This window comes from Leptinotarsa decemlineata, unplaced genomic scaffold (genome assembly GCF_025532065.1).
Source record: "Leptinotarsa decemlineata unplaced genomic scaffold, Ldec_3_MD MMD2_tig00026307_RagTag_RagTag, whole genome shotgun sequence".
Classification (NCBI taxonomy): domain Eukaryota; kingdom Metazoa; phylum Arthropoda; class Insecta; order Coleoptera; family Chrysomelidae; genus Leptinotarsa; species Leptinotarsa decemlineata.
The window spans coordinates 5,316,220-5,388,308 of record NW_027412681.1 but is presented as its reverse complement, the minus strand read 5'-3'; the positions used below and the strand labels follow the sequence as shown (position 1 = coordinate 5,388,308).

The 72,089-nt window shown below is 36.1% G+C and overlaps 2 protein-coding genes across 2 annotated transcripts; one reads left to right on the top strand and one right to left on the bottom strand.

Annotated features, from left to right (window-relative positions):
- The first annotated feature begins 28,550 nt into the window (after nt 1–28,550).
- Nucleotides 28,551–46,050, top strand: LOC111512581 (uncharacterized). The gene is made up of 3 exons (XM_074181279.1): nt 28,551–28,731; nt 30,912–31,733; nt 45,318–46,050. Exons 1-3 carry the CDS (start codon nt 28,720–28,722, stop codon nt 45,963–45,965), a joined length of 1,482 nt encoding a protein of 493 aa, XP_074037380.1. The 5' UTR covers nt 28,551–28,719; the 3' UTR covers nt 45,966–46,050.
- Nucleotides 46,051–48,074: 2,024 nt separating this feature from the next.
- LOC111512582 (uncharacterized) lies at nt 48,075–67,019 on the bottom strand. The gene is made up of 5 exons (XM_074181100.1): nt 66,881–67,019; nt 65,999–66,718; nt 58,965–59,615; nt 52,710–53,378; nt 48,075–48,776 (listed from the first exon to the last, which is right to left on the bottom strand). Exons 1-5 carry the CDS (start codon nt 66,890–66,892, stop codon nt 48,147–48,149), a joined length of 2,682 nt encoding a protein of 893 aa, XP_074037201.1. The 5' UTR covers nt 66,893–67,019; the 3' UTR covers nt 48,075–48,146.
- Between the last annotated feature and the right edge of the window lie 5,070 nt (nt 67,020–72,089).

The window sequence follows — 72,089 nt, the reverse complement described above, 5'->3', positions numbered from 1 at the left end:
AGATTTGCAGATATGTGTTTGAAAGTAAAATTATCAAAGACAAAATGTTTCAGTGGATAAACAGAGTACTCGAATGAATGAACTTGACATGACATGAGACCGCAGAGCCAGCACCCGAGTCATTCGACTTACATGACAAGGCCAGATCTACGTCGCGTATTCTTTTCGATTTCAATGAAATTACTACTACTGTACGTTGTTCTAAAGCAGATCAACCCGCAGCTACAAGGAAATGCAGTACACCCTGGTTGTTGCTAAAGGTTCTCAAGGTCCTAAACCAACCTTAGACTTTGTTTACTTGGATAGTTTTCGATGACCCGAATATTCGTTCCACGTCGTGAGTAGGAGAATCTCCTACTGTCGTGTTTTAAGATTATCCCATTTCGGTTTGTAACATTTTTAACCTAAGTAATGAAAGCTTTTTCCTTGACCAGCCTAACTGGGGTTACTCCTTGGTCATATTGCCCGCTCGGATTCTCATTCGCTGTAACCATTTCCTTTGAAAGCATTTTTCAGGTAATTGAGTTCTTAAGGAAGACTCTCAGGTTCACAAATACGCCGTGCTCTCTCAACCAACGATTTGATTACCCCTCTCTTTTGTTGTGGCTGAACTTTTGTTATTGATGAAAATTCAGTTTGTGACACTTACAATGAGAGAGAAAAATGAGTATAAAATTATGAATAATTATGTATACAGTGAATGATTTAACTTTTCCGAATATTACTTTCTCACGAATTGTAACAAGAGACAAGATAATGAAAATACAGTGTGGGAAGCTATCCGTGCTGTAAGGAATCATGCAAAATAAATATTTTGAAATGTGTGACCACTTTTAAACTTTCAGTGTCAACTTTACGATACTAACTACAAATCATGAAGAATTGATGACTTGTCAGTCCAAAAACATGGTTGGCAGAAAAACTTTTGGGAAAAAATAAATGGGTCGAATTATACTGGTAATGTAAAAATATATGTTACATATGCAATTTGCAATGTGCAAAAAATATCGATTTGAGGTCTCAATGAAATGAGCAGATCACGATTCTCACAGATATGCAGAGGCATTGATGAAATCAAGAACATCGAGACAGGCCTGGAAATTCCGTGAAGGATTTAACTAACTCGCTTACAGGAGGAGACTGACTCTATACTGAGTGTCAAGAAATTCAGGAATCATCAACTGGACCAAAACTATGGGACCATGAAAATCTTCGCTTTGAAGCCAGATCAGAAAATGGATCGATGAAAAACATAAATAAACTGAGAAAATGTTTCTCAGGTCACACACGGAAATATATTTATAAAAAATGACAGAAAAAAAAACTGAAAAACTGTTCTGAATGAACTTCATGAAGCCTAAAATATACACTGATTTTGATCTTCGTACGAAGTTAAGTTCACTTAGGGCCACCCTTTTTTTTAAATCGGACCTGTATTATCTTCAACAAATTATAATACCTCTCGCAATCCTGCATTTACCTGAAATTCCAATTGGGTACCTAATTGGTTATTAAGGAGTGAAAATCCGAATTTAAAGCCTGTAATAAGAATTCAAAAATCAAAAATTTCGAAATTACACTCTGAAATTTCGAAAAATTCGTAACTCATGCGATTCAAGTTACCCGTTCCTTCAACTTTGATCCAGTCCATTTAATCCGGTCAATCTAGACGTTGAAAGGTACATAAATTTACAACAAGCTGCAAACGCGTGAAATTGTTCAAAACATAGTTTAAAATAATATTTTGTAATTCCGAATGATTGCGATGTCTGTAAAAAAAATTATTCGTGGTCAAAGGTCAAAAATCTCGAAAAAAATTGGTTTTTCGCGATTTTCAGAAAAACGGTAAGTTTTATCATAAGATAAGTTCAGATGAAAATTGTAGATCAGTAAAATCAATACTTTTTTTTCTTGGAGCCACCGTTTCTGAGATACGACGAGTCAAAAAGTTGTAAAAGTTGTAATCGTCATTATATGCATACGTTTTCACGCCACCTATGAGGTAGTGTACTTAGCGCGTTTTTTTTAACGTGGTTTCCCCAGTAGGCCTATTTCACATGTCTGTTGTGATTCTGTCAAATTGAAAACTTGCATAATAAAATATATTAGGAAGGGTTGGCTATCATAAAAGCAATTGTCATAACCTTCAAATACTTCTTCTTGTCGTTCTTCTTCTTGGTCTTCTTCTTCTTGATCTTCTTCTTCTTCTTGATGTTCAACTTGGGTGTAAGTGAACTGCGTCAAGAGTGATGTATCGCATGTTTCCTCGTTGGTATCAAATGGTATCATTATTGGTGATCCAGCATTAGAACATGACTGACCTTGACAATGTGTAGATGCCAGAGAACACAACAGTCCAACTTTTTACAACCACATTTGTGCTGCATCCCTTTTTACAGTTGCAAAAAATTGTGTTCAGCAGTTTTTCCGGCGCAGGTGGTAGTAAAGTCTGAATAGGTTCTAATGCATTGTCGACCAACTTCCAACCCCAGTCTTTCGGGTCCAGCTGATAACCAAGCCACACTTGAACTTGGTAATATACCCGGAATAGATGTTGATGAGCAGCAACTGAGGTTGGAGGTTGGTATCGATACTTATCCAAGCAGGTGGTTTTTTTTTGGAGCTTTGTACATAGAAAGAAGAAACTGAATCCCGTTGGTGATAATTTCTTGTTGAGTCGAATTACTTTTTTTGAAAACTTCAGCACATTGAATTTCATCTTGTTTTTCAAACATTTTAAAGACTGTTGCTTTACCCCTCCTGTAAAATGCAGACGTCTTATCACAGCCAGTTATTGCGTGTAAAAATAGTATATGATTTTGACTCTTTGCAAAAGTAGATACACTTTCTGACGAATACATTTCGGTTTCACTTTGAGCTTTTCCTGACTTTAGAAAGAAAATAGTTTTTTCAGGTGGAGTTCGAGCACACAATTGAACAGGGAGACAGATGTTGGCTCAAGGTCACACTTGAGTACAAATTAAGGGACTGGATTTCATTCTACCTGATATTCTTATATTTATACTTATATATACCAATAGAAAAATATTTTTACTCAATTTACAACTTCAGAGATGTATATACGTGTCTCATGCATATAATGACGATTACAACTTTTACAACTATTTGACTCGTCGTATCTCAGAAACGGCGGCTCTAAGAAAAAAGAGTATCGATACATTTTTTGAATAAAATTTTATGATCTACAATTTTTATCGACAGTTATTTTATGGTAAAACTCACCGTTTTCCTGAAAATCGGAAAAAAACAATTTTTTTCGAGATTTTTGACCTTTGACCTCGAATAAATTTTATTCCAGACATCGCAATCATTCGGAATTTTAAAATCTTATTTTCAACTATGTTTTGAACAATTACACGCATTTGCAGCTTGTTGTAAATGTATGTACCTTCACTCTTATTTTTTAGTCTAATTTGACCGGACTAATTGTAACGTGATTTTATACGAAACATTGAAAATTATTACTGAAGTTATAATATCGTGATCTGTGATATATTTCTGAATGAAGAAACGCAACATGAAAAAAAAATCATTATTTGTATACAATGAATGCAAAATTGAAAACGGCGTCAGAAATTGCTATGAAAAAACCTTCCGTATTTAAAAAATTAATATTACTGAAGTTTTATCCCAACACCGAACCGTTATTTTCAACACCTCGACACGTGTTTCAATCACCAAGTGATCTTCTTCAAGAGGAAGTTTAATCTACTTTCATTTTTAAAACCTCACTTGGTGATTGAAACACGTGTCGAAGAATTAAAAATAACTGTTTAGTGTTGAGATAAAACTCCAGTAATATTCATTGCTACACCAAAGGTTCAAAACAATGCATCACAGGTCCGTATTAAAAAAAACTGATGAGGATGGCCTTGAGTGAACGAAACGCCGTGTGAAAAATTAAATGAGTGCATATCGCAGCCTTCATATGTATAATAAAGATACCAGGAAAGAAAATCAACGATTTCATTTTTTTTTTCGATTATTTCAAGAACGGCTCACGATGGTCTGGATTTCTCAACACCCGGTATACTATGTATGTAGTAAATATTCACATTTTTCACATGATTTGAAACACGCTTCGTAGATGAAGGGGTGTGGTTATTTCGATGTTTGGCTGTCGCCGCTCACTATATCCTAAAAAGGATAATGATGTTATAAGTATGCAACAGAATAAGCCAACCAAATCATTAACATTTTCCGTACTTTTCAGGTTAATATTGTTACTCCTAGTTGTTGTTGTTACTTTATGCTGATCGACAGAAAAAGAACCCACTAGAAAAACTGAATCTTACGAAATTCTAGTAACTAAATAACATCATTTACGATATCTGATAATAAATTGTAACGATGTTGATGAGGGTTGCATCTAAAATAATAGAGACGGGTATGCTTTACTCAGTAGAACAATAATAAAAAGTGGGTCATCAGAGATAGAACCGCCAGGGTGAAAACTTTCCGCAAAAATGCAAAAAACCGTCAAATTTGTTGGTGAGGGAAAAAGTTTCAACCCTGAAGTCATTGCAAAACTATTAACCCTTCGACCCGAGATAAGTATCCTTCCCCACGTTTTTTCAGTCGTATTTTATAGAATCCTTTCAAATCCTATATACACTCCTCAAAACAATTAAAGGACCACTTCTTTATGAGCTTATAATTTGTTCAACAGTAAAAAAATATATGTGTTATATTATTCTGAAAAGCAATGCAAATGCCTAACAAATCCATACTGAATTATTCAAAAATGTATTGTTGTGTATTGGGAATACCTAAGAAAACTAATGAACTACCAAAATTAAAATGGAAACCCTTTAATTATTGAAAATCAAAAGTAAACAAAGAATTTTTTTTGTATTACAATCGATGGCTCAGTATCTTGTGTTTCCTCCTCGGGCAGAAATCACAGTTCGTATTTGCTGGGGCATAGTTCTTATGAGCCTCTCGAGGTTTTCTTGAGGCAAAGGCCCCCACTCGAATAGCGATTTTCAGCCCATCCAAAGTGGTGTTTGTTTTTGACGAATTCGGATGCTGTTTCTCAGTTCATCCCAGACATATTCGATGGGATTCAGATGCGGGTTGCAAGCTGGCGATATTGTGGGCTTGTAGGCTTTACCGCACGATCCCTACAGCGTGTGGACGGACCCCATCGTGCATAAAAATGAAATTGTGCCCTCCTGCTTCTGCTTTGTAACTGTGTGACGTATCTGTACATTCCCCCACACCATTATCAATCCACGTACCTCCAAATGGGACTTTTGAAGATAAGCAGCAGAAAATAAAACGTTCATTACTTCTTCTGTATATTCTGTTCCAATCATCATTGCCAAAAGGGTAATTTCCGCCAATGACTTCGTCCAAGCGAACTGCACTTTTTCTCTTTTGTGACATTTTGCAAGTCGAGCTATCTGGACTGATAGCTCCCGTTATCTCCGTGACTGTTGAAAATCTGCGTCTAAGGTCTCAGGTGGAACTTCGCCGCCCTTGACCTGGCCTCCTATGGACAGTCTCTAGTTGTAAGTAGCGATTCCAAAGTCTTGAAACCAATGATGGACTTACACCCAACCTTTGACCTACCTGCCACCACCTTCGATCCATCTGATAGTCCTAGTGACATCATTATCAGAAAGAAATCTACTAACACCTGCCATGGTACGTAAACAGGGGGCACCAACCAGAAAATGAGTAAACTGCACCTTGTGAGTTCGATTCACTAGTAGTCACTTGAAACCATGCTCTTTTCCATTCCTGTCAATATGTTTACAAAAATATTATCTATACTAATCCAGAGCCAAGAGACGAAAACATCCTCTGTTGTCCAATACCAAAGGTCGCATTATTATATTTATAATGAAACTTGTACACGATCATTACAAAGAAGTGGTCCTTTAATTTTTTTGAGGAGTGTATTTCGATATTTGAAAAAGAATGTGAGGAAATATTGTATTTGAAGAATATTTCAAATGCCAACAGTGTGAAAGACTAAAGAGACCTTCTCTGTCATTCGTCTTATTGAAAAAAAATATTTTAAAATATGTTTTTTCCGTGAACCAGCTATCGCACCCCTACAAACGACAACCCTCAGAAGTCGAAACTTGTGCGAGTTTAGAACTAACGAGGTCTTACTTTTTAACGTGTAATTCTTACATACAAAACGTCACCTCAGTTGTGATCGAACTTATTCGTGTATTTTGATCAATTACAGTAGTAACCATTATTTCTCTAATCTTCTCACAGAAAAATCCAAATAGGGAGCTACCATTTCGATAGCTAATGACCTGAAATTCAAACGGCATGCCAGAATTCCAAATTGAATACAGTGTGGCCATCCACATACTCGTAAATTCACATCACGTTGCCACTTGATGCTTTTTCAGGTTTGAACGTATTCCATACTTGACGAAACACCGGCGTATATATTCTATCTGACGTCTCAAAATTTTATTGTCGCGTTTTTTGTCCATTTGAATTTCCATCGTCTATTACACTTTCCAAAATTTTCGTGGTCTGGATCAGGAGAGTCCACTACACATTCCTTTTGCTAACCCTCTTTGGATAACTGAATAGGTTCCAAAAACTGATCATTGCTGAAATAAAATGTTTCGGTAACAGCCGAGCAAAATTACTGAATAAGTTTCTAACAAATTATAAAGCAAAATAATAAAATAGGTTCCGATCAAGTTTTTAAATTTTCAGAACTCATCAACTGACTTTTACCAATGAAAAATATTATGTCTGCCAAAATTTAGGCTGAAAACTTTTGAGTAGCAAAGAAGGTTTCTCATATATACAATAAATATATAAGGTATATCTTGAATGATGTCACTAATTTCAGGTGATGATTACTTGTCATATTTCATGAAAAAAAGTTTGAACAACCATTAGGAAATAACGTGTTTGGAGACGAAATTTTGGCACCTACGGCTTGATGACTTCGACAATTGCGGAACTAGCCAAACGTCACACCCATGTTCAATTCCTAAAGAGATGGGATGAAATCAAAGGATGCAATTTTGCCAGGATCACCCTGGGCGACCCTGGGAAGCTGGCACAGGAGAAATGTCTGGCAATGACCAGGTAAAACCAACGCCTAACAGTAGGATTTCTGACTGGCCACTGTCAACTGAGGAAACACCTCCATAATATGGGGCTAGTGGGTACACTTCTATGCAGGACGTGTGAACAGGAAGATGAAACTTTCAGGTATGTCCTATGCGGAGTTATCCTCAATAAGAGAGTGTGTGTTCGGCGAGTCTTGACCTACATCTGTCGACATGAAGGAGATATCACCCAGTGACCTGTCCACCTTCCTGGAAAGGACAGGATGGACGATGACCTAGGAGGACAACTCCTCAGGAGGATGTACCATGGGTCACATGTGGCCTAAGTGCTGTAAGCCTACACTCACCCTCCCTACTCTACAAATACAGAAGGGATACAAATAATTTACTTTTGATTTAATTACCTCTTAAACCTAGCAGGTTGAATGACATTTTTACCGAAATGCCATTAATTCGTAAAGTGGAAAATGATTCAACCAAAACACTGCTTGTACAACATTCTTTAATTTTCAAACGATTTGACCTATTTGTTTGGATCAGTAATTGAAGTTTGACTCCCTTCCTGTCCACAGATTGATCTGATATTTGCTACAGACATACAGTTCTGATGACAATACAATATAATAAATTCGGTATATCTGTGAATCCATATTTTTTCACAACTACATGAATATGGGTATCAAATGGCAGGACTTGACTAGCACTATAGTAGTACACTAAGTAGTAGTAGTACAACATAATATATACAAAGAACCTTGTCAACTAAGATACGAGCATGGATCTCTCACCCAATTCAACATTTTATATCGTGTCGAGAACTGTGTGGCGTTAGAGTGGCTTTAAATGGTATGTCGTTAGCGATACACCACCCAAGTTGGAGTAGAAGCTTAAAATGTGCCGGAAACTGTGTGGCATTAGAGTGAAACTGTAATGCCACATGATAATGTGGCATTAGATAATGTACTAAAAGCTAAAAAATAATTCTCAAGGTCCTAGGTAGCAGACATCACACCACTCTCCTCAGCAATCTACGGTATCAATCAGATGGAAAAATAGAAAAATTGTTGGGTTCAGCGTGACTTCAGTAAATATGTAAATACTCATATACACCCTGTATATTCAAGTCAAATTTCACCATCCTTCAATAATCTTAGGCACGCCGCTGACTTGTACCAAAACTAATCGTTTCAGGTCCTCCACAATACGCATTTTAATTAGCATATTATTGAATGACATTTTCCTATAAAGCCTAGCTATTATAATATTATTATGACATAATATTGCGAACGTTATATTACGGTATGTGTTGTAGTCTGACCTACCACACCTCTAGAAATACAACTTAAGTAATTTCTCTCTCACGTTGTTAAACCTCCTGAGATTTTATCTGGTGATATTTCTATTTCTTACTTTACAGATCATAAAACTGCTACATGACAAGTGACATCGAAATGTTTGTTAAATCTTGGAAAAATTATTTGTTTCGATACCTGAGCAGCAAAATATTGTACACTGTAATGCGTCATGAGATTTTAAGTCTCACAGTACAGCGGCATCTAACGATATTTTCCAAGGAACTGAAGCCTCCTGCAGAACAGAGTTTGGCAGTTTCAGAGCAGTTGTTCTACAGATTCGTCTGTGAACATATCAACTGGTTTAGCACCACACAACCTTAGAGAGGAAATTAATCGATCAATTAACAATAAGCAGATGATCGTGGCCATATTTCATGATATAGAAGAAGGTTGGCTATCTCGCTACCAGAATGAATTTGATCAGCTTTGCAACAGAGCTTCTGCCACCGTTTTAGCCTCTTGATTGGATGAGGCTACTACTTCAGGCCATCTAGAGAAATAATCCATCACAACCATAAGGTACTTGTTACCGGATGTGTTCATGGGAAGTGTTCCCAGAATATAAACTGCGATTCTCTCTAAAGGGTAACCACTGAGGTACAGCTTTAACCTTCCTCTTTGCCTTGTCTTCGGACCCTTTCTCGAAAAGCACAGGTCACAATCCTCACACCACTGTACGAACCACGTCTCAGCAGCAGTTAACTCGATACTACCTCTGACGCACTCTCGCTGGAGTTCTATTTACTCCAAAATGCTCTCCAGTGCAATCATCGTGGAGCTGTTTGAGTTTATTCCAGATATCGTCTTTGGAAGGATTATCAAGAATCCATCCCCCATTTCCGAGAGTGTAGTTCATCTCGAATGCACATGGAGTCCCATTGGAGTCAGTTACCATTTTCCTGGTGGCCGTGCTTGGAAATCTCACTCCTTTGTCATTCCATTTCCGTAGTCTTCAAAACAGGATCTTCCTTTTGCACTAAAATGATATCTTGCCTTGTCATGAAGGTAGTGCCACCCTTGGAAGCTGTTAACGACCGTACCACACTATGGTCAGGTGATTACCCACATCTTCTGCCAATATCCCAGGACAAGGGTTTCTACCCTCCTGGACAGATAGAACCATAATCAGCAGGAGATAGGGGAGCTTATCTTCCCAACAGAGCTGTCCATGAAGAAGTCTCTGCCCGCTACCTTGTCGAATCTAGTGGAAAGTTTTTCTTCTGTTAACTGGGTATCCTTATCCTCCTGGCGGTAACGAAATTTTCATCCAGATATCAGGCATGGTCTACTTTAGAGGCTATCTGTGTTTCCGTGTTTGTTTCTATCCAATGTCGAATTTCAAAATCGTTAGTTTGTAACTTTTCGAGCCACCTGGCTGTTTGTCCTTCTGGGGTTTCGAAGTTGAACACCCATCGAAGTGCTGAGTGGTCTAACTTGATCAAGAATTTACGGCCATATAAAAAGGAGTGATAGTGATACACCGCTGAATTTGTTGGAGGCAATGAAATAAATTAATTGTAGAAAAACCCCAATTTCGAAACCTTGAATAACCATCTAGAACTATGCAGCTCTCCCCTTTTGAATTTGTGAATTTTGACAATTAGTCAAGGATCCATAGGTATTAGGAGAAATTCAGGAGTAATGGTTTTGGAAAAATATTCAGTAATTTTGATATATCCTGTTGAATATTTATTGTTTTGGTATTTCAGAAGATGTTCTGGAAGTGAATCTTTAGAGAGAGGAGCACCCAGAAGACTCCATTTAGACTTTTCCAAAATTCTTATGCCAGGAGTCAATTTAAAAATGGATTCGGAAATATTATTTGGAGTTGAGAGAATAATCAACTCGCATTTTCCGAAATTTAGTTCAATACGAGAGGAAATAACAATTTTACAATATTTAAACTCATACTAAATTTGAAATGAATAGTATATTTCATAAAGGCTTAAACGAATTTAATAAAATAACACAATTCGTTAAAGAATCCAATTCAATGAACAAATTCAAGTCATCATTGAAGAAGCATAATAGTGACAGCTGATTATGAGGTAGTTTTTTTTTGTTGGTGTTTCTTCAATGTGATCTAACCCAAAAATCTATAGATATGTATGTATATTTTGTTTTTCTTCAAATGTGCTTTCAAATGTTCATTATATTTAAATAGTTTACTAATGTTGTCAGTTACCTACCGCAGGTATCTGAAGGACATCAAGTGTATCATTGTATATTTGAAGATTATTTGTCAAAATGTGTAAGTTTACTTGATAATGGTTTAATAAACCGAAATCGGTTGTAATAAATGAAAATCTCAGTAGAAATTTGACAGAATTTATTTTCTTCATCCTATATTCAATATGATTTTCCACAAAATTGATAAATATGTCATCAATAGAGCAAGGTTTGCAATTAAACTGAAAAATGTCAATGAAGTAGTATCAATGATAAAATCTGTTCTGAAAGAGATCCGATCATAGATTCAAAGATGAATGCAATGACAAACAAATACTAGTCAATTGAAAACTAATTGACCCTATAAATAGCATCACAAATTCAATAACTGCCGACACTTTTCACAACTAACATCTTATATTCCAGAACTATCTGAGAATATAAGACGAATTGAAAACAGTTATCAAAGTTATATTGGTGAAACTTCGCGACTATTGAAAATGCGTAAAAATGAAAGTCTGGATTACGCCATAAATAAAAGTTCGATAAAAAAAAGAAGGCCGATAAAAATCTTAACGTTTTTTTTTATATTCTCAATAACACGTCTTTTTCTCATTTACAGGGATAGTCAAGTTTCCGTTAAAACCTACCTATGTTAGTTATCGACAATTATTAAACATATACGACAGAATATTCACAATTCCAATCGTGAAACAAAACCGAACAAATACCAATCAGGTCACAATTTACTTCTCCGATAAGAACTCCTTCATATACAAACATTGCAAAACGCATTACATATTGTTGTACCATTTTTACGAATTCAGACCATTCAACTGTTTCACAATGGAATCAATGTCGATTAAAAACGCCGCCATTCTCCGAACATTCTTGCAAAAAATCCATCGAGACTCATTAAAAAACATAATTCGCATTAAATTTACATTAAATGTATAATTCGCAGATCGGAGATAAGAAGCCACGTTTCTTCGACCTTCGAGTGTTCGGCAGCTCGATTTGCGGTTTCAATCTACGAAGTAATGATTATAATTTCAAAACGTGAAGCCGTCATTCGCTACGGAATGGTTTATTTTTATTTCAACTTATCCAGAGTGTATCTGGCAAAAACATATTGGGTTGTTCAAAAGTTTTGTCCGTTTCAATATCATATGTTTTCGTAGCTCCATATCTCAATAAATATTTATACCTACTGATATATTGAAGAAGAAAGTGATACAAATCATGAAATTATGAAACAACAAAAATAAATTGGCGCTCCGGGACGACTTTATTGATTCCAGTGGCGCATTCGCTTTCTCAGCTGCAGGAAAACCCGGAAAAACCTGCAGCACCACATCCTCTGAACATCTTGATCTGCCAATGCCCCTCTATCATGAAACAGAATGTAGAGTGTCTCCAGAGGCTCCAATCCTACTGATCAAAGAGAAGTTTATACTCTATACATTGATGCTGTTCATTTTTTCCACCTCCATATTTCTCACCTCTTCAGCTTATTTCTATATGATGTAGTTGAGCCATTTTCGGACAATTTCTCTCTGCGAATTAAAATTGAAGCAAAGCGCTGCCGAAACAAACCAACAAGTTAACCAGGCATTTGGCAATTATAGTGTTAATGAACGCACTGTCCGACGTTGGTTTGCAAAATTCTGTTCCAGAGATAATAGGCTCGCAGAGAATCCCCGATGTGATTGACCTACAGCAATCCAGGACGAAGATTTAAGGATCCTGGTAGAGACTGACCCATCACAAACGGTGCGTGGGATGGCAGAAGAACTCTGCGGTTTTTGATGGTTTGAAATGTATTGGAAAGGTCAAAAAGCTCGACAAGTGGGTTTCACACGATTTGAACAATCGACAGAAATTGTTACGTTTCGAAGTATGTTCTTCTTTGTTTTAGTACGAGTAAAACGATCCTTTTTTGGATTGGATCGTGTGATGAAGGAAGTGCATCATCTACGACAATAGGAGACGTTTAGGACAGTGGTTGGAATTCGATTAGCTACCCAGGTACTTTCCAAAGGCGAAAATCCACGAAAAAAAGGCCATGATTAAAATGATTACTGTATGGTGGTCAGCGGCTGGTGTCATACTCTATAACTTTCTGCAACAGGGCCAAACCATCATAGCAGGATCCTATTATGACAGAATTGATGGAATTTACCGAAAGTTTTGTCAGTAGCAGCCGCAACTGGTCAACACTGCTTTCATATAACAGGTAATTATAGGTAATAACCTACCTGGGTAGGTTTTTTTTCGGCGAGTGGAAAAATCTTTTTCACAGGTCGCCCTGTGACTAGATAGTGTCGAATTTCTACCGAATAAAGAACCTTTCATGAATCAAGCAGACTACTGTGGAACCACCCTCGTGCATTACTTCGGAATAGCAGGGTTCTTCCTTTTTCTTGAGTACTTCATCGTTATTCATTTTTTTCTTTTCTTTCATTCGTCAGGATGGTCTTGGAGAGTTTATTATCAGCTTCCCAGTTTTCTACATTTTTGGGCATCTTCCCTATCATGTTTTCCGGTGATAATTCTCCTGTCGTAATTTCTGCGTTACTTCTCTGTTCTTCCCAATATATGCATTCAAAGATTGTGTATTCTACCATGTTTATTATTCCGCAATACTTGCACTCTTCTGTGTCACTCACTTTTAACCTAAACAGATACGCCTGAAACACCCATGCCCCGTTAGGACTTGTGTGAGAAAATGATTCACCTCTCCTCATTTTCTGTTCATCCATGATTCTGTCTCTTATTAGTCTTCTTGCTCAGTTGGCCTTTCAATCGGCTGTCTCCCAAGATTGTTGCCATTTTTCGATAATTTGTGACCTTGCTTACCCTTATGGTACTTTGTTTTGTACCATTGCTCCCTCGTCCACCAGTAGATCTATTGGGGGAGTTCTTGCAATCATCAACAGAGCTCTGGTTGATGTTGTTTTATATGGCTGCTTTTTTTGGACATTTGGTAATATATTTCTATATATATTTTTTCCCATGGCTCTTTTCCAGATTGGTGTACCATAGATCATGATCGACTTGAGACTGAGCAGAGAATCCTTCTAGTTTCTAGAGGGCCCCCAACGTTGGGCTTCATCCTGCTTATGTTGCTTATGTCTTACCCCGTCTTTTCTAACATGAGCTATCATTTCCATCTCCATGTGGACACCCACAGGATTCTTGGCTGCAGATGTTTGTTTCTTTTGATTCAATTGTGATACTTTTCAGTTTCCTACCTGCTGCCAGCAGTACTCCCTCTGATTTCTGAGGGGCAGGCTTGAGTTGCTTCTCTGTCATTCATTCGGCTATCTCCTTCACAGTTCTATTGGAAATTCTTACCAGACTTTCTTATTTTTTTTTCCACCACCACTTTGGCTAGGTCATCTTAGAAGCCTATCAGGTTAATTAACGGTAGGTAGGTAGGCGGTTTATTGACCTGATAGGATAGTTTTCTGGTTCGGAACAGTGTTCCAAGCTTTTGAGAAGCAGCCTTTGCATTTCCAGCGCCATGATTGTGCCAAGACCTATTGGTATTCATTTTAGCCCCTAACAAACTTATCGAATCGAAAACCGGAATTGTCTGTCCTGTCATTATTATATCCAGTTCGGAGACATTTTTCTTTTAGGGGAAAACCGATGCCTGGGTTTCTGTGGTATTGAATTGAACCTGATTACTCTCTTGCTGCCGGTGAAGATGTGCCTCCGTAGCCAATGTCCTGGAATCCAAATGGAGTGACGAGACAAGTTTGTTGTCGTCAGCAAAGCAATATATTTGATTCTTGGTTTTTTCCAATGAGTCGTTGATATACAATAAAAAGAGAAATGGAGACAATATGGATCCCTGGGTAACACCAGCGTTAATAGTGACGGTATTCGCGAGATATCCATTGACAGCCACATGCAGGGAACGTTTTTCCAGGAAGCTGGGGACGAGTACATATAAGCATGCTTTCAAGCTTCAGGAAAGTGGTGGGAACATGAGTGGTGGGTATGCTTATATATGGACAACAGAGCAGAATCACATTAATATTTATATTGTCAGTCAGGAAACATGATCCTCAATTGTTTGAGAAAAATGCAAAAAGCTGCTAATGTTGTCTTCAATAGGATTTGAATAGTAATTACCTACTGTATCAGTTCGAGATTAAAGGTCATTGCTCAGTGCATTAACCAAATAATAATTCAGAATATTGGCATTTTCAAGATTATCAGGTGATTCAATATGTTTACTTTCCATAACACCCAACTATCTGAATATCTGCCATTGTTGTTTGTTATAACAATTCTGAAGTGCATCTAATAGACATTCCAACGTTGTTTAAATAAATTCAAAGTATGCAGCTTGCTTTAGGATCTGTGAGGAAAATAGAAACTATTTCAAACTGTCAATTAATGAGGGGCACATTTTATTACTATCGAAATTTTTTATTCCTTAACAAATTTCGTAATTGTATCAAAAAAGCAATTTCCTTCAACAGTTCAAAGAATAACTTTCAAAATACAGTGTTCAACTTAACAGAGCCGTTTTTGAATATAAAAAGTAATATTTTTAAAAAAAGCTCGGACACGCCGATTTCTAATTAAAGGGGGACACCTTTCAGACTAATTAGATTTTTTGTAGTACGCACCCCCTCGAAGGAGTGCCGAGATGTAAAGGTATTCGAAAGATTTTTAAAACAAGGTGCCACTCGACCTACTTTCCCTATCTAAATAAGGGTCGTCGGACGCACCCCTCCGAGGGGGTGCGTACTACAAAAAATCTGGACGTGTTCAAGCATATATATATATATATATATATATATATATATATATATATATATATATATATATATATATATATATATATATATATATATATATATATATATATAGACATACATATCAGAAGCAACAAAATTTGTAAATAATAGCCCCATGAGTTACCCTGGCTGATTGACGGAAAAAACAGTTTTTAACTAGAACAGATGTTCTGCAATATGTAGGCTCATTTCAACAATTACACCCGAACTGTAAGTACCTATATGATTGGTCATGCTTACACAATTTTTTTAACTCGTTACACCTATTTGGCTCAGAAGAAATCTCGAAGGCCGTCCAGCATCCGGTCGGTTACTCACCGCATCCGCCAAAGATTGAAATGCCCACGTTAATTCTCTTAACCAATACATTAATAGCTCAGTCCTATTACGTCTGCAAATAGGAATTGCGAACTATCCAAAGCCACGATTAACTAGATCAATGTCCTGCTCGGTAAAATTGCCATGAAATTAGTTCGGAGAATCTTACCATATCTAGCCGATATTTTTATCACTGACGGAATTCTTATGCTCATTGGTAATGATTGATCCTTTGAAATATTAGTTTGTTGATGAGTCGATTATTGCATGATATAACTCCTCATAAGCTCGATCAAATAATACAATTTTCCAAATGAAAATTCTGCTTCGTTATTGAAAAAGTGTTGAGAAATGAATACTACCATTGGTAGACAGATGAAATTTATTAATTTCTACGTCACGACACAGATCCAGTGCAGTAAATGCACATTAAAAATAAAAACTTATGAGATATCCACGAGATTTATAAAATATTAAGAAAAAAGTCTATATGAACTTGTGTCCAAAAATGCTTCGTTTCGAAGATACGGGGTGTTGAAATTGAATTTTTTGTTCGCTTTTTGAAAATAAATCTTGCAAAAAATAGGTTATTTGCACGAAATTCGGAACCCGGGGTTTTCTTGACGTGGGAAATCATAATTTCGTATTAATTTTCATGTAACATCTAGAGGGCGCTCCGTACGCTGTCATTATTCATTTCAAATTGCCCTAACTTTTTTGACAGTAACCTTTTGGTACTTTTCATGAAAAAACCTAATTACCACACCTTTTCCAAGTAAAAAAGATACACTTCCTCAACAATGCTGGAGGTGATTGTTTTCGAGATATTTACAATTTTCTATATCGATGCATATTACTTTATAGCAAATTAAGTTAATTAAATCGAGTATGATATGAAAGTTTGTTCATAAAAATAGAAGTTCGGTGTCACATGTTTAACTAATAATTTACCAATTCTGCAGTAGGACGGCCACGGGCAACAAGAACTGTAGAATTGGAGGAGGCGGTTCTCGAAGAAATGAGTGAACATCCAGAGACAAGTACAAGAAAAATTAGTCAAACTTTAAATTTGAATCACATGATAGTTTACAGAATTTTAAAGGAACAGCAATTATATCCTTATCATATTCAGCGTGTCCAGGCACTCACGCTACGTGATTTCCAACCACGTATCGAATTTGCTCAATAACTTCAAAGAAAAGTCGAACAACATCCGCAAATTTTATCGAAAATCCCCTTCACAGATGAGGCTAATTTTTCAAGAAATGCTATCATGAACTTCCATAGCAACCACCTTTGGGCGGAAGATAACTCACATGTATGGGTAGGCATAATTGAGGCTTATTTAATTGGGCCCTATTTTCTTCCCTTACGTTTGAATGGAGATGCTTCCCTACATTTTTCAGAATACGAGCTTCCCCAACATATGGAAGATGTTTCCATTGGTCTCCTAAATCACTCTTGGTTTATGCATGATGGAGCGCCTGCTCATTTCAGTGTGATAGCAAGACATTTTTTAGACGTAGCATATCCCCAACGATGGATAGAAAGAAGAGGCACTGAGCATTGGCCCCCGAGGTTACCGGATCTCAATTCCGTCGATTTTTTCTTTTGAGGACACCTAAAATCACTAGTTCATGCTAGCTCCGTTGAAAACGAGGAATCACATCATAGCTTGCTGCGAAACGATAAGAAACACTCCGGGCATTTTTCAACGGGTGCGGAATCCTTTGATAAGGAGAGCAGAAGCTTGAATTACTGTTGGGGGTCGTCACTTTGAACAGTTGTTGTAATAGATGTTTCGTTCAATTTTTATTTGTTTATTTTCCTAATAAGAGGCATAGTACTTCTCCGAATGGTTTTTTACAAACTCCGAAATGTAGAAGTTTCTAATTGAATAATTAAACCTGACATTTTTTTTTAATTTGGATTGAATATGCAATTCGATAATGCTCAGTTTAGAAGAAGTCTGTAAGGGTATACTGCGTATAAAGTTTGATGAAAATAACTGAAATTGCAAAAAACTTATGACAAAAACCTACCACGTTTTGAAAAATTTCAACAATGTGTATTTCGAAAACGAATCATTCTTCGTTAAACATTTTATTGGAAGAAGTTGTTTATTTTGACGAGATCCACCACATACTTAGTTTTAGTAATGTTCTCAGCAACTTCACTTAGCACTCTAGGAGCTAAGTAATATGCATCGATATAGAAAATTGTAAATATCTCGAAAACGATCACCTTTAGCGTTGTTGAGTAGGTGTACCTTTTTTAGTTGGAAAAGGTGTGGAAATTAGGTTTTTTCATGAAAAGTACCATAAGTTTACTTTCAAAAATAAATAATGACAGCGTACACAGCGCCCTCTAGATGTTACATAAAAATTTATACGAAATTATGATTTCCCACGTCAAAAAAAACCCGGGTACCGAATTTCGTGCAAATAACTTATTTTTTGCAAGAGTTATTTTCAAAAAGCGAACAAAAAAATTCAATTTCAACACCCCGTATCTTCGAAACGAAGCGTTTTCGGACACAAGTTCTCATATACTTTTTTCCTAAAATTGTCTCAGGAATACGTCACTTCGATTTTTTAACGTACCAATGTTACACCCTGTATATGTAAGCTATCTCTGAGACAAAATGAGTTTCTATTACGATGGAAGCGTGCTATCGTAATTCCCATACATAAATCTGATAAAATAACACTTATAGTAAATTACAGGTCAATTGCTGTGATACCTGCTTCTGGTAAATTGTTCGAACAGATAATATATGCAAAAGTTTTTTATTAACCCAAAATTTCAGGTTTCTAACTTCAAAAGTGACGAGATTCAATTTAGGTTTTGATCCCTTATTTTTCCCCCTGGGGGGATGCTTATTTACGCTATACGAAGAACCTACCTTCATATTTCGAGATTCTAGATTCAGTAGCTTTGGCTGTACGTTAATATAAGGTTGTCAGTAAATCAATAGGTATTACCCACTTAAACAATTCCAGTTGTTCCCCGCTGTTACCTGCGTTACCGTGGGTAACTATTTGTAAAATGCTCTGTAACGAAACTTAATGTGACAAATCAAATTCTACGCGTGCGAAGCCTCGGGCATCAAATAGTATTCAATAAATCTTCAAGTTCGAACAATCAGTTATTTCAAGCGAGTACGTTTTCAAGACATTTTTTTGTTATAATATATGCATCATATCAAATCAAATCATATCAAAATTGGACCGGCATAAAATAATCCAAATCTTCAAAATGGAGAAATGAGAACGAGTGTATATTTCATTATCCGTATGGAAAAGTAGTTATTTCAGTGAGATAATTTCTTGTAGTTTGCTACTGAAATGAACATCCGTTAATTTTTTCATTACATGTTCTCGAAATTGAATTCGGTTCTATAAGGTGCTGATTCCACATTCAGCCGTCAATGTATATTGAAATCTCAACGTAACCTACTAAAATCGAATATATTCGACATGAACGCATACTTGCGATATTGGAGCTTGAGATACAATTCGATTTTTGTTGTTTCTAGACACATGAGTAATGCCTTGCACAGCGATTATAAATAACACGGTTTTGAGTCATTTGATACAGCAATTATGGTGACTGTCTACATATATCAAGATAAATGAAAGATAAGGGCATAAGTTATTTAGGTTGAAGCTTACGTGAGTTTTTACTATTTCTCAGACGTGAGGTTCGTACTCAACTCATTAGATCTTCAAGAAAAAGTTGCGTTCTCCTTTTCACAATATTCACCTTCCAATATTCGGTCTACTAAATGGCACATATTGCTTTCAGTATTCGTTTTTCTCAAAAAAGTATTTTCAGAAAATAGAGAATTTTGTGGGTACGTACAACAATAATGTTTTTTCACAATCCAATAATAATTTGACCCAACTTCTGTTCTAAATTTCAAATGGAATACTCGATACTTCTAATTTTGTTCGTCATTTTCAGATATTGTTGGCTGTCGTGTGTTGTGAATGATTTTTTTTAACGCTTTGATAATACTAATTCTTGGCATCTTCAGCAGTATGAAGCGTCTTTTTACTCACTAGAAGTACTGAAGGTTGATTCATGATTTAATAATTACAAAATCGAAGAAGGGGTATTTTTCGAGAGAGATTAGAAGAAAATTTTATGGCTCTCTACTTTTCCATCTTTATACAAAAATATTTGCGCAATTTTTCGGCATCTTCAGAAGTATGAAACGTCTTTTTACTCCCTAGAAGTGCTAAGAGGAGGAGGTATTTTTCGGGAGAGGTTAGAAAAAAAGGTGTTTGACTCTCTACTTTTCCATCTTTATACAAAAATATTTGCGCAATTTTTCGGCATCTTCAGAAGTATGAAACGTCTTTTTACTCCCTAGAAGTGCTAAGAGGAGGAGGTATTTTTCGGGAGAGGTTAGAAAAAAAGGTGTTTGACTCTCTACTTTTCCATCTTTATACAAAAAAAGTGGGCAACTTCTCGGCATCTTCAGAAGTATAAAGCGTCTTTTTACTCCTTAGAAGTGCTAAGAGTTGATTCATGATTTAATAATCAATTAATCGAAGAGGAGTGTTTTTCGGGAGAGGTTAGAAAAAAAGGTTCATGGCTCTCTACTTTTCCATCTTTATACAATAAAATGTGGGCAACTTCTCGGCATCTTCAGAAGTATAAAGCGTCTTTTTACTCCTTAGAAGTGCTAAGAGTTGATTCATGATTTAATAATCAATTAATCGAAGAGGGGTGTTTTTCGGGAGAGGTTAGAAAAAAAGGTTCATGGCTCTCTACTTTTCCATCTTTATAAAATAAAATGTGGGCAACTTTTCGGCATCTTCAGAAGTATAAAGCGTCTTTTTACTCCCTAGAAGTGCTAAGAGTTGATTCATGATTTAATAATCAATTAATCGAAGAGGGGGTATTTTTCGGGAGAGGTTAGAAAAAAAGGTTTATGACTCTACACTTTTCCATCTTCATACAATAAAATGTGGGCAACTTCTCCGCATCTTCAGAAGTATAAAGCGTCTTTTTACTCCCTAGAAGTGCTAAGAGTTGATTCATGATTTAATAATCAATTAATCGAAGAGGGGGTGTTTTTCGGGAGAGGTTAGAAAAAAAGGTTCATGGCTCTCTACTTTTCCATCTTTATACAAAAAAATGTGGGCAACTTCTCGGCATCTTCAGAAGTATAAAGCGTCTTTTTACTCCCTAGAAGTGCTAAGCGTTGATTCATGATTTAATAATCAATTAATCGAAGAGGGGGTATTTTTCGAGAGAGATTAGAAGAAAATTTTATGGCTCTCTACTTTTCCATCTTTATACAAAAATATTTGCGCAATTTTTCGGCATCTTCAGAAGTATGAAACGTCTTTTTACTCCCTAGAAGTGCTAAGAAGAGGAGGTATTTTTCGGGAGAGGTTAGGAAAAAAGGTGTTTGACTCTCTACTTTTCCATCTTTATACAAAAAAAAGTGGGCAACTTCTCGGCATCTTCAGAAGTATAAAGCGTCTTTTTACTCCTTAGAAGTGCTAAGAGTTGATTCATGATTTAATAATCAATTAATCGAAGAGGAGTGTTTTTCGGGAGAGGTTAGAAAAAAAGGTTCATGGCTCTCTACTTTTCCATCTTTATACAATAAAATGTGGGCAACTTCTCGGCATCTTCAGAAGTATAAAGCGTCTTTTTACTCCTTAGAAGTGCTAAGAGTTGATTCATGATTTAATAATCAATTAATCGAAGAGGGGTGTTTTTCGGGAGAGGTTAGAAAAAAAGGTTCATGGCTCTCTACTTTTCCATCTTTATAAAATAAAATGTGGGCAACTTTTCGGCATCTTCAGAAGTATAAAGCGTCTTTTTACTCCCTAGAAGTGCTAAGAGTTGATTCATGATTTAATAATCAATTAATCGAAGAGGGGGTATTTTTCGGGAGAGGTTAGAAAAAAAGGTTTATGACTCTACACTTTTCCATCTTTATACAATAAAATGTGGGCAACTTCTCCGCATCTTCAGAAGTATAAAGCGTCTTTTTACTCCCTAGAAGTGCTAAGAGTTGATTCATGATTTAATAATCAAATGATCGAAGAGGGGGTGTTTTTCGGGAGAGGTTAGAAAAAAAGGTTCATGGCTCTCTACTTTTCCATCTTTATACAAAAAAATGTGGGCAACTTCTCGGCATCTTCAGAAGTATAAAGCGTCTTTTTACTCCCTAGAAGTGCTAAGAGTTGATTCATGATTTAATAATCAATTAATCGAAGAGGGGGTATTTTTCGGGAGAGGTTAAAAAAAAAGGTTTATTGACTGTCTACTTTTCCATCTTTATACAAAAAAATGTGGGCAACTTCTCGGCATCTTCAGAAGTATAAAGCGTATTTTTACTCCCTAGAAGTGGTAAGAGTTGATTCATGATTTAATAATCAATTAATCGAAGAGGGGGTGTTTTTCGGGAGAGGTTAGAAAAAAAGGTTCATGGCTCTCTACTTTTCCATCTTTATACAAAAAAATGTGGGCAACTTCTCGGCATCTTCAGAAGTATAAAGCGTCTTTTTACTCCCTAGAAGTGCTAAGAGTTGATTCATGATTTAATAATCAATTAATCGAAGAGGGGGTATTTTTCGGGAGAGGTTAGAAAAAAAGGTTTATGACTCTACACTTTTCCATCTTTATACAATAAAATGTGGGCAACTTCTCCGCATCTTCAGAAGTATAAAGCGTCTTTTTACTCCTTAGAAGTGCTAAGAGTTGATTCATGATTTAATAATCAATTAATCGAAGAGGGGGTGTTTTTCGGGAGAGGTTAGAAAAAAAGGTTCATGGCTCTCTACTTTTCCATCTTTATACAAAAAAATGTGGGCAACTTCTCGGCATCTTCAGAAGTATAAAGCGTCTTTTTACTCCCTAGAAGTGCTAAGAGTTGATTCATGATTTAATAATTAATGAATCGACGAGGGGGTATTTTCCGGGAGAAGTTAGAAAAAAGGTTTATGTCTCTCAACTTTTCCATCTTTTTACAAAAAAAATGAGGGCAACTTCCGGAAGATTAAGAATGTGATTGAGTTCAAAATAAACCATTTTCAATATGCACAGAAGTTTTTCCAGATATAAAATGAAAGAAAAACACTTCGGTGTTACATAATAGTAGGGGTGTTGTCTGATACTGCCATTTTGTCATAGAAAACGCATTCGAAACAACTACTTTCAAACATATAGACATTAAATTATACGAAAATTACATTTTTCTATTCAGTTTGTACCAAACGCAAGAAAGATATTAGAAATTAAACCTCACTTGAAGTAACAGGTCGAAAATACTTATGCTCATCATCAACACTTTTTTAAACTTTGACAGATAAAGAGTCACGCATTTCTCGCACAAAATTGTTTCTGAATTAAACATTTCTCGGCAGACTTATCTAGGCCAAACGACAACAATTCACCAAATGAAAAAAGTATAGTTGAATAAGATTTGAAAATGTTTATGATTATCCAAGAACTTACAACCATCAGTTCACTCAGAATTGAGTTCTATATTGAGTTTTATATAGGTAGATCGCAAAATTCATAAAAGTTCAATAGCGAAATCAATTTTGGAATTAGTCCCGAAGTTACCCGCAATAAGCAATAGGAATGTGTAGATCAACTTCATCAAGATTCTAATAGTTGTCGCAGTTGGTTCAGCTCTGAAGAATTTCATTTATATAACGTAACTATTGCTTTGCATTCGTTATGAAGGTGATCTTTGATTGAAGTGGAATATTTCATACTTCACTTCTACTCAAACGGTTATGCAATGATGAGGAAATAAGTATTAACAATTATTTCGGTGAACAGACCTTTTGCAAAGAATCTTCCTTTCGATACAATTGTTTATAGAGGCGGTCCAACAAGAGAAACTACTTGAAAAATGTCAGAGAGCCTGGTATTTACTATGGACAATCTTGACTTTTGACTCACGAGAGCGGTCGGATAAGTACTTAGCCTACAATGAAAAACGAAAATTTTGGAGAAGTGGCGATTTATTTCTCAATATATTCTCCTTTTAGCTCAATAAACTTAAAACAGCGATGCTCCAACTCCTGAAAAAACGTTTTCTGGAGGTCTGTACGAAGGCGTTAACAACCTTCTCATTCGTTGAATTTCACCAGCTCGGACTTCCATTGTCCATTGAAATCCCTGAAACAACTCCTTTTATAGTTGTTTCAGGAATTTCAAATCTCTGTTTAAAAAAAAATCTGTATATCCGTTAATCAGCTGTCGCCTCCATACGAACGACAACTCTCAGAAGTTGAGAAACTTGTGCGAGCTAAAGACTAACGAGGTCTTACCTTTTAACGTGTGATTCCTAACATAGTTGCAGAATCATCCCCGCTTCAACCAGATAAATTCTCTCGAGAAAAATATCTGGTCGAGGCGGGAATCGAACGAAATCATTTTATATATTAAACAATGCAAGTCTGAACTAGTGAAATTCATCATGAAACATTATCAATCAACTTCAAACAAACGTCTCATTCGACTCAAATTTCTGCCCGACGAATGACTTTTTCAAGTTTGGAAACAAAAAAAATTTGTACGGGGCAAATCTGGAGAATACGGTGGATTGGACAGCAATTCGTAGTCTAATGCCCACCTATCTTTCACAGTTCATATCATTGAATTCATTCCTGTTTTGATGCTATTATTGGTTCTTATACTTTTATTGTTTTTTATGTTTTACATGATTTCGCAATTCTACGATTCTTTATGATCCTATGATCTTGCCTGCCAGAACTATAATATAATAAACACTGTTGTAGAAAAATCCTGATGACTCTACGATTTGTTAAAATTATCACTTTGAAAATATGATTTTATATAATCCACTTTTGAATTAATTATATTTATGAGAATTGCATTTTTCCATATCTGTAGTATCTACGGCTTCGACAAATGTGGAAATACTGATAATAATAAACCTTCATTCGAATATACATTAATCTATAAATATCTCAAATACTCAAATTCATTCTTAAAGATGATTCCCAAAAATTTTATTCAAATCATCATTACGTGTCCTTTATATGAAGCCATCAACCCGCAACGGTTTATTGTGGCTCACACCTATTCACACTCGGCCAAATGAACCCAGCTTCTCAACGAATTCGATTAGTTTGTATGGTGAGTGGTCTTTCAGGTCAGATGGTTAGAGTACAACTCTGACGAACTCTAAAAACCTGATTCGGTCCCCAGCGGAGCAGGCACAAAGCATATGCTCCGTTAATGAGGTAGCCGGATAGTCAAGTTGCAAGATTCCCACCTTGATACCCACGACAACCTTTCCATATGAGGGTTTTTGCACGTCAGCTACACCTGACGATGCCTCAGAATCAGCCGAGCAGGGCTTTTTCGTCTCTGGTTTTGGTGAATTATCACTTGAGCGCAAATGTTTGCTAACCTGCTCATGTGGTTTTTGTTTTCCCAGCTGAGACAGATTCTGTGTACGCCGCTCAATAATTTGGTGCGAAGCGGTTATATAAGATACCCCGCTCTTGAGGAGGTGACTTAGCCGTTTCCTGGCTGCACCACTGAACATTTTTTTAAGGTTCAGTTGTTAGATTAGGAGTTGGGGAGTTGAGAAGCTCTCGCTCCTGAACTAAATTTACAGAAAGGTCAGTTGGAGTCATAAACTGGACATCCATCTCCTCTGTAGACTCGCTCCTGAACTAAATTTATAGGAAGGTCAGTTGGAGTCGTAAGCTGGACATCCATCTTCTCTGTAGACTCGCTCCTCAACTAAGTTTACATGAGTTTTGATATCACTGATAGTAAACCGACTGGTCTATAGTTATTTGGAAGATGTTTCTTGCCCTTTTTGAGAATAGGATAAACGCGAGCAATCTTCCAACATGAAAGAAGAACTCCTTTCTTATAAGGTCTGCAAAATACTGCTGTGAGTTCATTTGCGCATTTTTTAAGTACGATGGAGGACCAGGACGACCAGACGCCTCGTTGATATTTAGCTGTTTCAAAAAGTCGAAAAGTAATTTATGGCATTATGGATTCTAGGGTGGGAATAGTGGATGGTGCCTTTCCCAGAAAATCGACTGTGTAGTGGGACACTGAATGTTCAGCTAGTAGATTTGCTTTATCTATGACTGTTGTTGCAATTGAACCATCCGCTTGTGTTAGTGGTGGAATTGTGGATTTTGTAAAGTACTGATTAACCGGTTTATCTACCGGACAGAAGGATATATATATCCGTTGGGATCGACAAGCAGTTTATCTCTGATTCTCTGATTGTGAAGTTCTTTGCTTTCATTTATTCTAATAATAGAGGAGCCCAAGCGGGGATTTCCGGATTCACTAAAGCGCGGCAGGATAAAGGATCGGATTATTGAAAAAAAAAATGATCATCAGAAATTCTCGAGCGCGTCAGATTAAGATAGGGTGAGTTAATTACATGCTAAAAAGTGTATATTACAGTAATCTTACAGTTTGAGAGTGACGTTAAGAAAGAGGAGGGCACCAAAGTTGTAAAAAAATAACGTCATTTCGACATTCTCGAGCGTAGCTAATTTTTTTTCATTTTGAAGGAAATAAATATTACTGGAGTTTTTTCCCAATACCAAATCGTTATTTTTGACACCTCGACACGTGTTTCGATCACCAAGTGATCATCTTCAAAGAGGAAGATTAAAACTATTGAAGGAAATAATTTAAGGATAAAGAGAAATATATAATCTGACGATTTCCGCAAAAATTCGTCTATAAAATTTAATTCGTGCAGCTGTGTGATACCTATATTTCCCTCTCCGAGTTTCTATTCCTCTTTCACTTGTTCTCTATCTATTGCTCTCACACTCCGTCCGCACTCTAAATTCTGTTGCCATATGACGCCATCACAGCTGATCACAGAGATTCATTCGTGATGAAGATGATGATTAATTAATCAATTGATTATAAATTATAAAAAATTAAATTATTTTGAGCATTATTTTTAAATTATTTTCTTATGAATACTTGTATTCTACTTGAAAAACATACAATTATTTATTTGCATGCTATTTTCTGAGCTTTTCAATCAATTAAGTTCAATGATTTAGAAAGAATAAAAAAAAAATTGTCAAATTAGGCGAATCCCTCTAGATAATCGTCAGATTATAAGACAGCATGTCTAAGATATAAAGATGAAAGATATATAGCTTAATCTGACGCGCTTGAGTATTTCGAAATGGCGAATTTTTTTTGCACTTTATAATAATAGCCGCGACTTTGCGTCAGATCGAAATCGTCAGATTATTGAATGAGAAAATCTGACTTGCCCGATTTTTTTTTTCTTTTCACTTTTAACCCTTACGTACAACCACCCGCATCATGCAAACGATCAGCTTAACATACGAACATTATTAAAAATACGTAGGACATTGATGCTATCAATATCTGACGCGCTCGAGTATGTCCTAGCAACAGTATTTTTTTACATATTTAAAAATCTATAGCCGCTTCCCCCACCGATGAAAAGGTATATATTAAATAACATTTTTTTTCTTCTTATCATCTAAGCTTTGCAACCCAATATATCTCTATGACGCTCGATTAAATCCCCATTTTGCATCGTAGGCTCCCCTACTATAAGTTTGCATCTGTTGCGAACATTAACAAACCCACTTCGATTTTCGGCACTGGGATTTTTGCGCTACTGCTGGTAGGCGAGATTTCTGGAAGCGACAGCTCGCTCGCAATTTTTTGAACCAATGAAAAGTGGAAAAGTTGAATATTACAAGTTGTAGCTAGACTGGAATTAACCTATTCACAAAATTTAAGCAAAATTGCATTCAAAAAGTACAAAATGCCTCCAATAAGGTCGCTGAATTGAATTGGTTGACAATGTCTAACCGCAGATAGTGAAAATTTTGTTTATTACTGTATAAAATTATGAAATGCAAAATTCCTCTGACTCCATACAGAAAACTAATATCTAAGTCGATTCTTCATTCATTAGATGTAAGAAATAAATATAAATTGAATGGATCACATCATTCTTCAGCCCTGTTTCAGAAATCTTTCACCTATTCATTTATCGGAATATCAGTTTAAGTGCCATTTGAAATTCAATTTTGTTCAACAGCCAAGATAAATTATAGAATAAACCCGTTTACTATTTTATAGGTTTATATAATTGCTGTATTATATAGGGCGCTTATTTTAATTTAAGGGACTATTTATTGGACCCTTAGAGTAGTCCCCTACTTTTTTGCCGCATTTTTAATAAACACCCTGTAGATCACTACATTATGGACATATTTTGTATTTTGATAGGAATGCTTTTGTAATACATTACTATTCAATTGTACAACGTAGGTTGAGTGTATGAATAGCCTTAGGCTAAACTTTGCCTATTTTATGTACAGGAAGGGAATAAAGACGTTTCATTATTATTATTATTACTATAAATATCTCGTCGAACTGTACTTCAGAATATGGAAAGTATTTTATCAAATCTTGCTTGTTTAGCAAAACCTCGTGTCGCGGTTTTGTACACCATTTATAATGAAAATAAAACCAATTTTTCATCTATATTCATTAATTTTTCACTTTGTGGAAGGTTAAACATCCAGAAAACCTCAAAGAACATAAAACAAATGTCTATCAAGTCTATTATTATCATTTTATATAATTTAAGGCATTCTTAAAGAACAGTAAAATATATTTCGAAACACCATTTTCGTTTCGAGAATAACCAAACAGAAAATTCATTCGACTCAACGTCATAAACCTTCAGAAATCACTGCCAACCAAATCCGCTACACGTGAAACAAGGCCTACAAACAACTTGTCGATCTCGAGACTGCAAAAATGCAATTCTATCGAAGCCCTGACTGATCGGGGGGCGCGGTGAAAGGTCCAGAGACTCAATCGCGGACCGGGCTCCACGACCACACCTCAACACCACCTTTTCTTGTATAAAAGCACGCACCACCCTGATATTGGCAGAGTCGATCACAGCACGCAATCATGGCATTCAAAGTGAGTACCCAGTTCAGAGTGGTTTTTAGTGATAAGTTCGGAAAATTGGGAATTTTTGGTGTTGAGAGTATATTGGTCTGATGAGGGTTTGCTACATTGACGAAACGTAGAACTAGAACTCATATTGAGTGAGGCTTGGTTCAACAACATTTTCAGTGGATCAAAATTGGTATTTTTTGATTTTCCGTTATTCATTATCAAAATTCAATTTCAAAATAAATATGTATCATTTGAAGTTTGATTTCAGAGTTATCAAAATAAAATGTGCATTTTCTTCAATTTTCTTGATACAATCTGGAAATATTATTTTTGTTCGAATTTTTTTTTGAAAATGTTTCAACTACAGTAACAATAGGAATGGAAAAGGAAAAACGCGTGAAAATACTGAATTATGTGAAGAAAATAATAACTAGCATAACACTACATCTAAAACTTCAAGTCAAACTTATATTCATTTTCAAATTCATTCGAATAATAATTTTTTATCGTGGCAGAAATTCCTAATTTTCCCTTTTCAATTGAAATCTATTTGTCTTGATTATTCATTCATATATCTTTTTCACATCTATGATTGGGAGTATAATTCAAATATTTCAAGATATTGTTATTTATTGAACCATAATTCAGTTTTTGAAATATGGGAGTAATATAGTTCAAATTTGAAAAGTTATGTTTTTAAGAGACATTAGCTTTTGGAAGTGTAAGGCTCTTTTGGCCTTCCACCTCTACAGAAAAAATATGGGAATCTTCCAAAGAACGAAAGAAAGCAATCAATTCCAAAAATCAACTTCATACAAAGATCATGCAAAGAAGTAACTTTCATAAACATCGAATTATACAAAAAACACTTCCTTCTATTCAGTTTGCTTTCCAAATATTTGTTATAGAATTGAATCAGATATCATTCACAGGATTACTACACAATATAATCAATGATAGAAGTAAAATTTCACTTACATGGAACACTGTCATCCTCAGTGGCAAACATCCGATCGCGATGTTTGGGAATGCGACACTTGCTTCATTACCTCTTCAGCATCCATCTAGGTAACATTATGTCAAGAATGAGTTAAATTGCATTCATTCTTTCTTTTTGTATGAAGATGGAGAAGTGAGAATTCGAATCCTCTCTTCTCTAGGAGAAATACGATTCCAAATAAACCTATTCACATTTCATCTCATATGAAATTATTACGGTGTTTCCTTGAATCCTTCAATTGAACCAAATAATTTATGGTGAAGGAAAATGTACTCAACAGCAATTATTCCATTATTTTTTTTATATTTCTTATATACGTGTATCGATATTGGTTCTGAACGTTACAGATATCACGAAAGGATTGTTACTTAATTCAAGAAATATTTTGCATCAATATATCGAAATAAATGTATAGTGGTACTATTCAAGACTATCTTCCATTCAATTTTCAATCAAAGTTACAAATATAATTCAAAATATCAAGTGAATAGTAATTTCAGCACTATAATATTTTGCTGGGGGAAAACTTTTGAACATGTATTAAGATTTCACTCCTACAAAGTATATTCACGTTTTTCCTTCAATTCAAAAGTTGTGATTTTGAAAATTGAAAATATTCATTTAGATTTCGTTAAATTTTCGATAATTTTCACAAAATCTGAATTATATATTGTTGAAATTTATTGAAATTTCCTTCAACATTTTTAATTTGTTTTTTATAAGAAATTCCTTTGTTTCCATACCAGAAAATGATTTAAAATCGACGAAATCATGTCTCATTCCTTCCTTCAATTGAAGTCAGTGAAAAAGTTTGATTTGATGCTTATTTGGGAATCATATGTTAAAATGTAAGACCTCGTTAGTCCTTAACTCTCACAAGACAGCTGGTTAACGGAAAAAACAGATTTCAACAGATTTGCTCAAGTTTAAATCAAATCTGTTACGTTTGATAGAGACAATTTAAAACTGATTATGACTGATTACGGAGGCAAACGAACTCTAATGAAAAACGTTTGCCACTCCAGAAGAAAAACCAAACGCGTCTCGAAAGACAGTACTTTTGTTATGATGTGGTAATAGTATTTTCACATTAGAGTTGTTTCACGCCTGAGGGTCCAATTCTACCAATCAAGCAAAATTTCTATTGATTCGTAAGGCGAATTATGAACGTATCTTACTTTAATATCTTTCTCAATTTCAGTTCATCGTATTCGCTGCCTTCGTAGCAGTCGCCCGTGCAGGAATCCTTCCGGCAATTTCCGCCCCCTTGTCTTATGCCGCCCCCGCATACTCTGCAGCTCCCGCTGTATCTTACTCCAGCATCTCAGCTCCCGTGGCCACCTATGCTGCTGCTGCACCTGCATACGCTAAACTAGCTGCCCCGGCCTTCGCATACTCTGCTCCTTTGAGCTATGCTGCCCCAGCCGTGGCTAAAGTAGCATACTCTGCCGCACCAGCTGTGTCATACTCCAGCGTGTCCACTCCCATCAGATATGCCGCCCCAGCAATCGCTAAAATAGCAGCTCCAGTTTCCTACGCCGCCCCAGCCCTTTCTTACGCTGCCCCAGCATACAAAGTGGCTGCCCCAGTATCCTACGCAGCTCCAGCTCTCTCCTACGCCGCTCCAGCTCTTAGAGTAGCTGCCCCAGTATCCTACGCCGCACCAACTCTCTCCTACGCCGCTCCAGCTCTCAAAGTAGCTGCTCCAGTTGCTTATGCTGCTCCAGTTGCCAAGGCAGTCATTGCTGAACCATCTGCTCCAGCAAACTACGACTTTGGATATGGAGTAAACGACCCCCACACCGGAGACAGCAAAAGCCAACAGGAATCCCGTCGTGGTGATGTTGTCCAAGGAAGCTACTCCCTCATCGAATCAGACGGCACCAAACGTACCGTTGAATACACTGCTGACCCACACAACGGCTTCAACGCTGTTGTACACAAGGAACCAGCTGCAGTTGCTGTCAAAACCGTAGCTCCAGTTGTTGCCAAAGTAGCTGCTCCTCTTTCCTATGCCGCTCCAGCCTACGCTGCCTCAGCTCCAGCTTACTACCACTAGAATATCGATTCTTACGACTGAGTAGATGTTTTTGTATGTCTGTTGCCTGTGAATATGTACTATTTATTTATTAGGCGAATATTTTGCCAAAATATATTATTGAAAGTACACGAATCTCTCTCAATGTTTGTTGAGTATACTTTTCTGAACTACCTTCGTTTAAAATAGAGCAATAAGCAAAAATGCTATGAATTTCATCAGTTCGGACTTTCATTGTCTAATGTGAAGGAATCAATGAAATCATGAAGAATAGCTGAGAATAACAATTATATTGAGCAAAAAGAAAACCCTGAACTAAAATCACAATAGAATAAAATATATGCAACAATTGAAAATTTTGCGATTGGGAAGAAATGGAAATTGAAAGATTTACATCCAAGTTACTTCACGACGTTCCGATTGTTAGTATCCACAATGGTCTTCCCAGTCATCACCCGAAACGTCGTGAAGTAAATTGGCTGGAAATCTTTCAATTTCCATTTATTCTCATTTGCAATATTTTCAATTGTTGTTTTATTCTGTTGTAATTTCAGCTTTTTTGAATTTTGTTGATTCTTTTAGGGATTTCAAATCATTTTATATCATATCAGACAATGGAAGTCCGAACTAATGAAAGTCACCATGAAATATTGTCAACCACCTTCAAATGAACGAAAATGCTATGACTTGCATTTTTGTGTTTTAATGTTATAGATACATCCAGCCAACTAGTATAATAATATGTTATTTATTTAAGATCCAAATACAAATACAAATGAGAAGTACAAATTGAAAGTTCAAATAAATAACGAGATGCTCGGTATACGTTTCGAGATACAAATTTTCTGTGAATGGGCATATACATACATTGAAATAGTTAAACAAAATCATAGAATGAATAACATATAAAGGTTTTCGACTACGAACATATTCAATCGTAAATGTAATCAAACATGTACAGCTATTATAATTTGTTATTATACTTAAAATAAAATAAAATGAAAAAACAAACACTATAATACAATACAAAGACACAGTTCAAGATTATTTAGCTTTCAACCAGTTCTTTTTAATATAATATATCAATCGTTTGTATTCCTGCTTGATAAGAGTGAGACATAGGTATTTAAAATGGTGTTCAATTTTCATTTTCCTTGAAATAAAAATATGAAAACAAATAGTATAATACAGTAACACAATTTTCAACTCAGCGAATATCAAACTTTCAAACAGTTCAGTTCCATACAATATATCAATAATCTATATACCTGTTTGCTAACAGTGATACATCGATATTCAAAAGGTTTTCAATTTTCATTTTCATTTGCAGTCCGTGCAAAGCTTATTGTTAAATCCTCTGAAAATGGAATTTTTAACAGGTGATGATTGATTGTATTGCCAAACATGCGCCAAACTAACTGACTGTTATAAGGAAACAAGTATATATGAGGCACCAGTCAATATAATAATAACATTGATGATATTCTACATTTTGTTTTACAAGAGAGAGGACATTGGTAAATCAAGATCTTCAGATGATGTGTTGCTGCAGGTTTTTCCGGGTTTTCCTGCAGCTGAAAAAGCGAATGCATCACTGGAATCAATGAGGTCGCCCCGGAGCGCTAATTAATTTTTATTGTTGTTTTTATTTTTAACGTTGTTTCAATGAAATCTCTGCTAGTATCCATTATTTTGAAATAGTTTCAAATTAAACAGAATCACAACTGAAACGTGGAATAGGCTTACTGGGGAAACCACGTTTAAAAAAATGCGCTAAGTACACTACCTCATATCAGGCATTTTATGACGATCACCACTTTTACAACTTTTTTAATCGTTATATCTCAAAAACAGTGGCTCGTAGAAAAAAAAATATTGGGACAGTTTTTTTAGATGGTTTTATGATCTATAATTTTTATTAAAAGTATTTTTATGATGAAACTCACCGTTTTGCTGAAAATCGCGAAAAACTCTTTTTTTTTACTTTTGACCTTGAATAAAATTTTTCCATACAGGAAAAAGATGGGGAACTTCCAAAATTTATTTTTGATCATATTTTAAACAATCTTACTGATTTTCAGCTTGGTGGGAATCTAGGTAGCTTCGAATGTCTAAATTGACCGGACTATTGAAACTTCAAAGCTTTCGATGTGTACCTCAATCAGATCTACCTACAATGGGATCACCCCTTAGTCCACTTTTAGCAGACATATTTATGAACAACTTGGAGATCACTATAGTAAATTCCGACCTGGATAAAAAAGATATTAATTTTTGGTACAGATATATAGACGATATTTTTGCCTGTTTCAGAGGTACTACACGACAGCTGAACCAATTTATGACATTCATAAATAATCTCAATAGCAACATTCAGTTTACACTCGAAACAGAGATAGTGAAACACATGCATTTCTTAGACCTGACCATTACACACAATCAGAATGAATTTGAGTTCAATGTTTTCAAAAAACCTAGCTATACAGACATTACCATCCCAAGCGATTCTTTCCATCCAGACTGTCATAAATTAGCAGCCTACAATTCAATGTTGCACAGAGCATTCTCACTGCCTTTGTCTACTAACAATCTAGCTAGGAAAATTGATATAATTACACAGATAGGTCATAATATTGGTTTCAACGCAGATACTATCCAGAAGTTAGTCAGGAAACTAAGCCGGAAATTTACTTGCAGATTAATATATCCTCAGGTCAAACAACCAGAAATCAAGAAATGGGTGACGCTAACATATTTTGGAAAAAGAACAGAAAGGATCGCAGGTTTCTTCAGAAAAAACAATGTGAAAGTGGGATTCAGACCACATGCCAGGTTATCTAGTTCTCTTTTCAATGCCAAAGATAAGGTTGACAAGTTGGAGAAATCTGGAGTTTATAAGCTTAAGTGTCCGGAGTTGAATAGTGTTTATGTGGGACAATGTGGCCAAAATTTCCAAAAACGGTATTCTGAACATGAAAGGCATTCAACCAGAAGTGCCCAAATCTAAACGATACGGAAATTCTGCACCATGCAAGGAAGGGTTACGAACTCAATTATTTAGAATCCTTGGAAATTCACAACCATAAACATGGCGGGTGCAAGCTGTTAAATGATCAAATCGATTTAGTTCACTCACCGGTTTTTAAATTGGCACATCCGCATTATAAACTGTAAATTTAGGTACGCAATCAAGCCAAATACCTCTATTAGTACCTACATGGGTATTTAAGGGCTGATGTAATGAAACATTACATCATTACATACATAAGTTTGAAAACGTCCGTATAGTACGAAACTGCAGTAACGTTAGTTACGAATAAAAGTGGTAAAAAACAAAAAAAGTTTCATTTCTCTTTTCTTCATTATGATTTCCTACCACGTAGTAATGGCTACATCTATCAATGTATTATGCATTGGTTCCTCTTTTCCCTCAATCATCCGGGTAAAAAAAATTGCGTGGTCCCAGTTCTATTTTTCAATCATGAAAGTACACATCTATGACTTTTCGTGGAAAAAAAGGAAAGATTACCGAAGAAATGAACAAATAATAAAATATTCTCTTGGAAAGTTTCGTCAAATGTCCCGTCTTGAATAGAAAAATACCAGATAATTCATCTGTTCGAAATTGGAACGGAAAAAGGTGCTGATCAAACTTTCACTCCATGCTGACATAACAATTATAATCTGAAACTTCCCCTATTATAATATACTCTCAGTTTGTTAGTTTTCTCGTTAAGAGTGAAAGGTCGGGTGGCCATGTTAGAAATCCCTGCGGAAACTGTATTTTCCGAGGCCAATGAAAATAGAAAGTGTAACAGAATGCGCGGATGGAAACATTGTGTCGGGTCGATGCAGGGATTGGAGGGAGATCCTGCGAATCAGAGGAAAAGCAAGCGAGTTTGCCCGTGACAAAAACTGTGTCTAATGAACATCTCAAAGACCGCAGCTCCCAGATGAAAACAGCGATAGGTAGACAGTTTCGCTATAATAATAATACTATTCATTAACATTTAGAAAAATTTAAAATCATACATTGTTTCAACTGAAACGTGTGAATAAATAATCCACTCTATAAGTGACTAAATACTAAAAAAGAAACTAAATATCATTTCAAGTTGTATATAGTTATCAAAAGTTCATATTATACTTACATAAATAAAATCATTTAAAACAATATACTACAGTCAGAATTGATATTCAATTTATACTATAGGAAAATATTTATTTTACATTGTACAAATGAATATAAGGAATCAAATAATAATAATAATAATAAAGCATTTATTGCTCAACAGTAACAACCATTTACAGAGCAATTTAAGATGACAATATATATTAAGTATACTCCTAGCACTAATACATAGAGATCTCAGCGTTATCATACGATATTCGCTCCTGGGTACAAATATGTTGATGTAGGATAATAATTCACAGGAATCAATTTTATTGTTCAAAAGATTATACAGAAATATTAAGGAAGTTTGCGCCCTGTATTTTTCTAAGGATATAAAGTAAAATCTTTGTAATAAAGAAACATAGTTTTGGCCTCTAGGTGGGTATACCTACTCCATCAATTTTAAAGCTCAAAAATTTCAGAAATTTTTTTTGTGCCTTCTCCACGATAGAAATATTTTGTCCATATATAGGGTTCCATATTAGAGATCCATATTCTAGTTTTGATCGGATAAAACAGAAATACATTTTTGTTAGAGTAGACAAATTTGTGAAATTTCTATAATTTCTTACAATAAAGCCGTATGCACGATATGCTGCATTTACTGTACGACTAACGTGTATGTTAAAGGTGAACTGCGCATCAAAATAAATTCCCAGATCTTTTATCTCGTCAGTACGCTGCAGTTCTACATTATCTATTGAGTATGCATAGTGAAGACTATTACTTTTCCTAGTAAATGTCATTGCTTTACATTTATTTTTGATACACCACCTATGAAAAATATTCAACTGGATCTGCAAATGACTGCAATCATTTAAAGAAGTGACGAACGTATATAATTTTAAATCATCGACGAACATGAGCCTCTTGCTTTCGAGAGATGTACACAGGTCATTTATGTACAGCAAGAACAACAGTGGGCCTAAATTAGATACCTGTGGTACACCACTGGTTGCCATATACACTTCCGATTTGTAATCATTGTATTGAACAAACTGTTTACGGTTGACTAAATATGATTCCAAAAGTGCTATATACATTTTGGGAAAACCTACGTTCGAGAGCTTGTGTTATAGAAGTGTGTGATTTATTCTGTCGAAAGCTTTCGAGAAATCTGTATACACCACATCCACCTGACCCCTATTATCTAGTGTTTCGCACAGAAATTGACTGAATATCGATAGATTACTAATTGTCGAACGAGAATTCATGAATCTATGTTGATAAACAGAAAATATATGTCTCATTGACAAGTAGATGCGGTTGTACAAAATTATCTCGAATAATTTGGCTCCAGTATGCAAGAGAGATATTGGCCTATAATTATCAATCAGATTCTTGGCATCTGATTTGTGTACAGGACACACCTTAGCCACTTTCCAAATATCAAATGTTCATTTATGGAATTGGGATTCTTACAAAATAATTCAATGCGGTAAATGTGGTAAAATTATTTCAAATATCGAAAAAGTGACGTATCATATGTCTCGAATTTTCCTTTTCAATAGTTTTTTTCAATGTTCTAACAGAACATTTCAACTCATCAGGATATATATTGTACAGTTTTGATGTTAGGTAGCTGAACATTCTCTGTGTGGTGGATTTAACCATCAAGGGTGACACATAATGCTTTTTTTTCGGATATTGAAGTTCTGGGTTGGTAGTTGATTGGTATGTTTTATTCTTTTATAATTTAGGCACGTGAGGAAGAAGTATAGCTGTTTGAGGTCGAAGATTTTGGATTAGGAGTATATTAAATCGGATGAATATCTGTAATTTTTGAATCGTCTTTGTATTATTTTCAATGAGTTCATATGTGTATGATAATTTTCATTTCAATCGTATTGATCCCAATAACTACAAAGTTTGCGATAATATATGAATAACAATATGACCCAATACAATATGAAGGAAATTGAAAACAAAATTCAAAATGTAATTTTTGCATGAATTGAAAGCGGGATATTCTTAGGAGATATGTTTGTGAAGAAAAGGTATACAAAAACATATGGGAACCTTCCAAAGAAAGGAAGGAAGCAATCAATTCCAAAAAATTGACTCTTCATCGAGATGTGTAGACCATGCAAAAATGTAATTTTCAGACACAAACTGGAAGAAAAATCCTCTCTGAACAGTTATTTCCATATAAATGAAATTATACGAAACAAAAATACTTTCGAAACGGATACTTTCATATGAACACTGAATTATACATAATGAATTATACATAAAACACTTTGATCTATTCAGCTCCAAACATCCGTTATGGAATTGAATCAGATATCATTCACAGGATTGCTACACGGGTAGGTTAGGTTAGGTCCAAAGTGAGGGGGACTATTCGACCCTCCACCACAACCCGCAAGGGCTTATTATGGCTCACACCTATTCACACTCGACCAAATAAACCCAGCTTCCTAACCAACAGCCTGTTGCACTCTGCATTAAATTGATTTGTGCAATTGGCAATGTGCACAAGTCTATATACAGTAAATGAAAGACGTATCATTCCACTTACATGGAACACTGTCATCCTCACTGGTGGACATTCGATGTTTCGGCATAAGACACTTGCCTTATCGCCTTGCCTTCAGCACCAAATCTGGATAACATTATAAGATGAAGCACTCAGTTCATTCATGAAATCATGAAATCATTCATGTACTCGATAACATCCATTCGCTTATTCGATAAAATCCCAGCCGTAGGAATCTTGTTTAAAATGAAAGGGAGAAATTTTCAGGTGATATTCTCCATGTTTATACAAAAAAATGTGTTGAAATAGCAAAAATTTTGATTCATTTCTAAATCACTGTCAGTATTTATTTCTGCAACGTATAGAGAAATACCTACGAAGTAATAATAATAATAATGAAAAGACATTTAATTCCAAAAGTTGGACACCCAATTACAGTTAAATATAAAAGATATATAAATATTATGATTGAGACTTGACATATATACATATATAAAAAATAGACAAGAAAGAAAAAATATATGAATGAGTTGATTACGGTTTTGTTTGTGAATACCTAACATGGAATTCAGAACAAAAAAAAAAACCAAATTCTTGATAGAAACATCAGAGAAATTAGATTTTCGAGAAATAACCAATGAAATAGAAAATTACATGACTGACAGAAAACAGCATGTTGAAGTAAACTAAAACTTGAGTAATCTAAAAATATTTAAATACAGCCCCACAGGGCACCGTTTTAAGTCCACTAATATTCAATATATAGATATATTATTAACGTTTTGAATATCGAAAGTGAAGTTTAAATTCATTATTCTGCAGATGACACTGCTATCATATAGAAAGCGTCAATTCGGTTTGAATTGTAACAAAAAGTTAATAGAGATATGAAATGAGTTGAAACTTCGTTTGACAATGATTCATTCACAATTGATTTCGGAGAAACAAAATATTTACTCATTATAACTCGTGGCTTGTTATAAGTGAATATTTTTCAAAAACGGATACGTGCTTTGAAGTACTCTAAAAATGAAAATGTATCGATAACGTCACAAAACAAACCGGCTCGAAGGACTAAAACATGTTGAATCAATATTTTAATTAACTCTTTGAAAGTGCAGGTCTTCTCCTTCGACTGAAAATTATTGGAAGAGAACTGACGGATTTTTTTGGATTATGAAGCTAATGGCACCATACGTAGAATTCGAATACGAATCACGTTACCTTAAATATCAATCAAAGTGTCCGAGCATTTCTATTTATGACTTGTTTTTGATTTATTGAATTCGTTCCAATTCAGAGACTCAGACAGTATATGACAATAATACAAATTAGTTTGAAAGTAGCAGTTGATTTAGACTGACTTTTCTGTGCCTGATAATTTCCAGATAGAGTGTGTTACTGTTCTGAAATTTCTATTCAAGGAGAAATGTTCAGAAACCGAACTATCACGTAATCAATCTGAAAGAATTGATTTGAATTAAGTTGTGTTTTGACTCATTGAACAATCATTTTTACTTGTTACAAAACAGACTAACATTTCGAATTAATTCGATAATCGATGGCGCTTTGTATTCTACTCTCGACACACATGCATATAATTCGAATAAATTACGAGTCTAACACACTGCAGAACAACGAAAGGCATAGATGGCATTGTGTAGATTCGCCACGCCTAGCATAATTGTCGATTGCTGTGATTACCACATTAGCTAAGGGTTGGTGCTCGAAAATTCCAAGAGGTCTATGGTGTCTTTTGCATAATCATCTGTTTTGGTGTTCGGAGTGTCTCCGTTCGCGTTTTGAAATCCAACATATTCGACCTTCGTAAATGTATGATTCATCTAGTTCAGAAGGAATTGCTGTGGTTCTCTCCAGAAGAGTGAACCCACTGAGTTTTTATGAACTATCGAATACATAAAAAAAACAAAATATTATTCGATTGCCAATAGATATTCCCGTTAAGAAGAGAATGACGTCACAAGATGACAAGTTATGGCGTTGCCAACATGTGCACTATTTCAAACTATCAAATTTCTTTGTACTTCTGATTTGTTTCACTAACTCACTAATAATTTACTTAGTTGAAATACAGTTTTTTTCTGAAATCATTCTTGTCGTCAAATATTGTATATTGAATGAATCAGTACAAAATACTGGTTTTGTACATATCATAAATCACATTTCGAATGGCAGTTTGATCAAAATCATCATCTAGCACTGGTTGCACTCGTGTTTGCTGTTTCGATGAATTGCTGAATACTTCACCTCTATTAGATTTGGTTGCTATACGGTTAACTGTAGTAATACTCAACTTCAAGGCATCTTCAACCCTCTGAAATCAACAATCGACAAATACTTAATCCAACCCAACATTTATATATTCGCTGTTTAATTTTAGTTCAGTTCTTATAGATGTAGGATAGGTAATTAATGCAATTAATATAACTTACGTCTCTAACAACAGTTACAACAGTTAGTGGAAGTAAAGGTCCTCCAATCTCACGTTCCCTTTCAAAGTAGTTTATTATTTTGTTTGAAAATGATTGACAATGTTTCGTGGTGTATTTCATCAGTTCGGACTTCCATTGTCTAATATAATATAAATTGACTTGAAATACCTGAAAAAAATAAAAGAATAATCGAAAATAACAATTTTATTAAAGCAAAAAACTGAAATTACAAGGAAATGACATACAAGCTACAACCAGAAAATAAAATTGAAATATTAATAAAAGCTGAAAATTCAAAATTATTATTAACAAAAAATGAAAAATGAAAATTAAAAGATTCCAAACCAAGTTACCTCACGACGTTTCGATTGTTAGTATCCACAATCATCTTCGGGTGATAACTGGACTTATTCCTCCGAGATCTGACTATTTATAGGTTATTCGGGTGCTTTCACCTTTCACCTATCCCCTCTTTCCGCTTCATTGGTTTTGGCTGGAGATGACCGTTTGGCGGGAGTTGGTCGTTTTTCGCTTGATTAGAGGTTTCCATATGTTACGTATCTCTACGCTAGCTTGACTGAATGCGTTGTTGGACAACATATACGCGGCTTCCCTGAATTTTCTCTCAAACCAGTGTTCCTCTTTGTGGATGATTTCAGCTTGAGCCCACTTGGTGTTGAATTAATAAGTCCAAACATGCTCTACTATTCCGAATTTTCTGGTTTCTCCTCGCTGTGTGTGTTTCTTGTGCTCAGCAATGCAAACATTCAATGGCCTCTTAGTTTCACCGATGTATGATTCTCCACACTCGCAGGGTATTCGGTAAATGCAATTATTGGAATCGCAGTCTGCGTTTGGTGGCCTGGTTTTCGTGAGGCTGCTACGGATAGTGTTCCCAGATCTGAAGCAGGTCCTGATGTTATACTTGGACCCAGTCCATCTTATCATTTCCGATAATCCTCTGATGTACAAGTACAAGTACTGGTTGTGGCGGCTTCTCTTCCTTGTGGAGTTCTTGCTGTCTTCTAGCTAAGGCCTGTTCTACCATCACTTTGGAGTAACCATTCAGTTGAAAGTCATTATTGATGATGCCTAGTTCATTTTCAAGACCTTCCTTTGTATTACAGAGCCCAAAAGCACGGTCCAGTAGAGTCTTGATGATTCCTCTCCTAGTCGATTGATGGTTGGATTTCTGGTTCAGATACTGTCCTGTGTGAGTGGGTTTTCGATATACAGATGTTTTCCATTTAGTGTCGGTCTTCTTCACCAATACGTCTAAGAAAGGCAATTCGTTGTGGATTTCCTTCTCCATTGTGGTAGTGATGGAAGGCCTTACGTTGTTGATGTGCTTCAGGAAAGTGTCTAGTTCTGCATTCCTATGGTTCCATATTATGAAGGTGTCGTCTACGTATCTCAACCAGACCTGGGCTTCTTCAATGGTCAAAGTTTCAAACCAATCCCTACATAAATTGGCTATAACAGGTGAAAGTGAAGTCCCATTGGCAGTCCCTTATCTTGCGCAAAGAATTCTTCCTTCAGTTGAAAGTAGCAATTTCGTACACAGCATCCTAGTAATTTCATGATTACTTTTATCGATAAGTTTGTTCTATTTTCCAGGTCTCCATCTTCGGATAGCTTCTTCTGTATGATTTGAAGTGCTTCTTCGACAAGGACATTGGTGTAGAGGCTTCCCACGTCGAAACTGATCAGTTGATCTTGCTTTTTGATTTCGATTTCCCCTAGTAGTTCAACGAAATGCCTTGAATTTTTCACAAAAGACGATGTTTCACCTTGCAGTGGTTTAATTATTTGTAGTAAAAATCTGGACAAGTTCTGAGTGGCTGAATCTCTGGAGCTAATGATCGGTCTGAGCGGAATATCCTTTTTGTGGATTTTGGGTAGTCCATACAAGTGAGGGGGTTAACTGTGGTGCGGTGTTAGCGATGATCTCTCTTTTTCCGTAAAATAGACTTGGAGTTTTTTCAAAGTCTGGTACAACTTCTTTTCAATTGATGCAGTAGGGTCTGCACGATCTTCGTGTATTTTCCTTTCTGAAATACATCTTCTATCTTCTGTTCGTAGAGATCAGTGTCCATCACAACAGTAGCGTTTCTCTTATCTGCAGGTGAGATCTTGATAGTGTTGTTTCTACGTAGCCCGTTCATATTATATTAGAAAATGGAAGTCCGAACTGATGAAATACACAACGAAACATTGTCAACCACCTTTAAACAAACAAAGAGGAACCTACCTCGAAACATGACAATTTCTGTCCATCGCGCAAATCGTGGGGCACCCACTTCTCGAGCTTTGTGTTTGTGATGGATCAGTCTTTACCAGAGTCCTCAAATCTTCGTCCTAGATTACTATGGGTCGACCACTTCGGGGCTAATCTTCGAGACTGAAATCTTCGGAACGGAATTTCGCAAATGCACATCGAACAGTGCGTTCATTAACACTATGGCCGAATGCTTGGTTGATTTTTCGTGCTGTTTCGGCCACGCTTTGGTTCAATTTGGATTCGTAAAGAAAATTTGGTAGAAAATCGATAAGACATCATATAAACTGGAAAGAGAAAAAAACGTATATTTGGAAAAAATTGATATTAGAAAAAAAATTGATAGCATCAATGTATATAGTGCAAAGTTCTCTATCGATCAGTATACACCACCACATTATTGTCAAGGTTGTAATTCTATATAGTTCATCATTAAGTTTCTACTGTTTTTGAATTATAGTATAGAGTTAAACCTGTATTTATCTGTGACTCACGATATGTACATTATCCTGGAATCCTGGAAGTGCCGAATCACCGTCTCCAAAAAACAGAACGTTGCCCAAAATATATGGCAATAACCTTGTTTAATCATTTACCAAACTGCTACTATTTTGAATAAATTAAAAATAGTAGTCAGAAATATCTTATTAAAAAAAGTATTCTACTTTATAAGTGAGTATTTGGGAGACACAGATTTTAACTGATTTTATATTTTATGTATGCATGCATATTTTCATATTTGATATTTTATCAGAACACTTGTTTTTATTGCTTTCAGATGTTTTAAGGTATTATCTGTAATCTGTTTATATAAGTCTCTTATTTGTATTATCGAAAATTCGTGTGAACAAACTATTCCTGACACCTGACTATTATGTAAGAAATAGTAAAAAGAACCAAATTCAAATAATTAACCACCAATACTATTATATTGAGTCCTTTCACATGCTTTCATTCATTTATTTACATCAATTACTATATTAATTATATTGACTACAATTTGTGTAAAATGTTTTGAATATTAATTTATCTTATGAATATTTGTTAAACTGATACTGTACCATACTGACTTGTTCTATATCATGCTAGACATAATCTAAAGAACTAATAAACTATTATTATTATTATTATCATCTGTCATCAATGGTGTGTCATAATGGTGTGTGTAATGAACTATCACCCTCCATGAAAAATTTGTATAATTATAAATTCTTTTCGAAAAGACGTAAACAATTATTGAATGAAACAGTGGTATACCATAAATCAAAAAATGTGAAAGATTCCTAACTTCACTATTTGCGAGCTCTTTCATTCGGAAAACCCCGTTTATGTACAGTAAACTTCCTGATTCCAACGTGAATCGCTACTTTCGTACAGGCACCGCTTTCAGAGCGAGATTTTCCTGTAGTGCTTTTGTTTTGTCCTTGAAAAAAGCAGTTGTTGCACTAGTCGAATTTATGGAAGAGGGATCTGAAACTTCTGGAATAAAATGAATTCAAAAGTCAGTACGGTTCCCAAACACCGGTACTGCCAACTTTTCTTTTTCTTTCCAAGATATGGTATTCTGTAGCAGAGGTGAAACTTTTCTACCACGAGGGCTAAAGAAAAACTGAATTCAAGACATAGCTTTTGGTACATCCTTTTTGATTACAAATCACCATTTTTACTGTACCCCATAAATTCAAACTCTGTTCATCTAATTTACCTCGAAAATTCTTCAATTAAAACTGATTCGAATACATTTCAAGTGAATTTGGTAGTCGTTACCTAAAAATAATCCTGTCCCGTACCTTAAAACCCAACTTGCGATGGACAGGTTTACCTACACGTAACCGGCTCATTATTAACAGTCGCTAAAGCAATCAATAGGTCAATGTCAAAGCCCTCGAACAATGTATCTGCATCCATTCCACTTCTTCTGACGCTGGACTCGGTGAAAGTGATTTCGGGGGAACAGTACGCCCTCGCTGCATTCGAAACCCAATTCATATATAAACTAGTCAGATCGGACATTGATCACAGTCAAATCCAATCAGCAAACATGGCTTTCAAAGTAAGTTTTCCATCGACGATAGATGAAAAATTAGTATATTCACGGGGTGACAAAAGTTTATTGGTGTCAGTGTAGATATTTTTGCCATTATAGTTGCTGTTTTCGTTAAAACAATCTTTATTTTTGTTACAGTTCATCGCATTCGCCGCCCTCATCGCAGTAGCCCGTGCTGGTGTACTCCCAGCTTACTCTGCTCCATTGGCTTATGCCGCCCCAGTTGCTAAGGTGGCGTACTCTGCTGCCCCAGCTGTGTCATACTCCAGTGTATCAGCTCCAGTCGCCACCTATGCCGCTGCTCCAGCATACGCCAAATTAGCTGCCCCCGCTCTCGCTTATGCCGCCCCAGCTCATTCATACGCTGCCCCAGCTCTCTCCTACGCTGCCCCAGCTCTTAAAGTAGCTGCCCCAGTCGCTTATGCTGCCCCAATCGCCAAGACCATCGTCGCTGAGGCTCCAGCCAACTACAACTTCGGCTATTCCGTCAATGACCCCCACACCGGAGACAGCAAAAGCCAACAAGAATCCAACGACAATGGTGTTGTCCACGGCAGCTACTCACTCATCGAAGCTGACGGTAGCAGACGTATTGTGGAATACACCGCTGATGACCACAATGGCTTCAACGCTGTGGTACACAAGGAACCAGGTGCAGTAGCTGTTAAAGCTGTAGCTCCAGTTGTTGCCAAAGTAGCTGCCCCTCTCGCTTATGCTGCTCCAGTTGCCCACGCCTATGCTGCCCCAGTAGCTCATGGATATGCTGCACCAGCATACTACCACTAAGTTACTGAATGTGAACGAGTCCTGTTTGTCTCTTTGTATATATGAATGAGTTAAGTTATTAGTTCAATAAATACTGTTATACAGTGATATCTTTTTTTCTATTTCTTATCAGAATATAAATGATCAATGTGTGCATATACTGTTCGTATTCGAAAAAAAAATATCTGCAAAACTCTCCAAGAAACTCAAATTGAATTGCGAAGTATTTTTGTTTCTAGGATGAACATGAATAATTTATTGAATTTACATATAAAATTTATTGAATGCTGTTTCGATTTGTTTACTGGACTTGATAGAAAATGAAGTGTATACTCAATTCTTCAACATAACTCTTTTTTTTTATTGACACTTTTCAAACTTTTGCTTGACAAAGATTTGTAGAATTGGTTCCCACTGCCGTGAAAACTACAAAAAACTATGAAAGCTTGAATTTATAATGTCAAATTCTACCTTTTTTTAAAATAAAAATGAGAACACTGAAATCTCGAACACTTAATGTTTGATCAATATATTCACTTGGTCACTTGACCACTTGTCCAGTTAATTCACTTGGTCAAACATCAAGATCACTTGAAAATAGGATTGCTTCCCACAAAAGTAATAGTGAGTTGCATTCTGGGAGATGTTGTCAGCAGCCATGTTCTAAAAGAAGGTCATGAAATGGACTGTAATTCTACGAAAATTTCGGAATTGTTCCTGGAAATGGCTTTTATATTACAATCAGGAATTTGCCCTAATGGAAGCTCTGATATTACCCACGCATAAAGTGCTAAGGTATTGCAAAAGTATTGTGAGGCAACTTAAGCGTGAACAACTGGAGCAGCATAAGGAAGAAGGACAGCTTCTTTGGCAACCACTGGAGACAGAGCTATTTCGTTAAGTACAACAGCATTACTAGGCAGCATAAGCGTGAACAACTGGAAGAAGAAGAAGGAAGAAGGGCAGCTTCTTTGGCAACCACTGGAGACAGAGCTTCCACAGCTGAAGTGGCTGGTTCGATAAGTACAACAGCATTATGAGTCAGCATAAGCGTGAACAACTGGAGCAGCATAAGAAAGCTTCTTTGGAAACCACTGGAGACAGAGCTTCCACAGCTAAAGTTGCTGGTTCGTCAGGTACAACAGCATTATGAGGCAGCATAGGCGTGAACAACTGGAGAATCATAAGAAAGAAGGGCAGCTTCTTTATCAACCACTGGAGACAGAGCTTCTGCTGCTAAAGTAGCTGGTTCCTTGAGTACAACAGCATTGAAACCATTATGGTCATCAACGGTGTGTTCAATGATACGTCTGGAACCGTCGGCTTCATTGAGGTAGTAGCTCCCGTGACAATGCAGTTGCCGTTGGGTTTTGCGGTTTCCGGTGTGAGAGTCAATGACGGCATAGCCGAAGTAGTTCGCTGGAGCTTCACCAACGATTTCACTATAATTTGTATATAAATGATATCTGTCAGACGCTGTCGTTCCATTATCATATCATCCATCAAAATCATCTTTAGTGTTGGTGCCATAGTTATTATGTGATTATTCGTAGTACTGTTGTTATATAAATTAATATAAGAATGATTTTTACAGAAATAATTCTTGCAAGACTGAGTCTTTCATATAAATATCATACGCATTGTTCAAATGAATAATTCTGTGACCGCTTCGAAAGGTTTCTGATTTGAAATATGAAAGTACAAAAATTTTTCAAAAATCAGAACTAATTCTGGAGACTTCTGGAGATTGTCTGTTTTACATATTCCTCTGCACAACCAATACACTAGAAGAATTTTTCATCCAATTTTACTTTCTTTTATCTAAAAAATTGAAAAATTGCACAGTTTTACCAGTATCTCCATTTCTACAGCACTATAACCATCCAGAAAAATTGAAATACTTCAGAAATATCATAAATGTGCCTGATTTGGTTTCAGGGCCATCCCTGAAACCAGATCCCATGATCTAAACTCGATAATTACGACAATTACGATATCACCACACGTTTCAAGTAGATTGGAAACTTATTTCAACTTCACCAACATTTTTAATCACTGCTTAGGCGTTTTATGTTCAACCAATGATTAAAAAAAATGTCACAATTATATTTGAAACATGGAAACAAGAAGTCGCAGCACAACAGTCTTTATTTGCAATAAATAAGCTTATATACAAAGATTAACATAGAACACGATTCAGGTTTAGTGGTGGTATACTGGGGAAGCATATCCGTGAGCTAAAGGGGCAGCATAGGCGTGGGCAACTGGAGCAGCGTAAGCAAGAGGAGCAGCAACTTTGGCAACCACTGGAGCTACAGCTTTGACAGCTACTGCAGCTGGTTCCTTGTGTACAACAGCGTTGAACCCGTTGTGGTCATCGGCGGTGTATTCTACGATACGTCTGGATCCGTCAGCTTCAACGAGGGTGTAGCTTCCGTGGACAACACCATTGTCGTTTGATTCTTGTTGGGTTTTGCTGTCTCCGGTGTGGGGGTCATTGACGGAATAGCCGAAATTATAGTTGGCTGGAGCGTCAGCAACGATGGTCTTGGCAATGGGGGTGGCATAGGCGACTGGAGCAGCTACTTTCACAGCTGGAGCGGCGTAGGAGAGAGCTGGAGCGGCGTGTGAGTAGACTGGAGCAGAGTAGGCGACTGGTGCAGCAACTTTGGCATATGAGGCTACTGGTGCTGATACGCTGGAGTATGAGACAGCGGGGGCAGCTGAGTAAGCTACTTTAGCTACAGCTGGGGCAGCGTAGCTCAAGGGGGCGGCGTATCCTGAAAGGACACCAGCACGAGCTACAGCAACGAATGCGGTGAATACAACAAACTGAAACAGAGCAAAAAATTATAATTTGAAATAAATTAAAATATTCAATATGAGTGGATAATGTTGACATGAATAGTCAGTTATCTGAAGTAGTTAGAGAGTTTTCAAAATTGCCAACACGACATCGCATCAAAGTCAACTTGCAATAATAGTGACTGTATTCATATTTTGTATTATAATGTTTTTAAGGTACTTACTTTGAATGCCATGTTGACTAGTTCTATTGAATTGTGTCTGTTTTTCTGTCTGGGCGGTTTTTATATGTATCAGATATTGCTTCAGGGGTATTTCTTTCATATTATACCGAAATTACTTTCACTGAATTATCTATCAGAATTAGCTCAGTTATGCGTTATGGCTGGGATATTGATCTTGACCCGGTTTTTGTCGCAATTATTTCTCTTTAGTTACAATGGTGATGCAAAAATGATTTTGAAGTATTATTCTTGATTATTGGGTTCATCTCTACACAGTCTGAGGGATTGTATACATTTACATAAAAATTGAACAATTGGTATTGCCACAAAATCATTTTCATTTTGAATTTATCATTTATATATCTGCGAATCATGTCAGCAGATGCCTGATTTGGAAAAATTAGTGTAATCCATTTATAAAACTGTGATGAGTCAATATTTTGTATGTTACTAATTGAAGAGAATAGTAATATGCTTTTGGATTTTATCCATACTGACGAAGCAATAAGAGACAATGTCGGTCATTGCATAAAAACTAAGTACAGGAAAAAGTCAAAAATTTGTTGACATTCAATTTCAATTCAATTCATGTCCATTGTCCATAAATTACACAGTTTGCAGAACACTATGAAAAACCATCATAAAAATAGATTTTTCATATAATCGTGGAAATGGCATAGGTTTCTATTTAATTTCGAATCAGATTCAATTTTCATAATAGATTTCAATTATTTTCAGTTTATACAACATGATAGTAGGTATAGACAAATACCTACGGAAGAAGCAAGTAAGGAAAAAAACAATACAACAAACAATTCGGTGATAATTTTTTCTTCAATATTTGACTATTGTCAGAGAAATTTTTTGACCTCCTACAGAAGATGCAGCAAAATAACATTAATTGAGTTCACTTCAACGATGAAAATAATAACACAAATCATCTAAAGGAACAATTCGTTCAGGCCAGGCTCAACTCCCTACACTGTAGATTAATGGACTGACACCTATCAGAAAACAACTAATCCCCTGGCAAATACCACGAAGAGCAATTGAAGAGATTCAATATCAGGAAATTCGAATACAAATATAAAAATTATATCTATGATAGTCAGTAATGTCAACTTTTGCTTTTAAGACAACAGATCAATTAAATTTAATTATTTATCAACTATCTTTAGAAGATAATCACAAATTATTATTTCATTTACGGTTCTCATTTCGTGGTACCATCACTGTTAATTGCTTTCATTTTTGTATGTTTGAGTGCATTATGGAGTGGTGCTTGTTAGTTGAGTTAGAGTAGCTTTGAGCTAGACTTCGCCAAGGAGTACCAGAATCTCCTGTAACCTATTTTCATTTTCAAATATATCTTTGTATTGTTTTTTTTTGTATCATCAATGAAGTCGATTTATTATTATTATTATTATTATTATTGTAGGGCGTTAAATATATACAAGGAATTGGTCAAATTTCGGGAATGCGGTTCACAGGCAGATGGGGCGATGACAAACCTGTGGTTTGTTGTCCGCTTCTTCCTAGTTCGAGGAATGATACCCTGAAATAATTCGATTTTCAATTATCGGAAATCATCGACTTTATGTTGATGATATACACTACCTTGCACTGACGAGTGGCCAAACAGCCCGAAACCAGTCTGCAAGTGTGTTCCAATAATTGAAATTCTATTGCGGCCGTTGTATCGCCAACAGCATATGCAGGAATAACTTCAGTGAAGAATCCTGCACTGACACATGTCGTATATAATCCATCGCCCTTCCTGGTATTAGCCAGGGGACTAGTTCTTTTATGATAGGTGTCAGTCCATCAACCGACAGTGTAGGGAGTTGAGACTGGCTTGAACGAATAGTTCCTTTAAATGATTTGATTTATAGCCAGTCTTCAAGTATGCCGACTGACTGTATGTGAAAAATAATAACACCTTTCGAAAAATGGAATTGGTACAAAAGTAACTACCCAAAACCAATGAAGTAACTTTTGAAATCCAATCAAAATGGAACAACATTCAGCTGTTTTTTGAAAATTTTCCTTTGGAGGCGAGTTTTCTTCATTCATCTTATTTTTTTCAAATAACCAGCTTATTTTCTTTTTTGGAAAATCAACAAAAAGTGCTGTAATGTCCTTTTTTGACTATTTCCGTCTAAATTGTACTCCTGTGGCTTTCGTGGAGTTGCTCACGAATAGATAAAAAGTGTCCTAATGTAAACAAAACAATATGCAAATATATCGAAAATCTAATCCAATAATTAGACTACATCTATGGGCATCCCTCAGGGGTCTGTTCTGGGGCAATTCTCTTTAGTTTTATACAAATGATACTACTGTTCCTATTTGTAATGAACTTGGGGATTCTCTGAATCGACGTACATTTGTTAATTGTAATCTAATTTCATGTAATTTTAATTCTCTACACTCCAACAGCGAGAAAACTAACTTTATTCGACTCTAAGATTATCAGAAAAGTTGCCCAATCCCGAATATACATATTGCTGTTATTTTTATAAAACGAAGCCATTAGGTTAAATTTTTAGGGGTAGGTATTTGCAGGTGGATATTCAATTCAGGAGGAACATTGTTCCAGTTTGATCTTTCAACTAAATTATATGTGTAACATGTTCATAAATTTGATCTGTCATGAGACAAAATTCATTTTGAATCCTGTATCATTTCCATGTTATGTAGTGTTTTTAAACGGTTTTATTCAGCTTGTTCTGTTTGATTGTTTGGTTCAAATTAATTAATTGAAGTTTGACCCCCTTCCGGTTAACAGATTAATCTGATATTCAGTATACACATTTAGTTTTGATGACAACTACCTCATTACGAGAGAGGGCTAGTAGAATAGTAGTACACTCAAGCGTAGTTATTATTTCAATAAGTTCATTCTTTTTGAGCTTATTAACAGATTGCACTTGCGGCCGTCTTCTTGTGAGGCGGCATAAGCGTGAGCAACTGTGTTCGTTGGAGCGTCAGCAACGATTTCACTATAATTTGTATATTCATGATTTCTGTCAGACGCTGTAGTTCCATTAACATATCTTCCATCAAAAACATCTCTAATGTTGGTGCCATAGTTATTATGTGATTATTCGTAGTACTGCTGTTATATAAATTGATATAAGAAGAATTTTTTCAGAAACAATTCTTGCAAGACTAAGTTTTTCATATGAATATCATACACATTGTTCAAATGAATAATTCTGTGACCGCTTCGAAAGGTTTCTGATTTCAAATATGAAAGTACAAAAATGTTTCAGAAATCAAAACTTATTCTGGAAATTGTCTGTTTTACATATTCCTTAGCACAACCAATACACTAGAGGAATTTTTCATCCAATGTTACTTTCTTGTATCTGAAAAATTGCAGTTTTACCAGTATCATCATTTCTACAGCACTATAACCATCCAGAAAAATTGTAATACTTCCGAAATATCAAAATTGTGCCTGATTTGGTTTCAGGTATGGGATCTCAACTCGATAAACGTCAATCTTATTCGACAATTACGATATCACCACACGTTTTAAGTAGATTGGAAACTTATTTCAACTTCACCAACATTTTTAATCACTGCTTAGGCGTTTTATGTTCAACCAATGAATAAAAAAATGTCACAATTATATTTGAAATATTAAAACAAGAAGTCGCAGCACAACAGTATTTATTTGCAATAAATAAGCTTAAGTACAAAGATTAACATAGAACACGATTCACGATTAGTGGTGGTATACTGGGGAAGCATATCCGTGAGCTAATGGGGCAGCATAGGCGTGGGTAACTGGAGCAGCGTAAGCAAGAGGAGCAGCTACTTTGGCAACCACTGGAGCTACAGCTTTGACTGCCACTGCACCTGGTTCCTTGTGTACAACAGCGTTGAAACCGTTGTGGTCATCAGCGGTGTATTCAACGATACGTTTGGATCCGTCAGCTTCAACGAGGGAGTAGCTTCCGTGGACAACACCATTGTCGTTTGATTCTTGTTGGCTTTTGCTGTCTCCGGTGTGGGGGTCATTGACGGAATAGCCGAAGTTATAGTTGGCTGGAGCTTCAGCAACGATGGTCTTGGCAATGGGGGCGGCATAGGCGACTGGGGCGGCTACTTTCACAGCTGGAGCGGCGTAGGAGTAAGCTGGAGCGGCATGGGAGTATACTGGAGCGGCGTGGGAGTAGACTGGAGCGGCGTGGGAGTAGGCTGGAGCAGAGTAGGCGACTGGTGCAGCAACTTTGGCATAGGAGGCTACTGGGGCTGATACGCTAGAATATGAGACAGCAGGGGCAGCAGAGTAAGCTACTTTAGCTACAGCTGGGGCGGCGAAGCTCAAGGGGGCGGCGTATCCTGAAAGGACACCAGCACGAGCTACAGCAACGAATGCGGTGAATACAACAAACTGAAACAAAGCAACAAATTATAATTTGAAATTGAAATAAGTGTCGAATGTTGACACGATTAGTCAGTCATCTGATGTAGCTAGAGAGTTTTCAAAATTGCCAACACGACATCGCATCAAATTCGAATTCCTGTGACTGTATTCATATTTTGTACTTATTAGAATGTTTTTAGGGTACTTACTTTGAATGCCATGTTGACTGGTTCTATTGAAGTGTGTCCGTTTTTCTGTCTGGGCGGTTTTTATATGCATCAGATATTGCCTCAGGGGTATTTTTTCCACATTATATCGAAATTACTTTCACTGAATTATCTATCAGAATTAGCTCAGTTATGCGTTATGGCTAGAATATTGATCTTGACCCAGTTTTTGTCGCAATTATTACTCATTAGTTGTAATGGTGATGCAAAAATGATTTTGAAGTATCATTCTTCATTCTTGGTTTCATTTCTACACAATATAAGCGAATTGTATACAGTTACATCAAAATTGAACAACTGGTATTGTCACAAAATCATAATACATTTTCCTTCTGAATTTATCATGTATATCTCTGCGGATAATGTCAGCAGATGCATGATTAAGAAATATTGGTGTAATCCATTCATAAAAATGTGATAAGTCAATATTTTGTATGGTACTAGTTGAAAAAAATAGTAATATGCTCTTTTGGATTTTATCCATCTGACGAAGCAATAGGGGACAATGTCGGTCACTGCATACGAAACTAGGCACAGGAAAAAGCCAAAAATTTGTTAATATTCAATTTCAATTGAATTTAACTTCATTATTTTCAATAAATTACACAGTTTGCAGAAAACTCTGTGAAAAATCATCATAAAAATAGATTTTTCATATAATCGTGGAAATGGCATAGGTTTCTATTTAATTTCGAATCAGATTCAATTTTTATAATAGATTTCAATTATCTTCAGTTTATACAACATGATAGTATAGACAAATACCTACGGAAGAAGCAAGAAAGGAAAAAAACAATACAACAAACAATTCGGTGATAATTTTTTCTTCAGTATTTGACTATTGTCAGAGACATCTTTTGACCTCCAACAAAAGATGCAGCAAAATAACATTAATTGAATTCACTTCAACGATGAAAATAATAACACAAATCATCTAAAGGAACAATTCGTTCAGGCCAGGCTCAACTCCCTACACTGTAAATTAATGGACTGACACCTATCAGAAAACAACTACTCCACTGGCAAATACCACGAAAAACATTGGATTATTAAAGGGCGTTGGATATACACAAGGAATTGGTCAAATTTCGGGAATGCGGTTGGTTACCTCGTTCACAGGCAGATGGGGCGATGACAAACCTGTGGTTTGTTGTCCGCTTCATCCTAGTTCGAGGAATGATACCCTGAAATAATTCAATTTTCAATTACCGGAAGAAGCATCGACTTTATGTTGATGATACACTATCTTGCACTGACGAGTGACCAAACAGCCCGAAACCGGTCTGCAAGTGTGTTCCAATAATTGAAAATCTATTGCAGTAGTTGTATCGCCAACAGCATATGCAGGAATAACTTCAGTGAAAAATCCTGCACTGACACCTGTCGGATATAATCCATCGCCCTTCGTGGTATCAACCAGGGGACTAGTTGTTTTCTGATAGGTGTCAGTCCATCAACCGACAGTGTAGGGAGTTGAGACTGGCCTGAACGAATTGTTCCTTTGAATTATTTGATTTATAGCCAGTCTTCAAGTATGCCCACGTGAAAAATAATAACACCTTTCGAAAATTAGAATTGGCACAGAAGTAACTTCCCAAAACCAATGAAGTAACTATTGAAATCCAATCAAAATGGAGTAACATTCAGCTGTTTTTTGAAAATTTTCCTTAGGAGGCATGTTTTTTCATTCATCGTATTTTTTTCAAATAACCAGCTTATTTTCTTCTCTGGAAAATCAACACAAAGTGCTGTAATGTCCTTTCATGTCTATTTATGTCTGAATTGTACTCCTGTGGCTTTCGTGGAGTTGCTCGCGACTAGATAAAAAGTTTCCTAATGTAAAGGAAACTATATGCAAATATATCTAAAATCGAATCGAATAATCGGACTTTTTCTATGGGCATCCCTCAGGAGTCTGTTCTGGAGCAAATTCTCTTTTCGTTTTATACAAATGATACTACTGTGCTCATTCGAAATGAACTTGGGGATCCCTTAATCGACGTACATTTGTTATTTTCAATCTAATATCATGTAATTTTGATTCTTTTCACTCCAACAGCGAGAAAAATAACTTGATTCGACTCTACAATTACCACAAAAGTTGTCCAATCCCGAATATACATATTGGTGATCTTTTTATTAAAAGAAGCCATTGGGTAAAATTTCTAGGGGTAGGTATTTGCAGGTGGATATTCAATTCAGGAGTAACATTTTTCCAATTTGATCTTTCAACTAAATTATATGTGTTACATGTTCAGAAACTTGATCTGTCTTGAGACAAAATTCATTTTGAGTCCTGTATCATTTCCATGTTGCCTATCGGTTGCGTTATATAGTGTTTTTGAACGGTTTTATTCAGCTTGTTCTGTTTGATTGTTTGGTTCAAATTGAGTAATTGAAGTTTGACCCCCTTCCGGTTAACAGATTGATCTGATATTCAGTACACACATTTAGTTTTGATGACAACTACCTCAATACGGGTATCAAATGAGAGGGCTAGTAGAATAGTAGTATACTTTCAAAAAGATGCAAATTAAATATGGCCACAGCTACAAAATTGCGGATTTAATATTTTTTCACAATTACCTCAATATGGATATCAAATGACAGGGCTTGACTAGTACTATAGTAGTACACTATGAAAAAGATGCAAATCCAATATAATCTATACAAAAAACTTTGTCAACTCAGAATCGAGATACAAGCATTGATCTCCCACCCAAGTAAAGATTTTGTGTCCTGTGGAGGACTGTGTGGCGTTGGGGTGGCTAAAAATAATAATAATATTAATAATAATAATAATAAAGACTCTGTCAAGATGGTCGTTCTGATTATTGGAAGTCTTGGTGGAATGATGTCTTCTCTACTCTCGAATCTCAAAATCATACCGGCTTTCCGCACTAAGGCAGAAATCTTAGCCGCACAGATGCAGAAGGCTGTCATTCTTGGCTCACTGCGTTTGCTCAGGGCACATGATTCTCGGACTCAATGATCACTTACCCCACGGGGTGGGGAGTGGTCATTGGTTGATTATGTTGGCGCGCCCTCCCGAATGTATCGGGGCTTTGGGGGATAGGGCCTGACCAGCGCACACTACGGTGAAAAAAAAAAATAATAATAATAATAATATCGTCTTTATTATCTTTTAATACATTCAAAGCAAATTAATCATGTACAGCTCCTTTATTATATGAAGATAAAAGGCGAAGTTCAAGTTACATGATGACAAGTCATCATTCAATTGCTTTTCCACGTCGATAGCGATAGAGCACCCAGGTTACTGTAAAAAATTAACAGTGTGGTGCCGAGAACAGTGTAGTATTAAGGTGGATGAAAATTAAAAACTAAAAACTTGAAAATGATTAAGTAAAATGAACTTTGTGTCGAACGGTTTTATTAAAAAAATATAATAGTGATGTAGATAATGTACTGAAAACTGAAAAATAATTTGGAAGGTCCTAGATAGCAGTCAGCACACCACTCTCTTCAGCAATCTACGGTATCGATCAGATAAAAAAATAGTTGAATCGTTGGGCGTAGTGTTGGGCGTACATAATTACTCAGCTTACGCTACGCCCAACGATTTCATTTTATTATTTTTTTATCTGATCAATATCGTAGATTGCTGGTGAGAGTGGTGTGGTGACTGTCATCTAGGACCTTCTGAATAATTTCCTTAGTTTTCAGTAGGTACATTATCTACATCATTATTATCTTTTTCATCGAGTACCTGATGTATTTATAGTGCAGAAACGTCTATTGAGGATTATTACTAATATTTCTAACATAAATTTCTGTCAACCAATTTTAAAAATATTCAAATTTTGTACCAATTTTCCTGTTCGTCGTGTTTCCCGTCTGAAAGGCCTCACCTACTGGAACAAAACATCTATCTGGTATTTTTTGTTGACTATGTAATAATAATAATGATAATACTGTTTATTTACAAAGAAAAAAGGTACAATGTTATCAATAACAAGTTGCTAGAGTAGATTTACATGCAGGAAGTTGAATAACATTATACCCTACAAAAATTGCTTTTTGAAATAAACAAAGGCTAAAAACACTAAGGCTAAGAAGCCAGCGCGTGTTAATGGTATGTTTTATTTTTTAACAAAATTTAGTGTAATTGTTTGAAAATAATATCTACACTTACACAAACCAACCGAATTATAATAATGATATCCAGTACTACTCAAACAAAATAATGGAATAATAATAACTTTCAGTGAATAATTTGTTAAAAGTTGTGCACCAATGTGTATCTGCATCATTTTTTGTGTCAGTGCATAGTTTTCCTATGTTTCAAAGAATATTACCACAGGGAATTCTATTCGGGTACTGCTTTTTTTAGATAAAACAATTGATGTTGAGTCGTGCTTAAATAAGTATATCCTCTCTGACCAATAGTTTTGGATGTTTCCTTTTGTTGTCCTTGAATTATAATTGTGGTCAATATTTCCTAAGCGACTACATCTTTGGTAGAATGAATGAATTATTATCTCTCGTTTGAAGTATAATTTATATATCTACGATATATAATACAGGGCTTCTCATGATGAGCGTTAATTAGCCGTTTCTGGCAAACTATTCAACGGATCAACCTGAAAATTACACAGTATGCATAAGTCAATATGACCTACACGCCTAAAATATTTTAGACTAAGCGGGGTTGTCGCTTCTAATATAAAGTAGCGGCTTCTATGATTTTTCAACTGGAACACCCTGTATATAATATCATATTATGATTCATTATCACTTTATCAACAAATTCTTATACTATTTCCCTATACCTATCTATCATCGTTTAGAAGATATAAATTAATTTTGATATTTTTTTTACCAAACATGAACTTTTATAAATGCTGATAATCTTGAAGTCTCTTGCACTAAAACGATCAATTTTGAAATGGAGTGGAGTGATACTATGAGGATCTTCACAGCGAGTCATATTTTCATTTGCCTCATACAGGGTCTTAAAAAAATGCAGATACTTTGATCTCATGAAAAAATTAGTGGAACTCAATTTTTTCAAATAGAACACCCTGTATATTTCAACATTTTTGAGCTCTACATCCAATTTTAGATTAACTTTGTTCAGATAATACTATTTCTATAGTTTTTATTATATTTGAAAACTCGGATTTCCTCCACAAAGAATGGCTTTCGTCCAAAACATTAAAAGTCATTTGAACTTCACAGACATTTTTAATCACTTCGGAGGCGTTTCCTTATGGTGGATAGTTCATGTTCAACCAGTGATTAGAAAAAATCACAACTATTCCTTTTGAAACATAAAAAACAGTTGTCGCAGCACAACAGTCTTTATTTGCAATAAATAAGCATATATACAAAGATTAACACCGAACACAATTCAAATTTAATGGTGGTATACTGGAGCAGCATATCCATGAGCTAATGGGGCAGCATATCCGTGAGCTACTGGTGCAGCATAGGCGTGGGCAACTGGAGCAGCATAAGCGAGAGGGGCAGCTACTTTGGCAACAACTGGAGCTACAGCTTTGACAGCCACTGCACCTGGTTCCTTGTGTACAACAGCGTTGAAACCGTTGTGGTCATCAGCGGTGTATTCAACGATACGTTTGGATCCGTCAGCTTCAATGAGGGAGTAGCTTCCGTGGACAACACCATTCTCGTTGGATTCTTGTTGAGTTTTGCTGTCTCCGGTGTGAGGGTCATTGACGGCATATCCGAAATTGTAGTTGGCTGGGGCCTCAGCAACGATGGTCTTGGCGATGGGGGCGGCATAGGCGAATGGGGCAGCTACTTTCACAGCTGGAGCGGCGTAAGAGTAAGCTGGAGCGGCATGGGAGTATACTGGAGCGGCGTGGGAGTAGACTGGGGCAGCAACTTTGGCATATGAGGCTACTGGGGCTGATACGCTGGAGTATGAGACAGCGGGGGCAGCAGAGTAAGCTACTTTGGCTACAGCTGGGGCGGCGTAGCTCAAGGGGGCGGCGTATCCTGAAAGGACACCGGCACGAGCGACTGCGATGAAGGCAGCGAATACGATGAACTGAAATGAAGCAAGTAATTGAACAAAATGTATCAGTAAGTGAGTAAGTGAGTGACCAACTACGTTATATATTTCTTCATTTATATGAGGTCATATCAAACTAGTACGGGAAAAACACTCAACATAGAGCAAACACCCAATAAAGGTAAAGTAATGAATTCGATTATATGTAGGATCATTACGTTAAATTCAAGATATTAACAATGATTTAATGGCAAACAATTCACCAACGAAAATACATAAACAAAGTACAGTAGTATTCAATATATATGACAACCGTTGACATAAAACATTTATTTTATCTTATCCACTTGTAATAATCATAATTTTGCCAATTTCATAATCAAGTCGTGGGTTGGGATTCATTTAATATTATAGAAAATGAATTTGGGTACTCACTTTGAATGCCATGTTGACTAGTTCTATTCAACTATGCTCGTTTTTTCCATCTGCATAGTTTATATATGTATCAGATATTGCTCTGGGGTATTTCTTTCATATTATATCAAAATTACTTTCACTGATTTATCTATCAGAAATGGTTCAGTTATGCGTTATAACGAGAGAATTGATCTTGACCTAGTTTTCATCGCAATTGTTACTTATTGGCTGTAATGCAAAAATTAATTTGAGGTATTATTCTTCATTCTCATATAATAAAAAAAATAATGTTTATTCTCCACGAAAAATACATAGAATACATAGGTTTAAAAACAGTTAGTGTTTAGTGTTAGTATTAGTGTATAGATGAAAATATATATATTGTGACAAATTAATGAATTAACTGTCCCAAACAAATTTTTTTCCAACAAAATTTCACTAATCACAAACTAATTTATTCATCACAACACTAAGTAACTTACGCTCAATTTATTTCCACTATTTGAATGTCTTATTTAGCCGCTCGATTCACTTTCTGAAATGCCCTCTTGGGTCGGGAAGAGGGGCTTATATCGGTAAAGGTCCTTTCTAGAATGGGGAATGTTCCTCCTGACGAAAATCAAGTAGTTTTCATAAAAGAGCTCTTAAGCAACGCATTTTTCTTTTCTTTCAAAAAATATTTAAATATTCGAAAAAGAGGAATGGAATAATGCATTCATCGGTTATAGCTAATAAAGGACAATGAATCTATTACCTGTATGAGACAAACAAAGATGACATATTTCAGATGCGTGCTGTACTGTTCAGTTATGTTCCGAGTTCCGAGACATTCTGTGACATATGACCTAACCCATCTTCCTCTATTTAAATAAATAACAAAACAACTGTTGTTTATGTGGCTTGAGGAGGTTTTATTGAACTATAATTTATATTTTGCCTTTATTGTTGATATTGTTTTTGTCTCCTTTAAAGTAGAATATCTAGGTACGTATAAATTATTCCAACTTGATATAGGCGATGTTGCCAATATGTGAATCAGAAACAAATCCCATTAAAAATTAAAACCCAACATTTGAAACATCAATTTGAATACTTTTTGAAGTGAATTTGAAAAATTCATGAATTAAACTCAACTTTATTTTGTACAAACTTGCATTTTCTGTAATAATCCAAATTGAGAAACATTCCTAATTTTGTAGTCGGTTCGGTACTAGAATTTTACCGGCGATTCCCGACTGCATTCTTTTGAGGTGAGGTCATGTATTTGTTTGATAAGTCGGCTAGACTATTGGCCAGAGGCGGCTCCAGATTCGTTGCAATATACATGATTTGTAAAATGAAATGGAACGAATTAAGATAGAGGAGCTGCCCGGAGCTCGTGTGCCTCTCGAGGCTTCCATTTGTGATAGCAGTATGTGAATGAATAAAAACATGACAGTAAGAAAACTACAATAAAGAACAACATTGGTTGGGTCTTTGAGCGCTCCTTTTTTTCACATTCAAGCAAAGCAAAGTATGTGTGAAATATCATCGATTTTTTTTATTCGTTTAAAAGACCTATTGATGCCATTATGTGTGAAATATAACATCGTTCATCAAAAGTCCGCCACGACTTCTCTCATCCGAAACGTCCAATTTTCCATGACGCTGGAGCATAAATCAGGCTGAATTTTACTGATTGATTATTAGGCTTTGAGAGCCGCTGTGTTTTGTGGCTAATTCACACATACACGCGACTTAAGAAAACCCCACTAGAAGAAGTCCAACGGGGTCAAATCGCATGAACTCGGTGGCCAGTTCACTTCACCTCCACGATAAGATGAGTAGTGTGGTTCGTAGCGACGTCCGGTTGAAACCACATGTCGTTGGTGTCCAGATCATCAAATTCAGGCCAAAAGAAGTTGGTATTCATCGACCTATCGTTACACATACGACAATTGTGTTGTCCATTGATCCAGAAATGGGTCTCATTGCTGAAGATGATTTTCGATGAAAATTAGGGTCAGTTGCCAACTGCTCCAGAGCCCATTCAGCGAACACACGTCGTTGTCTATGGTCACTTTCCTTCAGTTCCTGGGTTAGTTGAATTTTGTACGGGTGCAGGCTCAAGTCACGACGCAAAATTCGCGAAAGGCCAAGTTCTTGTGAACGACGCGAAAACGACTGCTTTGGATTCTCCTGCACACACTAACAGACAGCGGCGATGTTTTCAACAGATCTTGCGTTTCCTTGATGTACGGGTTTTTCTTGATTATATTTCTGTATACAGTTTATTCGTATGTTGTGAATATAAAAACGGTATTTATTGAATCAGAGAAAATTGATTGAATATACCAAAGTTACGAGACTTTCATCGAAACCTTCTGAGTATTTTAATAACAAGATTGTGAACAATAAGTTTGTGAGAAAAGTGAACTGGAAATACGTAACTGAACGAAATATGGCGTAACTGGCGTAATATAAAACACGTTCTGTATCATACAGAAAACTTCCGATAAAACACTTTAAACATTTCATAATACTCAATTATCATTATAGGCAAGTTGTTTATTGATTTACTTTTATACATCATTCATAATAACTGTACATACAGTGCGTTTCTTTAATGTCTCCTCCATTTATTTTTTGAACGGGTCAATTCAAAAAATTGAAATTTGTGATAATGAAATCAATACATGAATACTTTATTTTGAAGTAAAATTAACAGATGAAACTTTCAAGATGGCGACTGGGCGCCATCTGAGAAAAAAAATTAAATGAACAGGGGGGTCTTGTGATACATCTTTTCGAAGCTAGTGATAAATGATTCATAACCCTAGAATATGAAGTCAATATCTTCACCTAATACAAAATGGCGGAACTTTCAATAATTGCCTGAATACATTGACACTTAACTACATAATTAGCTTGAGGTCAGTTCAGAAGATGCTCGAAATGGTTGCCTTGAACTTCTTGACATATGAACAACCTATCCGATATTTCCCGCCGAGCATTTTCGAACACAGTAACGTCAATTTCTCTACAAATATTTATTATTCTCTGCCGTATATCAAATATTGAAGCAGGTTCAGTTTCGTACACCTTTTGCTTCAAATAACCCTATAAAAAAAGTCCAAAGATATCAAACCTAGCGAGAGGGCTGGCCATTCGGTAGGACCTCGACGACCAATCCAACGACCGGAAAAAGTAGTATCCAAATAGTTTCTTAATTGTCTGGAATAATGTGGTAGTGCTCCATCTTGTTGGAATACAATATCTATATCAAATTCTGTACGATTCGCTTCGACGATTTCAGTGATGAGAGAGTCAACAGTAGTTTCCAGCATATCAAAATACGGTTCCCTCGTTAAATTTTGATCAATATATAGAGGTCCTTCAATATGGTTTCCCAATATTCCTACCCAAACGATCATTTTTTCTGGATATTGGGTATGTGTTTCCCGGAAATCGTGAGGGTTGGTGTCACTCCAATAACGGCATATTTGTCTGTGAACATTGCCGTTTGAAAAAAATGTAAATTCGTCACTAAAACAAATATTGGAGATAGGTAGGATGCCTTGAAATGGTTTCCGTCATGATTTCACAGAAGGCTGTTCTTCGATCAGGGTCATCTTCAGTTAATTGGTGTACCATTCAATTTTGTATGGATGACACCCATTCCTCTTAAAAGTCTCCACACAGTAGAAGGAGACACCTCACAAACATTAGCGACGGAATAAGTAGACTGTTCAGGATTCACTACCATCTCACCAATTATTTGCACTTGCTGTTCTTCTGGAATGGACGGATGATCTGGAGGCTTTTTGTTATATACCTACACTACCGGTAGTTGTGAATTTGGATACAAGTTTTCTCAAATATTTTCTACAGATAGGACAATTCGGTAAACGTTCATTGAAAATCCTTTCGGTCTCGTGAAAGTTACGCGTCGTATTGACCATTTTAGAGATTGTTGACGTGGTACCTTTCTACTAATAAAACCGAAAACTAAATGAGAATATTCTAACTGAACAATGATGTTCATTGTCGTACTGACATTTTTCGTCGTTTTTATAAAAAAAAGTAACTCAACAAACCTTATCGGGTTGTTGGAATTGCCATTTGGCCGATAAAAAGAAAAATTTCTAGAAATATTGATATTAATGTGTTTGTGTTCAGGAAATTATTAAATGTTCCACCATTTTGTAGTAGGTGAAGATACTGACTTCATGTTCTAGGGTTGCGAAGTATTCATCAGGAGCTTCAAAATGATATGTCATAGGACCCCCCTTTCTATTTAGTTTTTTTCCTACATGGCGCCCAGTCGCCATCTTGAAAGTTTAATCTGTCAATTCTACTTCAAAATGAAGTATTCATGCTGAAATTTCAATTTTTTAAGTTTACCCATTCAAAAAATAAAAGGGGGGGCATTAAAGAAATGGACTGTATATGTCCGCGTAAACCAGTTGTCTCCTCCTTACTAACAAGAACCCTCAGAACACAACCCCAACCAACTGGATATCGTCCTTTCTATATACAGTGTGTCCAGGGATTGACGTTAGGTGCTATGGATTGAAAAATTTTTATGATTATAATGAAATTGTCACTCTCTGAAAAACACGTCGGCCTAGACGGTGTGCCCCTTTTGTTGATGTAACGTCAAAATGTTACTCACAAAAGTTATTCAAGATGAAAAATTTTGGCTTCACTTCAAATATTGAAAATTTGGATTCGATAAAAATAGGTTCAAAATGCTATAAAAAAAGTATCTTATGTAATCAGTGAATTTGCCCATCAGAAAATAGCTGAGAAATTGAACAGATACGCTCCTCAAAGTTTCGAGAAATTGAAAAAACTAATCTTCATCTTTATTTTGCCAAAATGTCTCGACATATGTCAAAGACGTTTTGAAATGTGGAATATGTCAATGTATGGATTAAAAACGTTATATTATGACTTTCTACTCCTCCATCTTCATTCACCTTTCGTGTAATTCAATGTTCATATTTTGTAAGTAGATGTTTCGAGACGAATTTTCCTTCCAGTACGTTTCTGATAATAACTTCTATGAATAATCTACACATCTTTCTGAAGAGTTTATTTTGAAATAAATTGCTTTCTGCCTTCCTTTAGAAGTTTCTCATATTTTATGTGTACTTGAGCTTGAAACACACCCCTTTCAGTTCAAACAATAAGCTAATGAATGTCATTAGATACTGTTACCGTGATATGAGTTGATTTGAATCATTCGTGATATGAAGTCATAATGTTCCTGTGAGTGATATCTGATTCAATTCCATAAAGAATATTTAGAATACAAACTGAATAGGAAAAAGAGTTTTTTTTGTGTAATTCAATGTTCATATTAAAGTGCAGTAATCATTTTACTTTCATGTAATTGAATGTTCATATGAAAGTAGTTGTTTCAGAAGGTGTCGTTGTTGAGCTGGTAATTGTTGAATTGGGTCGATAAAAAACTTGATTTTTGCCACGGAACTTCTGCTCATCAGATGAAAATTTTTTGTATTCTGAAATCAAACGACTTAATATATTTCGTCAAACCATATATTTTCAAAACTTACTGAACTCAAATTTTCCAATATTTTTCCATTTGAGACAAGAACCACCCGGAGTTAACCAGACCAAGATGGCTCACAATATTCATGTCACAAAATTATATTTAATCCAATTTTTCTGAATTCAACTGAATAGAAAAAAAACCCTTTATATTCAGCGGAATACATAGTTCATCAGATCATTTCTTTAAACGTTCGAAGGACCCCCAAAAAAGTTCTCAATTTAGAATATGTTTAAAATGAAATCAACAACTGATATTCAACGGCTACATATTTGAATATAACGTTCGATATTTGTAAGGCATTCTAAGGGTGCTTTAAAATACCTTATGATAGAAATAAGACAAAGGAAGATTTCAACTTGAGAAGAAGTTAATTTATTTTCATCAATAAATATTGCATATATACAGACGATCAACCACTAAATAATTCACAGCCTGTGAATTAATGGTGGTACAAAGGGGAGGCGTAACCATGGGCTAATGGGGCGCTGTATGTGTGTGCTGGTGCAGCATAAGCATGAGCGACTGGTGCAGCATAGGCATGGGAAACTGGTGCAGCATAGGCATGGGAAACTGGTGCAGCATAGGCATGAGCAACTGGTGCAGCATAGGCAAGTGGAGCAGCTACTTTGGCAACAACTGGAGCTACGGCTTTGACAGCTACTGCACCTGGTTCCTTGTGTACGACAGCATTGAAACCGTTGTGATCATCAGCGGTGTATTCAACGATACGTTTGGATCCGTCAGCTTCAATGAGGGAGTAGCTTCCGTGGACAACACCATTGTCGTTGGATTCTTGTTGGGATTTGCTGTCTCCGGTGTGGGGGTCATTGACGGAATAGCCGAAGTTGTAGTTGGCTGGGGCCTCAGCAACGATAGCTTTGGCAATAGGGGCGGCATAGGCGATTGGGGCGGCTACTTTCACAGCTGGAGCGGCATGGGCGTATACTGGAGCGGCGTGGGAGTAGACTGGAGCTGAGTAGGCGACTGGGGCAGCAACTTTGGCATAGGAGGCTACTGGGGCTGATACGCTGGAGTATGAGACAGCGGGGGCAGCAGAGTAAGCTACTTTTGCTACAGCTGGAGCGGCGTAGCTCAAGGGGGCGGCGTATCCTGAAAGGACGCCAGCACGAGCGACTGCGACGAAGGCAGCGAATACTACGAACTGAAATGAGAATAATTTGAAAATTAAATGAAACAGTGGCAGGAATGGTGTCACTGGTTTCATATCACATTTTCTTCAGCAGAAGAAACAGTCTTGAAATCTACAAACGACTACAATTTAGAAAAAATGTTCAATATATTTTAAAACAATATTATAACTTACTTTGAATGCCATGTTTGCTGGATAGATTCAACTATGATTATTTTTTCATCAGGCTGGTTTTTATATGTAAAACATATCGCCTCCGGGTTTACCAAAAATACTTTCACTAGACACACCGACAGAAGTAGATCGATTACCTAGGTATTAGGTAAATATTGAGATCAGAACCTTGACCTAGTACTAATAAAACCAACGCCTATAATTACTGAGTCATTAGGTGTGCATGGAACTATTGAAATTTCGCCATTATAATTCCTTCATTATTCTGTGTATGTATGTTTGGACACAATGATTCATAAATATTTTAAGAATCCCTTTCTTCTTCAATGAAAACAATTACACAGCTGAAAAAAATAGTTTATGTGTACCTAGTCTAAAGTATGTAATTTTATTCTCAACTGGATTTCAAGGAATCATAAATCTCAATTGTTTCAGACAACTGGAGGTGTCCCATAAAAAATCGATTTTGAATGAAAACAATATGATTCAATTCAAATGGTTGTGACAGTATTTTTTCCACAATAGACACATGTAAAGAGACTTCGATAAGAGGAAAAAAGTCAGTAGTAGAGTGTTACAAAAACAATTATAACGATAGTTTCAGATTTCAAGGCGAGGCTATAAGGTTCAAGGTCACCAGGAGCAGCCCTCAAGGTGGGGTACTATCTCCCCTTCTGTGGTCGCTCCTGGTGGATAGTCTGCTTGATGCCCTCGACAGAAGAAAGGTTGATCTGCAAGCTTATGCAGATGATCTTGTCATCCTGGCAAGGTCCACGTCGGGAAGGGTAGCTTGTAATATTTTCCAAAGCGCGTTGGACGTTGTTCACAGTTGGTGCCTGAGGAAGCAGATGTCTGTCAACCCCAGCAAAACTCTGTTAATCCCCTTCACCAAGAGAAGGAAAATGGACAATCTAACGCTATTTTTCCTCAATGGTGTGATCATTCCATTTGGAACGGAGGTGAAATATCTTGGCATTGTCCTTGATAAAAGACTCGCCTGAAACACTCACATGGAAAAAGTTTTACACAAAGCCAGACTGTCTCTATGGACATGTCGAAGGATTTGTGGTAAAACTTGGGGTTTAGGTCCCAAACAAATCCATTGGATTTATGTGATGATTGTCAGACCAATGATCACGTACAGTGCAATTGCTTGGTGGCCGAAGACTTTACAGAAAACGGCCCAAGCGAAGCTCTCTGGCTTACAAAGACAGGCTTGTCTGACAATCAGTGGTGCCATCAGTACCACACTGTCATCGGTCATGGAGATCCTTCCAGATCTACCTCCTCTTCACATTTTTCTTGAAAGAGAGGCTAGATGGACTGCATACAGACTTGTGCACATTGCCAATTGCACAAATCAATTCAATGCAGAGTGCAACAGACTGTTGGTTGACATTGAAAGTCACAGCATTATGGACATGACCTCTGACTTTATGCCTCCAACTGTCAACTACGAACAGCCTTATAAAGTACTATTCCCGAGTAGAGAGGACTGGATCCTGCGGGAGAAGGAAATATCAAGAGCAGATAGTTGTTCGTTCACAGATGGATCAAAAACACCTTCCGGTTCTGATGCAGGTGTTTTCAGTCGCAGACCCAGAACAGGGATATCTACCTGCATAGGAACTTATGCAACTGTATTTCAAGCCAAAATTTACGCTATTGAATTGTGTGCGGAGAGATTGGATAAATCCAACTTCACTTAAAAGTCAATAAAAATATTCTCGGACAGTCAAGCGGCGTTGAAAGCTCTTGGCTCCCACCGAGCAACGTCTAAATAGGTAGCAAACTGCCAAAAAAGACTCTCCCCGATAGGAAGACTAAACAGATTGTCTCTGGTCAGGATTCCTGGCCATACTGGCCTGGAAGTCAATGAAGCTGCTGACTCTTTTGCAAAGGAGGGTGCTGCAAGCGGCTCCATTGAAGCAGAACGTGTCATTGGCATCGCTTTGGGCTTTGGCTAACAAATATTCAACACCTGGATGGCAAGAAGAGTTATGGTCTTCTGGCAGAATCTTCCAGGATTGGCTCCCTCCAAGGCGTTTATTCACCCTTCGAAGCTTGATTCCAAACAGTTGTTGGACTACAGTAGGGATGAACTACGATGTCTAACAGGCTTTCTTACAGGTCACTGCCATTTGAATCATCACATGCAGAGACTTGGACTGTCGGAAGACAGTGTGTGTCGCCTCTGTCTGGAAAATAATGAAACTGCAGAGCATATACTTTGTGCCTGCCCCGCTGGGGACCGAATCAGTTTCTTTGAGTTCGGCAGATCCATACTCTCACCATGTGACCTCAAAGACCACTCACCATACAAACTAATCGGCTTCGTTAAGAAGCTGGACCTACCTACCTACCTAGTTTCAGACAATCAGTTAATGATGAATGTTATGAGTATCTACATCTATCTGAGTAGGAACCTATTCTGATGCTAAATTTTACAGATCTGTAGGCCAAAAAGTAATTCAAGTAATACTTTATTATAATACTAAAGTGTATCGCTCTACAAGTACCGGCCAATTCCATAACATGACCAATAACTATTCAATAAAACTCGAAGGAGACAGTCAATACATATGGAATATATGCTGGTGCAATGACTTCTTCAGGAATTTTTGAATTTTTCTTCAAGACACTTCCTAGAGGACAAAAGTGATAAATTTTTGGATTGGCTCGTCACGTCTGATGAAAAGCGGATCCTCTGCGACAACAGAAGTTGCTCAGGACAGTGGTTGGACACCGATTGAACCACCCAGGCACTTTCCAAAAGCCAGAACCCATCAAAAACAACCATGGTTACTGTATGGTAGTTAGCGGCTGAAAATTAAACAAATTGAGCGTCGAAGTTTTGCCTCTCCAAACCTCTCGTCAACCGCCTTAATCTTTTCAAGCACTTCAGGCATAAAACAGCCTTCGTCGACTTCATCGAATCCCAATCAAACAATTTCTATGCTGACGAAAATATTTGACTTTTGTGGTACGTTGACAAAAGGACACTGGTTCAAATGGCGCTCAGTTCGATCAAGTTGAATAAGTATTTACCTACCGAGATATGACAGTCTGAAGTAGACTCATAAAAACGTACGAAACTTTTGAAACAACCTACTACAAATTGTAATACTACAGTAGTATGTTTCATCATGAATTTTCATCAAGTATCGACAAGTCCTAATCAAATTGTTATAATATGTTTTTTTTTCGTGTACAGAAGTCCGTTACTTCATTAATTCAATAATTGATAAGTAAAATATACTATTAGCATGAATGGTTCCTTTAACGAAAAATTGCTCTTTTGAGTTGTAAAGGTTACTCTCGATGTATATTCCGAAGAATTTCGTGAAAAATTTTGACTCGATAATTTACTCATTCATGCTAATTTTATTGAAAGGTTTAAAGAGAATGTTGAAGATTTCTGAAGCATTCGAAGACAGTTAATATTCTAAAAAGCAATTTATCTAGTGAAATGTGTGTTTCATAGATCATCTCATCGATTGAGTATTCACCTATAATCATGGTTAGTTAGGAAAATTAACGACAATATCATTGATATGAACGAAAAATACCTGAAGGGAAAAAAAATGGAACATCTTATTCTTATATTCTAGCTATGGAACTATAGCTTGCTTCTTTTCTCTTCACTATAAAAAAGAATATGAAACCTTAAATATAAAAATACTAACATCACATGAAAAAGAATTCATAAATAGTTTCAAAATTCGATTAAAATTTAAATTTATTGACTTCATGAGGTGTTTACGGGAAAATTTTCAGGAATTTATTTTAATGGTTCAAAAATTCGATGAAAATAAAAAAAATAATGTAGGCTAACAACAACAAGAAGCAAATAATGTGTAGGTACTCAAGTCACTAATGGTAATGATTCTGAAACAAATAGTGAGGGATCACAAATCAACTCACTTAAATTGCTCATTCGAAAAATTATCTGACTGAATCATCAAAACGGTCTATAACAGGATGATGATATGTACAAAGTGAGCAAAAATCACTTGGGGAACAAAATGTCGAAGACAACAGTCTATTGAGATTTTTACACGCATAGAATTCAATTCAAACCTATGACTCTATAACTTTGAAAGGTATTATTGAATACCACAGAAGTGCAAAATAAAAATTTAGGTCTACAAAAATCCATCAAATAGTTCAATGATGAAGCTCGTCTCCAGTATATTTAAGAATGTTCTGAAGAATTGTTATTTTAGTCACGTACTACCGGCATCTTTTGTTTAAGTAGAGGTACCAAATATATTGAAAGTTTTGAGGAAATGTTACATTACCTCAACTATTGTACACTAGATGGCAAAAGGTAACCTATGTCGATATTTTATATAGTGTTTCAAACAACCGGAAAAAAGATTATTTCTGTAGTCCATAAGAGAACTTTATTGGTTAATTTATGCAAACTCAGTGAATAGCAAATAAAAATGATCGCCTCACTCTCCAAAAGACACGTTTATACAAAAAAATTACCAATTATCATGTACTAATTAATGGGTAGAATTTGACCAAACTTTAACTTTCCTACTTTAACTGTACCAAATTTGTACCAAAATACACATCTAGTGTGCAAATGATCGCTGATTGGCCCATTTCAGCACACAGACAGTAGAAATGAGGAAAAATGCATAGAAACACTGATGTGGAAACAGGTTCACTCTGGCTGTTTTGTGCACTCTTTGTTAAAAACTCTTGACGTGAAAAATATGATTGACCCAAACTCTGTACATTTGTTAATAGATGGAGCAAGAATCAAAATCGGTCGCTCATATTTTATTCAGATTCTGAGTCGTCATCTGATGCTTTTCAGTAGCCGTTTATTGGAATCCCATTTGAAAGTGTCCTCCTCACCACTGTCTTCCATAATTCGATCTCAAATCCAACCGGAAATTAATAAATGTTTCCCTCGTGTCAAGAAGAACCATCGTGAAGAACTATAATTTATGAAAGTCATCTGCTCAGGTGACGCGCTCAAATGATTTCAGTTCGTCCCCTACTAACTAGATGGCAGACGCTTGCATTTTGATGTATCGTACAGGGTGACTAAAATTAGATTTCTAATTTCTAATAACAAAGATTTTATTTCAATGATATATCCCTTTTTCGAATAATGAAGTAATTATTATTTTTGATTTCTCAAATGAAATTCACTGATATCATCATGAAAATGTTGAAATAATCTGAATAT

What these genes read in the sequence shown, in the direction of transcription:
- LOC111512581 (XM_074181279.1), top strand. An exon ending in CTCTTTCCTATGCCGCTCCA is followed by an intron (nt 31,734 to 45,317) that starts GCCTACGCTGCC and finishes TTTTTGTTACAG; the next exon opens with TTCATCGCATTCGCCGCCCT.
- LOC111512582 (XM_074181100.1), bottom strand. An exon ending in CCTCCCCTTTGTACCACCAT is followed by an intron (nt 59,616 to 65,998) that starts TAATTCACAGGC and finishes GCTTCATTTCAG; the next exon opens with TTCATCGTATTCGCTGCCTT. An exon ending in CTTCCCCAGTATACCACCAC is followed by an intron (nt 48,777 to 52,709) that starts TAATCGTGAATC and finishes GCTCTGTTTCAG; the next exon opens with TTTGTTGTATTCACCGCATT.